We start from the raw sequence: 72,089 nt of genomic DNA, 5'->3' as shown, positions 1-72,089 counted from the left end.
AAATTAGCAGCATGGGTATATTAGCCATACTAATGGAATGTGGGAATCCCAGTAGCATATCTGTTGTTTCTGCAGTTTGCTCCCACTTCCAGTTCCGTTCGTGGTGGTTCTTCTGTCTTCAGCTAAGGCTTTCCTCAGCCAATTGAAAAGTATGAAAGTCACATGACACAAAAGCAGCGCATTTGCTGCAGGAAATACGAAACTGCCAAGTCGCCTTAGTGATAGTTTCATACTTTCTGCGATATGATTAGCGCTCTCGCACCTCATTTGTGTTTATATGGACATACTTATACAGTAGACATTCAAGATGATAAAATATGTAGGTTTATTAGATTACAAAACACAAACTGTTTCACTGTTTCAAAACACCGTATCGAAACATTACATTGTACTGTTCCATTTGTTTCAAAACATTTACATGTTTCAGTTTGCCCATCTCTAGTATTCAACAATAGGTTGCACTGTTGTCCTATATGTGGTCTCCTTTACAGATGAGCCACACTGTCCCAAAATTCTCCCAATAAACCAAAATCGGCCGTTCAGCATCCCTACAACAGTCCTCACATGCTCATTTCATTTCATATCGCTTTGCAGTGTTACGCTCAGATATTTAAACAATGTGACTGTGTTAAGTAGGACACTACTAATGCTGTTTCCAAACATTACAGGTTTGTTTGTCCTACTTATCTGCATTAACTTGCAGTTTTTTTTTTTTTTCATTCCAAGCTAGCTGCCATTAATCACATCAGCTAGAAATTTTGCCTAAGTCATATTGTATCCTCCTACAATCGCTCAACTTCAACATCTTGCTTTACACCACAGTATCATCAGTTCACAATCACAGATTGCTGCCCACCCTGTCTGCCACATCATTTGTTTGTATAAAAAATGATAGCGGTCATGCCACACTCCCCCGGGGCATGCCTGATGATACCCTCATCTCTGGTGAATACTCGCTGTTGAGGACGACATACTCAGTTCTCCTATTACTTAAGAAGTCTTGGAGCCACTTACATATCTGGGAACCTATTCCATATGCTCATACCTTCGTTAAAAGTCCGCAGTGGTGCACCGGATCAAATGCTTTCCAGAAATCTAGAAATATTGAATCTGCCTGTTGCCCTTTATCCACAGTTCGCAGTCTATCATGTGAGAAAAGGGCAAGCTGAGTTTCATACAAGTGATGCTTCCTAAAACTGTACTGATTTGTGAACATAGGCTTCTTGGTCTCAAGAAAATTTATTATATTCACACTGACAATATGTTCAAGCATTCTGTGGCAAGCCAACATTAGTGATACTGGTCTGTAATTTTGAGGGTCCGTACTTTTACCCTTCTTATATACAGGAGTCACTTGTGCTTCTTTCCAGTCACTTGGGACTTGGCAATATGTGAGAGATTTGTGATAAATGTGGGCTAAGTGGGAGGCTGATGCCGCAGAGTACTCTTTATAAAACTGATTTAGGATTTCCTCCGGACCTGGTGGCTTTCTCCTTCAGTTGTTCCTCTACACTAGGGATGCTTATTACTACATCACCCATATGGGATGCTCAAACAATAGTATGTTTGCATGATTCTCCTGCATGATTGATTTCTTAAATGGGAAACTTAAAACTGTCACTTTTGTTTTCCTATCTCCAACTACCACACCAGACTGGTCAACGAGTGACGGGATGGAAGCCTTAGGCTCGCTTTATGTTTTTACATAGGACCAGATTTTTCTTGGGTTTTCGCTCAAATCTTTTGCTAAGGAATGATATTAGTTGATGCTCTATGCTTTGCACACAGATATTTTCACAGACACATGAATCTCTACTAAATTTTGTCTGTCGTCATTTGCGTGTTCTCTTTTGAACCGACAGTGCAACAACCTCGTTTCTTCAGCATTTTCTGAATTTCATTGTTTAACCATGGTGGCTCTTCTCCATCTGTAACAAATTTATTAGGCACACAATTCTTCCAGCCATGATTTACAATATCTTTAAACTTTGCACTTAATCCCTCTTCATTTTGGAACCAAGTGATGTCAATTCACTATATAAGTGAAATGCTAACAACTGATGATCTGCTCTTTCTAGCAGAAACTGTCTTGTAGCCTTTTTGGCTGATTCATTAAGCTGGTATAATGATATCATGATCACTAATACTCATCACTATACTGACATCGTTGATAAGGTCTGGACTGTTTGTAGCTGCAAGGTCTAAGATATTTCCATTTCATGTGGGCTGCTGAACTAGCTGTTCAAGACAGTTTTCAGAAAACGTGTGAAAGTTCTTTGCAAGACTGTCTCTCTGTAACCCCCCCCGTCACACACACACACACACACACACACACACACACACACACACACACACACACACACTGAATCCATAGATGTCTCAGTCTATATTCTATAGCTTACCGTATTTACTTGAATCTAAGCCGCACTCGAATCTAAGCCGCACCTGAAAAATGAGACTCGAAATCAAGAAAAAAAATTTTCCCGAATCTAAACCGCACCTGAAATTTTAGACTCGAAATTCAAGGCGAGAGAAAAGTTTTAGGCCACAACTCCAAATAGAAACAAAGTTGGTCCATTGTAATATGAGACACAATTTAGGTCGAATGAATGATGATACAGCTACAGTAGGTTCGAGTCGTAAGCTTAGCAGTAAAGCTTTACTAGGTAGCCATTGCTATGCGTCACGCGCTCCGTCCGTATTTATACGGGTACGTTTCCTTTTTCACGTGCTTTGTCTGGTTTGAATTGATCGCTTATTTTGCTTTGATCTGGTAAGTGCTGTTCTCTTTGTTATAGGTGTTTACGTCACTCTAAGCTGAAAATGCATTACTGTACTGTGTCATGAGTTGTTTGTCGCATTCTGATAGTGCGTGTTTACGGTCTGTTGCCGCTCGCGGCATGGCTTGCTTTTGTGCGCGCTAACACCGCTTACAATAAAAAAAAGAGAGGAATTGTCTCATTAGCGACACAATGGCAAGAGACTGCTATTTGTTGTTACTTACACTGCTGCTTTCTTTGATAATGATCAGCAACCAAATAATAGACTGCTTTTGATAGAAGGCGTTCTGAACGAGAGTTTAGCGAAAATTTTTCTCCGTTTGAAAATCTTTGCAGACGCCTCTTTAGTACATTACATTCTGCACAGAAATTAGTCATCTTAGATTTAAAAATCGAGTCAATTGCCGTGCTTCATTTCTGACTGTATCACTATTAGGCATAAGAATAATACGAATATAAACATGACATGATATGTATATTCTTCCGCATTTGCAGATTGTCTCACCCTAGTTTCGTAGTTTATTAGGCAGACAGGATTTAAATGAGATAGCAGCAAACACGAAAGAATACATGGCAAAATATTTATATTCGTATTATTCTTATGGCGAAGAGAATACTGTATGTGATTCACAATTCATAAAAGTTCCTATTAGCAACCATCTCTTCTCACAGGTAGGAAAAAATTCAGAACGTAGGGTTGACCATATTGACAAATCATCACAGTCTTGCCAGTCGGATTTTCGTAGTACATTCAACATTGAAATACTGCTACATTCGAAGATGAACAATACGGAATTTGTATTTACTTCATGGATAATGTATAAAATGCAGTGATCGAAACTCGGGGCGGAGAAGAAGGCTCGACTTCCACTTTTTTTTTTTTTACTGACGCGGAGGTTTTGGCGCAAGTACTTATCTTTGTGACGGCAAAGCATGCCTATGCAGCGCTACATATATTCGACGACGGAAATCAGTTGTGGCGGCACCTACCAACATTTTTCAGAACTTCCGCTTACTTTGCACTCGATTCTAAGCCGCAGGCGGTTTTTTGGATTACAAAAACCGGAAAAAAAGTGCGGCTTGGATTCGAGTAAATACGGTAAATTCATCTCAAACTGGTGCTGCATGGTCTGGATATTTATGCAGTACTGACTGTAGACTTACTTTGAATGACTCTAGAACTGTCACAGTCACAGCAGAATCAGGTGGTAGGTAAAAACATACACAAATAACTTGGTTTCACCTAAACCTGTTGTATGTGACAAAATAACTTCACTATCTCACTCAACTTTGACTTCATTAAAGACAATATTTTTGTCAACTGCAATGAACACCCTCCTCCTATGATATCTAATCTGTCTTTCTGACATATGTTCCATGACTCATTAATTATCTCAGAGCTTTCTAATTTGGGCTTCAGCCAGCCCTTGGTCCCAAGAATAAACTGAGTGTGAAGTTTCCTAGAGGGCAGCAAATTCAGGAACTTTCTTAAAAATACTTTGACAGTTTACTGATAAAATTCTGACAGTGAAAGTGTCTCTGCTTTGAATGCTGTCTGTCTTCCCTTTCTGTGAACAGACGGGCAAGCATTCATCTGAGGACCTCAAAGTACCACCTAGCTTTAAAAGACTCCCATGTGAACTCTACAAGTACTCTCCTATCTGAGTAATTGCTCCCTTTGTGCAGTGCACCTCTCACTTATTAAGGGGATTCCTACAAAGTCCTGCCCAATAACTCAAAGAGGATATAATGTTTCAGTGGACACAGGAGTGTCAGGTAGCATTCAACAATCTGAAGGAGGCAAAGGTTTCAGATCATACATTGGAATTTCCAAATTTTGTGAAAGATTTCATCCTGTCTTATGATGCCTCTAACCAGGCAGTCAGCTATATTTTGGGTCAGATAGTTGATGGACAGGAGCATCCAGCAGTGTTTGCTTTAAAGGAGTTAAATAATGCAAAATGAATCTACTCACTGGAAAGGAAATATTAGCAGTCATATACCATATTATATATTTCTGGTCTTACTTGTACAGTAGAATATTTAAAGTCATGCATCACTGAAATGATTGGTTGGTCTAAATGATCCATCTAGTCATCTAACACCTTAGACTCTCCATAATCCAGGTAGAAAACATGCAAATGTGGACACATTTAAGTCATAGAGTAGCCATATCGAGTCCACTGGGCAAGAGTATGTTGGAATGGCAACAAGCACAGGTAGAGGATAAAGATTGTCAGGCTTCTAAGTCCTAGTCACAAATTGCAGACCACTTGCCATAGTCCCAGAAGTTTTTCAAATGGAAATGTTACAACAGCCTCATGGTCATGTGCTGTCAGGTCATGGTAAGTGATGAACAACAGATAAGCGTATTGCGGAATGTGTGATGTGGAGCAGTATGTCAGAAATTGCATACCCTGCTTGGACAGAGTGAATATTTTGCATCAGAAAATCCCTTCGTAGAGGTTACCACAAGCATCTGTGCTATTTCAAATGCTTGGACTTGACATTTGCAACCCATATAACAGAAACCCTGCACGGAATAGGTACGTGCTTACAATCATCGACCATTTTTCATGTTTTCTAGTTAATAGCAATTCCAGGTCACTACTATAGGTCAGACTTTAGTTAACACTTGGATATTGAAGCTTGGAATGCCTGATACCTTAGTCACAGATCAAGGTAAAAACTTCGTTTTGTAACTTATGACACCGATATGCCACATGTTGCATATTCAGAAGTTATGAATGAGCTTATTCCACTCTCAAACCAACAGTAGGCCAGAGTGCACCAATAAGACCATTTTGAAAATGCTAAGCTTTTACATGAATGATAGACATGATGACTATGATATCTATTTTCCATTTGTGGTTTGTGCACATACAACTCGAAGACTCATAAGGGAACAGGTAAGTCAGCATTTGTAGTAGTGTCTGTGATGCAGATGCCAATCCCCTTTGATGTTTTAAGTCTTAAATTAGGACAAAACTGTGAATTAGCGAAGAAGTTTGCGAGAAGAACAAGGGAAGTGTTGAGAAATGTACAAAAGGCGAACACAAGGGCTCTGGAATGCCAGGAACAGCCGAACAGGCACATGGACAGACTACCACAGCACCATATAGGGCAGTGGGTATTGGTAACTAACCTCTATATATCAAAGGAAAAGAAGATGAAGTTCTTGACCCAATATCAGGAACTGTATCGAGTCATAAAGAAGACCCCACCATTTAACGTAAAGGTATGATATCCGACCAAAACGTTTGTTGTGTGCATCATTCGGGTGAAACAATTTACGGGTCTAGTGGATACGGTACCACAATTAGCTGCAATCGATATGGTATGCAAAGGTGCAATAGGTAGGAAGAATGAACCTATAGCTGTTAGACAGTTCAAGGTATAACACATGCCTTTTACTTTAATGTCACATATTCTTGATATTTGTGTTATACGTAAGTTTCGCATTGTGTTGTGCTCTGGCAGATTTTGTGTTTTCATGTCATTGCCACAGGTATTTTTCTTTTATTATTGTCAGGTTTTTGTTCCTGTTGTTTCTTGTTTGTATTTGTCATTAATTATTCATTTCAGAAGGAGAGAGGGGATGCTGGATGGTTCCTTTACTCTCATGGTGACTTCATGAAGACATCCTGGATGATGGGAATGGTCCTGGGTTAGTCATACTTCATTGGGAGTGGAGCAGAATGCTTAACTGTTGATCAACCGTTAGAATCAGGTGTGTTGTTCTCTAGGTAGTCAGATGTCTGGTTTATGAACCATCAATGAACAATGAAGTCAACAGTAGAGATCTGGGAAATTAGGAACGAAATTCAGAAATGGGGAGATGATGTTTTGGAACTGTATAAAGAGGCACAGGGAAGTGACGTTTTTAGGGAAGTGCAGTGGGAGTACCAAGAGTTACAGTTTACCTATGGTAAAATAGGAGCACAGTTACAACAGCTGGTGGATATTGTACCACAGACCATAGTTCAGAGAAAGGAAGTTGGTTAAATGCGGAGGTAAATTACTAAAAATGGCATTTGGGACAGTGGATGAGGAGGATGTTCAGAAATCAAATTATACATTTGATCAGTTCCAGCAAATTTCATGTTCTACAAAGGGTGTTGTAGAATGGCACACAACTTGATTGTGTAGTTTAGAGCAGGAAGTATTAAACAATATGAGAAGTTAACTATTGAGATAACTTGGTATATCAGTGACACAAAGAAGTTGTTGGACAACAACCCATGGGAGATGCAAGAACAATTAAGTTTGTAGGATAATAAGTTGTGTTTTGCAAGGTTGCTCCTTGCATTGGCAGATTGGCTGGGTGACACAAGAAGTGAGGTGACAGTGCTGCAGGATGCAGTAAACGGACTGCTCAGTCCAGTGTTGATTCCAGCTTGGAAGTTTATGTTGGGATTACACCTAGTCGAGAAGCAGTTCCCAGCAGAATTAAGATGTATAGTGGAAGCGATAGAAAGTAGTTTAGCATCAGTTTTTAATATGGCTAGGATAAAGATGAAAAAGGAATGGAGCAATGGCATATATTTCAGTTCACTTACCTATGGCATGGTTTGGTTCAACATTTCAGTGTTACACCATTCGCTCATATCCAGAGAAATTGGGAGGGGGACGGGGAGTAGTACTGAAATGGATGTGATTAAGGATAAAAAATGTATTCTTGATTTCAGATAGTAGGGGGAAGTTCAAGAGGTTATAATGTTAGTGGGTTTGGAGAAGTGCACTCAAGGCAGTATTGTTGTCCTTCCAGACCGACTGGTACAGACTGATATTCAGACGTGAGGCAAGTATGTTTTTATGGAAAATTATGAGACACGTTGTGAAAAGGAAATCTTGCCCACAGGGTCTCACTTCCAGAAGGTAGGGAGGCATTGGCTGTACTTGGTCTTCTCTCCAGAAACTGTGTTGTCAAATTACTGTGAAAAAGCGGTTGTGACAATCAGAGTTCCTGGGAAGTGGTCTTATTATTAACGGTATGGCTTGTGAGATAGTCGGGAAGGATTTTGACCTTCTGGCAACACTCACTGGTATGACTGTAATGGCACTGATGCAGAATACATTATATTGGCTGGAAGGGCCACTTTAACTTACCTTAATGCCATCCTCAACCCTGAACTTAAGCATTCATTAGACAAATTTATTGAATCACAGCAGGGGAAAATTTCAATGGAGTGGATGTTACAACATATTCAGAATTTTAAGAAATCGTCAGCACAAGATTACACTAATAAGCATTTCAGTTAACAGTTTGTAGAGTGTAGATTGTATTTTATTGGTCCTGTTGTCTACATAGCAGCTTATGCATAAGACATTGGACAAGTCAAGTTATAAATATACAGGCTGAAAGTAATTTCAAGGCATACATATTTAAGCTTACAATAATACACTTTACACACAAGTATTTATATAACACATTTCATAAATTTAAATATTCTTCAATGGAATAAAAGCAGTGATGCTGTAAATATGACTTTAGAGATTTTCCAAATGTATTGACCTCAGTGATAGCTTTTATGTTTTCAGGAAGTTTGTTATTTTGTTATAAAGCTTAACTCCCATGTGAAAAGTACCTTTTTGGCACAGTGCTGTGCTGATTTGAGTCATATGTAAGTTCCTGTTTTGTCTGGTAAAGTGCTCATGTATATCACAGTTTTTTTGTAGCCTCTGGTCCTTGCCTATTACATTTAATTTAAAGAACAAAAGGGTTTCCATAATGTATACACACAGTAATGGGGGAATACCAGATTTCTTAAACAGGGGTTTACAAGAGTCTCTAGGCTTGCACCCAAACAAGATTCTAATGGCCCTTTTTTGTAGTTTAAAAGTGCTATTAGCTATTTTAGAGTTTCCCCAGAAGGTGACCCCATATCTAAGACGAGAATGAAAGTACGCATGATATGCATTCAATACTGTATTCTCACTACAGCATGATTTTAATGAACAAAGAAGATAACATGTTTTGCTCAGTTCTGCATTGAGATATTCAATATGCTTATTCCATCTGATGTTACTCTGCAGCCAAAGTCCTAAGAATTTGGTTTCAGTACTGTTACCAACTGGTTCGTCATTGATAGAGACTGATGGGATAAACATGTCCTTGTTAGGAACATTGTGGAATTTTAGAGCAACGGTTTTCTTACTGTTTATTACAAGCTGATTACTCTGTGCCCAGCTGCTAAGTTGTTTCGTGACCGTGTTTACTGTCTGCTGTAACTGTTCATTGTCGTCTCCTTTTAGTAGAATCGTGGTGTCATCTGCAAATATGATTGATTTGTGTGCATCAATATTTAAGCTTAGATCATTTATGTACAGAAGAAACAGAAGGGCTCCCAATACGGATCCTTGGGGTGCACCACATTTTATTTGTTTATAGTCAGATAAGTGATTAGAAACAGTTTTTAGTTCAATATTTGTGTGCTTGACGCACACTGCCTGCATACGATTTGTCAGGAAGGAACTGATCCACTTGTTGGACAGACCTCGAATACCATATCTTTCTAGCTTTGATAGCAGAATTTTATGGTCCACCATGTCAAAAGCTTTTGACAAGTCAATAAAGACTCCTATTGTTTCCTGTTTTTTGTCCATCAGGTTTAGGATGGAACTGATGCACTCATAGACAGCAGTTGTCGTTGACCTCTTATTTCTGAATCCATGTTGTTCATTACATAGGATGCTGTTTTTATTTATAAATTTCATAAGTTTCTCATACATAACTTTTTCCAGTACTTTTGAGATGCAGGAGGAAATTGTGATGGGTCTGTAGTTATTTACATTGTCTTTATCCCCTTTTTTATATACAGGAATAACTTTTGATGTTTTTAACACATCAGGGAAAGTGCCTGCCTGAAGTGAGCAGTCGCATAAATGTGTGAGTACTTCAATTAGGTTTGATGCGCTCTTCTTTAACATTGTTGCAGGTATACCATCAATACCTGCCGATTTGGAATTTTTTAGTCCTTTTATTGCTTTAGCTACTTCATCTTGTGTAACAGAACTGATGTACATTGATCCTCTACATGTACTTATTTTATATTCATTTGCCTGGATGCTCTTAAAGTTTGATTGTAACATATTTTCAGCAACACCTGTGAAAAAGTTGTTAAATGTGTTAGCTACTTCTAAGGGGTTTGTTACTTTTTTATTTTTATGTGATAGTGTTATATTTTTCCAAGGTTGTCTGTATTCTCCACATTCTTTTTTTATAACACTCCACATAGCCTTTGATTTATTAGCTGAATTATAAATGATTTCATCATTATGCATTATTTTTGCTGCTTTTATTACTTTTCTTAATATTTTGGAGTATTTTTTATAGTATGCGCGTACTACAGGTGAGGAATTTTTTGAGTTACATATTTCATGAAGTAGTCTTTTCTTCTGGCATGAAACCCTTATTCCCTTTGTGATCCAGCTGTTTGTTCTAGAGTTTCCCTGTATGGTTAATGTTTTCAGTGGGAATGCAAGTTCAAAGAAATGGGTTAATGTATCAATGAAAGTGTCGAATTTTTCATTTATATCGTTCATTTTGTACACTCCTAGCCATTTTTCTTTCTGTAATAAGTTGTTGAAGTAGTTCACATTATGCTGATTATAGCTTCGATATGCTGTTCTAAAAGACATGTTGTTAATAATACTGCCTTGTACTTTTATGCTTAATATTTGAGCAAGATGATCACTAAAACCTGCATTGAAAATTTTTAGTGAGGTGTTGTGTAAACTCTTCTTTACTAGAAACTGATCAAGAGCTGTTTGACAAGTTTCTGATACTCGGGTAGCTGCTTTTACTTCAGCCTTTAAATTGTAGGACGTTGCAAGGTTCAAAATGGTCTCCCTATTTCCACTATTCGTGAGAAAGTCAATATTGAAGTCACCACAGATTATCAATTCACAATCCATTTTATTTACTTTATTTAGCAATGACTCCATTTTGTTTAAGAAAAGTTCAAAATTCCCGGACGGTGATCGGTAAACTGTAGCAATAACCAGGTTGAACTGAGTAATTTTTATAGCTGCAATTTCATAATCCTTTTCGACATTTGCCCTAGTTAAGTCAGGTAGTGTAATAAAATCTACATTATCCTTTGTGTAAATTGCTACCCCACCCTGTTTGCTGTTTTTCCTGCAGTAGTAAGCAGCCAAGACAAATTTGTTTATTTTCGTATTCTGGATTAATTCTGGGTTAAGCCAGTGCTCTGAAATGCATAACACTGAGATATCATTAAGTTCATGTGTTAATAGAACGTTAATTTCATCGATTTTATTACGCAGGGATTGCACATTATGGTGATAAATTTTTAGTTCAGGCGTATTCACGATTTGGTAATTGGGAATCATATTTACAGCATCACATACCTCTAGTTTAAATTAGGAACGTCAGCAGCGTTGTATTTTCGTTCTTCTTTCTTGTTTATTTTGTTTTCCTCGCTGTTGGAAGGATGTTCAGGAAGCTGATAAATTGTTCTATCCCTTACAAGTCTTTCTTTGATTATTTCACTAACACGATCGTGACATGTTTCTACCAGGTATTTGCATATTTGATTTCTGTAATAAACACGAACTTGCACAGTCTACAGATCCACTGACACATCAGTTGCCAGTCGAGTGGTTAGCCTGCATAGGTAGAGGGAACAGCTGATGAAAATGAAACCTCTGTATTAAGTAATGTAAGCATTAGATTAAGGACTGTATTGTAACAAGGTCCAGGAGACCACACTTCGAGAATGGGTTCATGTTAGTAGTGGATAGTGTAGAAATCCATGTGAGACAGCCCGTGGTTGGAGCTGGGTGTTGTCATCAGCACAGTGTGGAGTTTTCTTGGAAGATCTGGGATGAATCTTTCAAAAGAGGAGAGATGTACTGAATCCCAGAAAACTGTGAATTTGTTAAGTTTTATTCCTACCGTGGACAGGCAGCAGGGGCCCACCTAGCTGATGTCCTAATCAAGCAAACAACTGGGCTATTGTTATGACATAACACTCTGAGGTGGCAGGAGTTTGTGATGCTGGTCAACGGTGGAGTACATGGAGCAGTTAATATGGTGTGACCAAGCATGAAGTAACGTTTTGTTGCTCAGGCATATGCATGCTACTGAGAAACTCACGTGTTGCAAATTTAACTGGGCCTAGCAACCCGTGCTCAGAACAGAACCATTTAGGAATAACTGAGAGGACAAGTACAATGAAACGAACTTACTCATATCCCTCCAGTTTGACTACATCAAAAACAGAGCTATAAGGGTACAAATAATCAAGGTTATGGGCACAAAACATTCAGTTGTGCTGCCATTCAGTCTGCATCTTGAACTGCAGAGGATGATGGGCTTTTCAAGTCTCAGAGCAACCATGACCCACACTTGGTGATGAATATCGGCTAACCACCTGCTACTGCTTTACTTATAGAGACATGCCCTTCTGGCCTCCTAGCTATCTAGACATCTTTGACCACTATCCCGGTCGTCGACCCCTGGGTGGGCAACTGGGGCATTGCTGCTCGGCAATGGACATCTGGTGTCGACTACTGCACCCAAGCACACGATACTGGGACCACGAGTAAGCACAACGGTGTGTAGCTGGCAAAACGCCAGAGGACCTGGGTGGGCTGCGACCATTCTGCACAGCTGGCAGCACGCACGGTGTCACCTGCTGGTGGCCTGCTCGGCATCGCAGTAGCTGCCGCTCGCAACCCAGGGCGACAGTCATCACCAGCAGATCAGGGTGTCCGCACTTTCCATGATTAGCTGCATTTGCAAGCATGCAGCATGGCTGTGAGGACAGCCAGAGTGCTATATAGGACTGCTTGAATAAATGTCTGTCAACACTACCACTGTCTGCTTGTATGTCCTGGCATAAATTTGCCCTCTCCCTCACCATTTCTCCCACCCATCCTGATGTGTAGCAGCCCAGAATCAGCCACATTGCAAAACAGCTCAGTTCTTTTTGCATTAGATGTGGACTACAGTGAGCCTTAAAGAGGCTTGTGGAGGCACCATTCGGTTCATATGCAGTTCCTGATAAAACTTGAAAAAGGCTTTTTTCACCATGTTTTTGTCTTCAGCAGCAGACATCTAAATAATAATTGTAACAAATTACTCAAATTTTAATGGTATGTTCTCTAAGCATTTATCTAGTAGTGCCATCTTCCTGTTTTCAAAAATATTTATCTGTTATCAAGAAACATGGTTTTTGGGTACCAAAACCAAGCCACGGATTCCAAGATAGTCAGGCACAGCAAATGTATGTAATTTTTATGACATGTTGCTGAGATACCAGTCCCTAACATCCTTGAAACTTTCCTTGGTATTTTTAGCTGTTTCTTAGATATACAGGTTCAAAGTTACCCTACTTATACTCGTAAATATGCTTGTAAAATCCGGTTTGAGGTGAAAACATAATATACAAAGTGACCTAGCATGGAAAAATATTGTATCAAGTGTCTCCATTATCATCAGAAGGGTTCTGGAAAGAATGTGTTGAAGTACTGAAGCAAATGCAAATTTTTTCTGCATGTAAAATCCAATCAAAAATTCATTGTGTGTTATTTCAAAAATCTAAATTTTACTGACCCATAAAAGTTGTTTTCATATGAGTGACATGCCCTGCTGTAGGTGGGAGAAGGAGGGAACAAGCAGAAAAATACTTCCATCAGAGCACAAAAAAGGTGAATGTACTGCTGTTTACAAGACTGACTCAGAACTAGGGTACCAGGTGCTTCAATCTACCTTCCTCAGAACCATTAAAAATTTTCCCAAAAATTTTTACATGCAAACATATTCACACTGTTCTGTGCTGAGAGGAGGAGACAGTGGCAGTGAAAGAGAGACAGGAAAGTAATAAATATTGGAAGATAGCAGACAGTGGTTGTGATACAGAAACAGTGAAGGTGACAATCACAGTGAGAGATGGACGGCACCAGTAGGAAGAAACGAATGAGACAGTAGCAATAAGAGAGAGCAAGAGGGAGACAGTGACAGTGAGGCAGTAGTAGTCGGAGTAGTAGGACAGAATGAAGAGACTGGCTGTAAGACAGGAGCCAGTGACAAAGAGAGACAAACAGATAATTACAATAAGTTGGGATGGACAACCGAGTGACACGTGCAGATGGGTACGAGCGACTAGTGGGTGTGAGTGAGTTACAGTTAGGGAGCTTGTGGGAGTGAAACACGAGTTGCATGTTAAAAAGGACATGAATATGTCCACATGCCAAAATTTTTGGGTAAATTTTTGAAGGTGCTGAAGAAAGTACAATAATGTAGTCAGAGTCTTTTAAACAGGAGCATATTCACCTGTTTTTGTGCTCTTATAGGAGTGTTTTTTCATTGGTAATAGTTTGTGTACATCAATGGATACATATGTTCAGCATACCTTCTGAGAAATTCCATTTCAGAGAGCCACAGCATTTGGAAACCAATTGTCCAAACATATGAGAAGTACATGTGTCACATAATTGATTTAAGAAGTATAATAGTATAAAACTCTCACAATTTTAATAATATCAAAATTTACACACTGTAATATCAAAGTATGCATTCACCATTATCAGTATTTCGCTTCACACTATGATTATGAACACAAGTCTGTGAAGTATGATTATATAAGCACATGAATGAGGGGAAGCTGTTTCTTTCAGTAATTTCTGGCTACATTCTGGAAGTCGGTCTTTCCGTAATTTTTTTTTTTCCTTTGTGAGACAGGGGTTCTTGCCCTTTCTGTCTCAGCTTACACAGATTTCTACCTGTGGACTCAAACCGTGTCAGTTTTGTTGTCGGCTGCAGGTACAGTCAGCTGTGAACGGCCGCCTATACCTGGTGGGGATATTATCTGCACGTGGTCATCTTGCATGTCCATCACCATTGGCAATAAACAGTAAGGTTGCTTGTAATTTTCTAGATTCCCTTGCCATCTTCTCAATTGTTTTGTTTTTGAGGGCAAGGCAGGGAGTATGTATCTCTGCATATATGAAATATCCAAATTCTTATCACAGTTGTATTTTTCTAAACATTATTATCCAGTGCAATATTTACACAGTACTGATGTTAAAAACAGAGAGAGTTTATGCTGAAACATTTACTTAATGAAATATTCAATATTTATAATTTGTGAAAACTATGTGCACCACAAAATTTTCTGCTTCCAAAAATGTATACTTTTACTACAATGGGATTATATTTAACTTAATGAAATATCTGTCAGAAAATCTGAGTTTCCAGACATTTCTTGATGAGCTTTGCTAAGTTCCAGAGATAAAAGTGCAGGCCCAAATTTCTGCTACTTAAAACAGAGCCCTTCATTTAGGTCATTTGAAAACTATACAGTCTACAGTTAAAGAAAATACACTGGTGTCCCAAATCAAAGAAACAAAAAGAAATTTTGCAAGGTTGTATTTTTTTCACAAAATAGTATAAACAGGTGATAGTAAAGTACAAGCAGTGTAAAAAATACAGAACATTAACAATTTTAAGATGCATAACGGTAGACAAAAATGTTCTTTGTTTCTTCCAACTTAATGAATTTGCACACACATCCCAACAACTGGTTAACGTGCTCAGTAGGGCTTGTGACCACTTCTGGCAGCAATACAGTCCTGACGATCACTGCGCATGCTGTGAATGTCGTCATTAATTTCACGTTGAGGCAATAATGCCCATTCTTCCTGCAGAGCTGCTTGCAAGTCTTGGAGAATGATTAGTGGATGCTGGTGTGATGTCACCTGTCTCTCTAGTGCATCCCAGACACGTGCCATGGAATTCAATCAGGCCAAGCCATGTGTGCAATATCTTCCATTTCCAAGACAACATTAGCTACCCACACTCTATGAGGTCAAGCATTATTGTCCTTAAATACAAAGTCTGGGTCAACAGCACCTTGCAAGAACCACATATGATGTTTCAAGATCTCTCACGATGCCTCACAGCTGTTAAAGCTTGCCAGTTGTTTCACGAAGAGTGTTCAAGTGATCAACATAATGCCTGCCCATACCATTAGGGATCCTCCTTGATATCGGTCCCTTTCCACATGTCTGGGTCCCAAAATCATGTCCCTTTTGCCCCCAAGATGAGAATCCATTGAGAGTCACTCTCCAGACCAAATTGGGATTCATCTGTCAAAAGGACATTTGTCCACTGTTCGACCGTTCAGGTGGCATGTTGACGACTCCACTCTAGACATTCCCTTCTGTGAAGATATGTCAGAGGTACACACAATGCAGGTCTCCGACAATAAAGGCTTCTCTGCTGAAGCCTTCTGTACACTGTTTGCCTTGATACAGCACGTAGATGCTGTGAAGTCAGATGCCAGTTGCCGTGCAGGACTAAGACAGTAGTGTCATGACCATAAAGCCAAATAACGTTCCTCTCTTTCTGATGTTGCATGTGTTTGGCCCTACTCTGGTCTCTGGGATACAGTTTCTGCCTCTGTAAACTATTGCCATATCTGAGAAACAACAGAACAATTCACATTAAGCCACTGGGCCACATCAGTTTGCGACTGTCCTGCTTTCATTGTTCCTATAGTTCTCCAGAGTGTCTGGCAGGCATCTTCTAGGTACCATGGTGCACTATGTGTGACAGTGTATGTGTGACAGTGTATGTGTGACAGTGTATGTGTGACAGTGTATGTGCACACAGTGTATGTGCACACAGTGACTGTGGATGTGGGACTACCCAGCAAACACTATCCTGTTTGATAGGTGCACTGACATCATCATTGGCATGGTTGTCCATTGACCAGAATGCCATCTTCCATGAAGAACATAATCATACAGACATTTGTTGACAGTTTGCAAGATTATATTGTGAATTTAAACATGGGGTGGGGAAATAGCAGTTTGTTGCTTTAATTTTGGACACTAATGTAAATCAGTTCTCTAATTTGTATATGTATTCTCTACTTATTCTTTTGTATTGTTACTTAAAATATAACAACTTTGTATTTATGTAATTTGTAAAAACAACATTACACTCTTGCAGGACACTACACCAAATGTTGGTGATTACTCAAGCCCCAGAGCCAGAAAAGCTTTCTGGAATCTTCAGGTTAGCCTAACTAGTACAGTGCTTATTGTTCACCCAGTGTCTTCCACAATCCTAACAGCAGTCATAGATGCTAGCCAAACAGCAGTTGTGCAGGCTTACACCAACAAACTGACCAACACTGATGAATGTTACATTTTTTTCCAGAAGTTGTAACAAGTGCAACAGTGGTGGAATGCGTACGACAAGACTGCTTGCAATTTATCAACCTGTTAAATGTTTCCACCCAAAAACTGAAGCTCATCTTATGACAATTTGCACCAACCGTGAACTGATAGTCTCTGCTTTCCAGAACACCAGCAATAAGTTTTCTCTGGTGGTTAAGAGATGTAGAATCTATCATCCATTAAAATGGGTGTGTGCCACAAAGAAAGAGCAGAAAACAAAACATTTTGGTGATTATGTTTTGAGCATCTGTGGTGTCGCAAATACCACGACTACAGAGAACACACCACTGGTCAGAAAGAAGATCCACAACTACAGGATTTATTGACTGTCCCTTCCTCTGCACTATGTCTTACCCAAATAGCAGTGCCGGGCACCAAGTTCATACTATGGTGTAATGTCTCTTGGCAGAAGCCAAGCCCCTACATTTTATCAAAAATCTGCAAAGCTGCATTCAGTAGTGTTCACAATCTTTCACATCGAGGGCACAAACATGATCATGAAATTACTGACTGACTGTTTTGTGTGACCATTGATTAAAACATATGCTGGAGGTTGGGCACATTTGTGTATTCAGTGCCAGCAATGCAATGTGGAATGATAAATACATGCCGACATTGGGCAGTTTCGAGGCACTCTAACAACATATACCCGTGTGTACATCATCAAACTCTTAAGCTGCCCTTCCACCTGCGGAAGACTACAGATACCTTTTCACAATGGTGTGCAAAAGCTATACTCACTGTGCACATTTCTCATGAGACATCAGCGAACACTCCTGTTGTCACGTGGGTAGCACGACTTCACATCACTACAGATCAGAGCTGGCAATTCAAATCTGTTTTGTTTACAGAATTGTCCAAATTGTGTGGCAGCCAGCATCATAATACAATGAGCTAATACAAGGGGTCTATATAACAGTTTGTACAGGGAGCATGGGGGGGGGGGAGGGGGACTAGACCAGGGGGTATGGTATATTTCTAATATTTTGGCAACTTGTAAGTAGCCAAAAAATTTTCAGATCCAAACATGTTAAAAAAAACAGTGCAATACTTTTAAATCATTTTATGGAAAGAAAAACACCTAATGCAATGTATTTTTTTTTCTTTCGCTGAAAGCTACAGGGTTGGGTGGGGGGTGAGGTGGCACAAGCTCCTCTTGCCCATAGGTATGGGCACCTCTGAGCTAAGATCCTGCCAGCAATCAGCAGTGGGATGGTAGAAAGGTGCCATAGCACCCCCAAGGGCAGCTCTCGTGAGCCACTGTGAGAAATGGGTAAAGGCCCTTCCCTTGTCCCTTTTATACTTTCACAGAGGGTACAAGCAGGATGTCACAGCATCGTGAGCATGAATGATGTATGGGGAGCCACTAAGCATTCTGACAAACTCACACTTGCAATGCAGCTAATCCACAGCACAAATGCCATAGCTGGTACACCATATCTGAGACCACATAGCCAATATCTGTTGCCTGCCCACTTTGCAACATGGTGACACCGTATTTTTGCCCACAAGGCTTTGGATGACTGTACACACATCATTTTCCACACACGTTGCATCAAATTACTGCTCCAACCATTGTATACAGTCCTTTCTCAGTGCTGTGATGAGGAACCAAACCACAGAATCCTGCAAACTCACATAGGTCTTTATCGAATGGGTTAAGCCACTCTTTGATGCCACAAGCCTCACCACACCCGGAAACACCTGCACAGACACTGACTGCAGTCACACACCCCTCCCCCACACATCGACTACAAGCAACCTCCCCCAACCACCTCAGCATAGCAGTTGCACCATCACTGTCACCAGCAGTTGGCACAAGAGCTGTCTGGTAAATAAAGTAACACTTTACCTGCCACACACTTAATAACGGAATGTGCAAACAACTGAGGTCATAAGCGTCCATGTCAAACATAACCTTAGAACACCAATAAGTAAAAGAAGTTAAAAGTGGCCATACATTAAGACGTACTGATGGAAGGAAAGATAGCTGAAAACAAGGACTTTCACTTGGAGAGATGTCCACAAAATATGCCACACAGATAGTGGAAGTCCCTTACTAAAGGTTAAATGTCCTTCATCATGCTGCTATGACAGATAAAAGGTACAATGCCTGTGCGTCATTTACTAAAATGCCTGATAAGTCAGACGGCAAACATATACTAGAACGTATGTGGTTAAAAAATGGGCATTGGGTCAGGGAATGTAAAACTGCCAAAAGTTGATGACAATGAGCAGAAACTGATGGAGGTTTATTGCTTAAGAAATGGCGATGGCTAAAAAGACAGTTCCCAATATGCAACCTAGCTAAAATGATCTCATGATGAGAGGGCAGAGAAGAAGTCGGCCAAGCTGCAGGGAGAGGTTTAATTCCCCTGAGCTCGTTCAAGTGAAGGGAAGACCAGTAATGATGCCAAAGGGATGTCATCTGCTGACAGGCAGCAACACAGATATCATCCGAAGGAATGGGAGAACTAGCAGGCCGAGGTAGAACTGCAGCTTTGGCGCAGTGTCAGCAGCCTCATTTCCCATCAGACCGATGTAAGCAGGAACCCACATCAACATCATGGTGGCTCCCTCAACAGCTAGCAAGTTGAAGCTTTCTTGGACCCATTGCACTAAGGTATGAATTGTGTAAATCACACTGATGCTCTGAAGAGCACCGAGATAATCAGAGCAAATGACACAGTTAAAAAGCCTGTGTTGCCGGACGTACTGGGCGGCTTGATATAAGGCAAAGAGCTCTGCTGTAAAAATGGAGCAGTGTTCTGGAAGCTGATACTAAAAATGGTCACTGCCAATGACAAGACATACCTGACAGCGCAGTCGATCTTAGAGCCATCAGTGTACATGAATATGCTATCAAAAATGTTGAGTGGAAAAGTCAAGAAACTTACAGCAACAAAGTGAATCTGGAGTAGTGTTTTTGGAAAATGAATGAAGTCTAAGATGAACACGGACTGGCCCACAAAGCCAAGTTGGTGATCGGTTTACATCCATCAGGAACATGGCAGGTAGCATGAAGCTAAGCTGCTGGAGCAGTAGCCAAAAGCAAACTCCAGAAAGTAAAAGCAAACTCCAGAAGGTAAAAGCAAACTCCAGAAGGTAAAAGCAAACTCCAGAAGGTAAAAGCAAACTCCAGAAGGTAAAAGCAAACTCCAGAAGGTAAAAGCAAACTCCAGAAGGTAAAAGCAAACTCCAGAAGGTAAAAGCAAACTCCAGAAGGTAAAAGCAAACTACAGAAGGTAAGAGAGAAGAAGGGTGGACCCCATACTGGCTTCAAGGGAGTCATTGAAAAAGAGTGCATAGGGTGGGTGGCTGAGCAAGGAAGACATACGGCTGCTGTATCCAATGAGGACATCACGGCATTATGACAGTGTCAGTTCAGCAGCTGCTGCATAGAGAGTCAACCGTACAAGTGTAAAAGGCACCAGAGGCAAAACACATTCAACGATGATGGATTGTTACACCAATGTAAGATGGATGGATGTGCAGACAAATAAATGAAACGCCCATAGTCTAGTTTTGATTGGACAAGGGATCACTATAAATGAAGGAGGGTAGTCCAATCCGCTCCCTGGGAAGTACTGCTTAGGACACGTAAGACACTGAGGGACCAGGTAGAGTGTGCAGCTAGGTAAACATGTACGACCAAGAAAGTTTCCTGCCAAACATGAAACCCTGGAATTTCATATTTTCAGTAAAAAGAAAAGCATCAGGTCCAAGATGTGAAGACAGTGGAAGAAACCCACTGTGCTGCCAGAAATTCTTAATACCAGTGGTCCAATGGTTTTGTCAGTGGAAAAATGAAAGCCATTGTCAATGCTCCTCGAGTAAAGACGATTGAGACATCGCTGAAGACACGGCTCAAGGAGAAAAGTCCACGGAGATCTGCAATCGATCGCAGAGTCATTGACAAAAAGGGAGCTAGAGATGGCTGGCAGGAGACTGTCCGTGGTAGAGTTAATGGTAATAGCAAAGAGGATGACACTCAGGATGAACCCTTGAGGCACCCTGTTCTCATGGATAAAGGTGTCCAACAATGCTCAATGCGCATGTACCTTGAAAACTCAGTCTTTTAAAAATTCCGGAAGGACATGAGGCAGGTGGCCTGGGAAGCCCCACAAGTACAGAGTACAGAGGACACCAGCCCTCCAGCAGGTGTTGTAGGCTCTCTCTGAATCAAAAAACATGGCCACAGTTTGGTTTTTCCACAGAAAACCATTTATGGCATTGGTTTACAAAGTGATGAGCTGGTCAACTGCAGAACAGCACACACAATGTTCTCATTGTTCACTGCTTAGTAGACTGCAAGATTCGACCCACCATACCAGCCAGCCATGAATCATACCTTCCATCGCCTTGCAAACACAGTTGGTGAGGGAAATGGGGCAGTAGCTAGAATGACGGTGTTTGCCCTTATCACACTTGTGTACGGGTATGACAGTAACTTCACATCGGCATCTGGAAAATGTGCCATCTGCCCAAATGTGATTGTATGTATGAAGGGGAAAGTGCTTGCCCACAAGAGAGAGTTGCTGCAACATCTGAATGTGAACATTGTCCATCCCTGAGGTGGAAGGTTGAGTGAGGTGAGCATGGTCATGCTCTCTCATAGTACAGGCAGCATTGTATCATTCACGATTCTGAGAGGAGAAGGGTGTCACCTGAGACACTTCCACTCATTTCTGAGAGAGAAGGGTAGGTGATAGTGGGTGGAGCTCAAAATCTCCACAAAATAGTGCCCCAAGGTGTTGGAGATAGCAATAGGGTCCTCATGACATCTGCTAAGGTCAGGCTGGATGATGGGCAATGAATATTGGTCACAGAGAGCCATCGGAGGTTGCCCCACATGACAGAAGAGGTAGTGAAACTGTTAAAATAATTAGCAAAGGAAATCCACCAAGCTTTTTTGCTAACCTGAATAATGTGATGACACGGTGTACACAACTGTTTATAACGAATGCAGAATGCCATTGAAGTATTATGGTTAAAAACGCAAAGAGCACATCACCAGTCACAAACATGTTGCAGCATGTCTCAGCCCACCAGGAGAGCTGGAAACAGAGTGGAAAAGAAGAAGAGTGCAGTATGGAACATTCAGACACAGTAAGGATAATGTTCATAAGGTACCCTACCTGGTCATTACAACTGGGGAAATGTCATTTATCAAAGGTCACCAGCCAGGAGTAAAGCCTCCAGTCAGCCTCAGAAAGCTGCAAATTGGGTTTACATGACAGCGGGGAAAGATTCAGTAAACAGGTATACATGGGAAATGGTTGCTCAAGTACTTATCAATTAGAGCGAACCACTCCAGATGACAGGATAGCTGGGCAGTGCAGGACGAGAGATCCAAATAGGAATAAGTGTATGTGGAGTCTGAAAGGAACGTGAGTGCTTCAGTGTTATGACAGATGAGGTTGAATTGACTGAGATGGTCAGCGAAGAGGGAATACTCAAGACAGGACTTGAAGAGCCCCAAATGGGATGGTGGGCGTTAAAGTCACTGAGCAGCCAAAAGGGGTGTGGGAGCTGGCCAATAAGCTGGAGTAAGTCTGCTCAGGTGGCAGTGAATGATAAAGGTAGGTTGGTTGGTTGGTTTTGGGGTTTGATGGGAGCTAAACATCAAGGTCATCAGTCCCCTGTTGTAAAAGGCCTATACAGTAAAAGCGTAACCTCTGCACCCAGAGGGAGGGAACACCAAGGGGTACAGAGTTAAAATGAACACCGCAATAACACAAAATAGAGGACACTTAAAAGGAGCAGAGCAAATAGTTGACTAGAGTACAACAGACTACAGTGGTTGATGGATCAGGTAAAAGGTCAACCACTCAACTACAAATGAATTTGTAGAACTTCCAGCTGGAAAGCATTGATAGAGGTACCAACACAACTTGTTACCATAAAAGACACTATTTTGGTGTCCACATCACAATTAAAAGTTGCTGGAGTAGGTGTAGCCTGAGAAATCATGCGAGAGCGCCCACACTAGTGAGCGATAAAACCCAGCTGCACGGATAACACATAAAACTGAGTCAGCTATAGAGGCATCGTTACCTAGAATCAAAGGAAGTGCAGATGGTAAATTAAAGGACTGCTGCAAGGGGGCTAAAAAGGGACAGTCCATCAGAAGATGGACCACTGTCAGCCCTGCATCATCACAGCGACACTTGGGTGGGTTCTTACGGCAAAGGAGATAGCTGTGGGTCAACCACGTATGTCCAATTTGGAGATGGCAGAGAACAACTGAGTCCCTCCGCGTGCTCCTCAAGGATGAGTTCCATACAGCTGTGGACGACTTTACCATGTGGAGTTTATTTGACCTGTTCAAGACAGACCATTCAGAGATCCAGACATCACGGACCTTGCGATCTAGGGCTGACCAGAGGTCTCTTTCCACGAGACCAAGCTCCAGGGGTAGCGAAGTGGTGACCTGCTTGGCCAACCGATCGACACATTTGTTTCCTGAAATGCTGATGTGGCCCGGGGTCCACACAAACGTTGCTGAATGACCACACTCGGCGAGAGCAAAACCAGCATCTTAAATACCGCGCATCAAAGGGTCCCGAGAAAAACACTGGCCGAGTGCTTGCAATCTACTCAGGGAGTCACTGCATATGACAAATGACTCCCCAGGGTGGGAGGAAAGGTGAGTGAGTGCACGATAAAGAGCAACCAGCTCCGCAGTGAAAACACTGCTCCCACAAGACAGGGAATGCTGCTCAACGTAGTCGCCGTGGGTGAAAGCAAACCCAGTGTGAGCACAGTGTGGTGTCACCGCCAGACACCACACTTGCTAGGTGGTAGCTTTTAAATCGGCCGCGGTCCGCTAGTATACGACGGACCCGCGTGTCGCCACTGTCAGTGATGGCAGACCGAGCGCCGTCACACGGCAGTTCTAGTGAGACGTACTAGCACTCGCCCCAGTTGACAGCCGACTTTGCTAGCGAAGCTACATTGACAAATATGCTCTCATTTGCCGAGACGATAGTTAGCATAGCCTTCAGCTACGTCATTTGCTACGACCTAGCAAGGCGCCATAGCATTTGATAATTATTATTGTGAAGCCTGTACAGTAACGAGAGATGTTCACTAATTGTGGATTAAAGTTAAGTATTCTCTCAGTTACTCTTGTTTTGATAGTCTTATTTCTCTGACCTGTTCCAGACCTCACGCCAGCCTGCGTGAGCTTAATCGCGTGCCTTTCGGCTACCTCCAAACTCCGTGAATTGGCTCCTGCCAATTCACAACACACAGAACCATCGGTGTAGACTACATCTGCATCGCGAAACAAGGCAAGAAGAGCCATGAATTGTTGACGAAAACTGGCAGGTGGAACAGAGGACTTGCAGTCGCAGGACAAATCCAAGCAAAGCCACAAGTGAATAAGGGAGCAAGGAGGGGTAGAAGAAGAGGGCCGGAAGGATGGAGGAAGGGGAAAAGACTCGAGTGACGAGACAAGGGAACGAATGTGGACCGCGATCGGGAGACCCGACCTAGGCCGCCGTCGTGGGGAAGGGAGTGCAGAAGATGGAAAAAGGAGCCTGCGGTTTGGGTGGTCGGGCGAGGCATGGACGCGAGCGATGTATGAAGCAAGCAACTGTTGTTGGTGGAATCGAAGGGAGGGAGTCCAGCCTCTACAAGAAGGCTAGTCACCGGACCAGTGCGGAAGGTACCTGTCGCCAGTCTGACGTCACAATGTAGAATCGGGTCGAGGATCTGCAACGTTGAAGGTGCTGCAGAGTCATACACCATGCTCCTGTAGCCGAGACAGGACTGGACTAAGGCCTTTTAGATCTGTAGGAGGACTGTTCGTGCAGCCTCCCAAACGATGTGGCTGAGGCAGCGAAGGATGTTGACGTGCCGCCAGCACCGTTGTTTAAGCTCGCGAAGATGACGTGTCCAAGTGAGCTGAGGATCAAAGAGCATGCCAAGAAAGTGATGCGTCTCCTCAATACGGAGTTCATTGACAAGGTAGAGCTCTGGATGGAGGTGGACCATTTGACGACGACAGAAATGCATCACTCGGGTCTTAGAGGCTGAGAACTGAAAACCATGGTTGGATGCCAAAAAATGTCCCTTACAGATAACTCACTGCAGCTGCCGTTCAGCGACACTGATGCTTGGGGAACTGTAATACAGACAAAAGTCATCGTCATATAGAGAGGAACAGACCGATGAGCCCACCACAGCCGCAAGACCATTAATTGCCACCAAAAAGAGGGGAACACTGAGAACCGAGCCCTGCATGACACTGTTCTCCTGAATATGAGCAGAGCTAAAATAAGTGCCAACTCTAACCCGAAAGGAGCGATTGGAGAGAAAATTCCGTAGAAAAATCGGAAGTGGACCCCGTAAGCCCCATTCGTACAGTGTAGCAAGGATATGATGGCGCCAGGTGGTATCGTACGCCTTCCGAAGATCAAAGAAAACAGCAACTAGATGTTCTCGCCAAGTAAAAGCTGTACGAATAGCCGACTCTAGCGAGACTAAATTGTCGATCGCTGAGCGGCCCTGACGGAAGCCCCCCTGTTGCTGGGCCAGGAGGCCCCGAGCTTCGAGGATCCACACGAGCTGCCGACTCACCATCCGTTCCAGGAGTTTGCACATAACGTTGGTAAGGCTGATAGGGCGACAGCTATCAACCACCAGCAGATCTGCACCAGGTTTCAGCACTGGGATGGTATCGCTATCCTGCCAATGAGTTGGGAAAATGCCCTCCATCCAGATGCAGTTCAACAGGGCAAGTAATTCACCCTGACAGTGCGCCGAGAGATGGCGAAGAAACTGGCTGTGAATTCGGTCTGGACCTGGAGAGGTATCGGGGCAAGCTGTAAGGGCACTTTGGAACTACCATTCACTAAACAGGGTGTTGTATCATTCCCAACGGTGCGTGCGAAACGACAACTGCGTACGCTCAGCCTGCTCTTTAACGGCGCGGAATTCTGCGCTGTAGCCTGCTGTCGCGAAACTACAAGTGAAGTACTCTGCCAGATGTTCGGCGATGGCGATTGGGTCAGTACAAAGTGTACCCCGAAGAGGAAGGCAAGGGACATATGCATCAGGGCGAAAGCCAAAAATGCGCTGAACCCGCGACCACACCTGCGATGGGGAGGTGCAAGAACCTATGGTGGCAACATATCATTCCCAACAGTCCTGTTTGCTCCGCTGGATTAACCGCCGAGCCCGGGCCCGCAGCCGTTTAAAGGCAACCAGATTCTCTAGGGAAGGATGACGCCGGTGTCGCAGGGCTCACCGGCAGTCCTGGATAGCTTCTGCAATCTCTGGTGTCCACCAAGGGACTGACTTACGCCTTAGGGTACTTGAAGGTCAAGGGACAGTTGCCTCGGCAGCAGAAACAATGGCCATAGTGACCTCGTCCACTGCCAAATCAATGTCGCCAGGGAGTTGGGATTGAAGAAGAGAAACCAGGATAGGAAAGTGGTCGCTACCACAGAAGTCGTCATGGACTCTCCAACTGAGGTATGGAAGAAGACCTGGGCTACTAAAAGAGAGGTCAATGGCCGAGTATGTGCCATGAGTCAAGCTAAAATATGTGGGAGCAGCAGTGTCAAGGAGGCAAATGTCCTGCGATGCCAAGAGAGCTTCAACGTTCCTACCCTGGCCCGAGATCTGAGCCCCACCCCATAGAGGGTGGTAGGCATTAAAGTCCCCCCAGAAGGAGTAATGGCGGGGGGAGCTGGGCAAACAAGGCAGCTAGGTCAGCAAGAGGGACAACCTCATCCGGGGGAAGGTAGAGGGAACAGATGGTAAGCTCCACTTCTGCCCAGATTCTAACAGCCACAGCCTCAAGAGCCATGTGAAGTGGCAGTGGGGCACTAGGAACAGTGGCGAGAACATAAACACAGACACCACTAGACACCCTGTCGTATTCTGCGCAGTTCTTATAGTAACCCCAGTAGCCACAGAGGGAAGGGGTCCGCCGAACATGAAACGAGGTTTCCTGTAGGGCCAGACAAGTGGCAGGGAAGTGGCACAAAAGCTGTTTCAACTCAGCAAGGTGGTGGAAAAAACCACAGCAATTCCATTGAAGGATAGTGGTATCCGACTGTGAAGACATGAAAGAACCCTGGGTGCACAGGTCACGCCTTAGAAACGCTTGCCGCCACCAATTGCAAAGTAGCCTGATCAGCTTCCATAGGAGCTGCGGCTCGAGCAACATCTAGCTCCTGAGTGGACGCTAGATGCTCCACATCATCTTCAGGTGCAGTGGTGAACTCCTTTTCTGTCTCTATGTCCTTCTCCTTTCGCTTTTTCTTCTTCATGGTAGGGTCCCATTTGTCCTTCGGTTTATCAGGCTGGGTGTGCTTTCCCGACCCAGTCTCATGGACCGAGGAAGACCTGGAAGCCCTACGGCCCTCAGGTGGTGACTTTTTCAGCCACTGGCTGACATCTGGAGGGGCAGTAACCATGGAAGGGGGGGCACCAAGTGATCCTTCTGTGCGAGGGGAGGCGGAGGAGACGGGCACTTCTCCAGCGCAGAGGTGGGGACTGAAGTCCCCAAAGAAGGAGGGGTTGTTACTCCCCATGTTGAAAACAGGGGAGCAATGGAAGAGGGTGTTTCCCCAACTACCAGTGGGGCAGGAATAGACGGCCAGGCTGGAGGGCCCACAAAAAGCGGCTGAGCTTGGGGGCTCATCGCCAGGGATAGTGACATCGAAGCTGCTGCAACATACGTCGATGAAATGCACACAGGGTGAAGTCGATCGTACTCGAGTTTAGCCTCTGTGTAAGTGAGCCTGTCCAAGGTCTTATACTCCATAAGCTTCCGTTCTTTTTGATAAACTGCGCAGCCTGATGAGCAAGGTGAATGTTTCTATCTGCAGTTGACACAAACAGGGGGCGGCAAACATGGGACGTTGGGGTGGGGGGCACGTCCACAATCCCGACAGGTAGGGTTGGCGTCGCATCACGATGACGTATGCCCAAACCTCCAGCACTTAAAGCAGCACGTGGGAGGAGGGATGTAAGGCTTAACATCACTTCGATATATCATCACCTTGACCTTCTCGGGCAGGTTGTCACCCTCGAAAGCCAAGATGAAGGCGCCTGTGGTGAACCTATTATCTTTAGGTGCCCTGAAGACACGTCATACAAAGTGGACACCGCGGCATTCCAGATTTGCACGGAGCTCGTCATGGTGAAAAATAAGTCCCTGAATCATATTGAGGCTCTTATGAGGTGTAATGGAGACTGCAACATCACCGAGCTTGTCACAAGCAAGCAATGCGTGACTAAGCTGGGGATGCTATCTGTATGACTGCTCCAGACCTCATTTTAGACATGCCCTCAACTTCTCCACACTTGTCCTCTAAATTCTCCACAAAAAACTGAGGCTTTGTGGTCAGAAATGAGTCCCCATCGGTTCGGCTGCAAACCAGAAATCGAGAATACGTCTCACCAGGTAATTTAGACCGCCGTTCCTCCCCTGGTGTGGACAGGGAAGGGACTGATTGGGGGTTATACTGTAAAGCATTGAACTTTCCTTTCTTAGAGACTCGTGCTTGCGCACTATTCGTATTTTGTTTCATAGTGGTCCCATGAGCAGCTCGGGGAAGGAATGTCCACCCAGACAGAGCCCCGCTTGCCTGTGTAAGCCTAATACAACCGGGAGCAGCAGGTTCCCCAGAGGTCACCCACTAGCAACTGTTCTACCTCAACAGCCATCCATCTCCTCAGTGCGCAGCACACATTGAGATTGAGGTTTTTTTTTTTAATAGAGGTTTATACCATCCTTGCGACCCAGGCAGTTAAGCCAAGATCCCCGGGCTCTTTTTTTTTTTGTGGTTTTAGGGCGCACAACTTCAACGGTCATTAGCGCCCAGACTACGTTAGGAATGCACCGCGAGTCACAAGTTTAAAACAGCAACGAAATGGAAAACACGATAAAAGACAGACTGAGGCATAGGATTAAAAAAAGAAAACAGCATAATCAAATGTCCTTAGAGAGGGTTGTCAAATTGATAAAATGAAGAACGCGAGCAGCTGCTCGTGGGTCATCCGCTAAAATGGCTTCTAGAGTACATGGCAGGTCAAGATCAAGACGCAGTGTGTTAAAATCCGGACAGGACGTTAAAATGTGGCGGACCGTCAGCAATTGCCCACATGGACAGAACGGCGCTGGCGCAGCCGTCAGCAGATGGCGATGGCTGAACCGGCAGTGTCCAATTCGTAACCGAGCGAAAACTACCTCCTCCCGCCGAGAAGGGCATGAGGAGGACGTCCAAGCCACGGGAAGAGGTTTCAAGGCCCGAAGCTTGTTGTCTGTAAGTGCAGCCCAATCGGCATGCCACAGCGATAAAATGCACCGACAAATGACCCTGCTACAATCTGACGAAGGGACACAACAAGAAGCTGTCCGAGGCTGGAGGACCGCAGCCTTGGCCGCGGCATCTGCAGCTTCGTTCCCAGGGATACCGACATGTACCATACAACGTTCCACTGTCGCATCTTACAGTGGTCATTTAAGCATGCTCAGAGCTTACGGTATTGAGGACTGGTGGCGCTTCCCAGTCCCCAGCTCAGGGACCCCGGGGTCGCCAAGCCCGTACCCAGCAACTAAATGCTGAGCTCCCTGAGCGTAATGATGAAGGGATGTACACATTACAGAGAGGAAAGGTGAAATGAGGTAGGAAAATTTGGAGCACAACAGCTTCTGGCTGGGTTTTCAGTGAGATGGTTTGGCTACGGACATTATCCCGAATGAGGTGAACGATTCCCCATCTAGATGGAATGCTGTCCTTGGGGGGAAGGTCAAAGTGGACTGGAAGGAAATCCAAAAGGTCAAAGTGGTCATGAGGACGCATTGTCTTCATTTATTGAGGCAGAAAACATCCAGGTGCTGTGATTCCAAGAGCAGGCCTCTTTTCTCCTTCTTGGATCTAACACCATGAATGTTCCATTGGAGAAGAACCGTAATGGGGAATGGGGTGAAGGGAACAAACATGGGGCAGTCACTTTGGCAGCTGCGAGTACCAACCTTCGACTGTGGCACAAGTTGCAGATGCTGGAGGCTCCTGTTCCATGAAATCTAATGAGGTATCAGCATTCTACCTGAGGAGAGAAATGTAGGCAGTGTGCACCGGCGAAATGGTGGTCGGCCGGATGAGGCTATCGTGCAGCAGCACTGTTGAGAGAATCTTCGATTTCTTAGGGCCTGTATGGTTGGCGGACGAAGACCCTAATGTTTGTTGGATGGAGGAATGTAAAAAGTCTTCGCAGGAGTTTTCCTTCCAGCCCGCCAGTTTTGTAGCACTGATTTCACTGTCGAGGGCGAAGATTCGGTGACTTGTTGCGCAACTGTAGGAGGAGGAGATGGGGTGCTATTTACTGCATTACTGAATTGGAGGTTGCAAGTCTGCATGGCCATGTCCTTTGTGTACTGAGGCGTAGCAAGAATGGTTCTGTAAGTGCCAGATGGTAAAACGCAGGGCTTTTGACAAGCCAACAACTTTCAAGCGACAGGGTAAGGTACTTTTTCCTTCACTTGGATCTCCTGAACTGGCTGCTCATTGAGATACACGGGGCACTCACACGAGGAGGTGGCACGGTTGCTATTACAGATGATGCAGTAGGGAGGAAGAGGCAAGCAATCACCTTCATGAGCATCTCTACCACAAGTAACACATTTGGCCATGTTTTGGCAGGACACAAAAGTGTGGTTATAATGTTGACACTGATAGCAATGCATTGGGTTTGGAATGCTGTCAAAGCCAGATGCAAACTTTGCTGACTGGTGAGTGTTTATTTATTTATATTAGTTTTAAAAAATTAAGATTATAATGTGATTTTTATTATAACTTATAGCACATTCATTGGATTTACATACTACATATTACCTGTTTATTTTGCAATTGCCAATGGCAGAATGCAGAACTAAACCTCGTTTACGTGCAGACGTGACCGAACAATACTTAACAATACTCGAATGATCCAAACCACTTGGCACTGTACAGTCAAGTCATACTACATATACTGTAATATATTACAACTGATGCGTATTCTTGGCGTCTGCTGAAATGTATAATTACCGAGGATATATACGTTATTGGAGAGTACATTCAGACGAAGAATTGTTAAAAAAAATAATCCAGTTGTGTTAATAAATACGTGAAAGCTTTGCTAATACCGTTATAAAGAGCTATGGTGAGAGCAGTAGCTGCAGTACAAAACTGTTCAGCCCTTACATGGATGAAAGGTGTTGTGTACACTAATTATACAGCATCTAGCTACATAGACCCTAGTGCTTTACACGTTAACTATTAGATTATAAAACAAATTTGATATTTCCGCACTAGTCTGTAAAATTATGCAATAGCAAATCCATGTGTGTTGTTCTGTATTCAGTTATTAGTTCATGCACTGTAATCTTTATTTTCATTTTCATTTTCATTTTCATTTCTTACGCTTTCTTATAGATTCACATATTAATACCGATCGTGTTTTTTATCTGCTACACATTTACGTTATTAGATCGTAAAATGACAGTTCAATTTTAATTCTAAACTCATCTCTGTAAAGTAACGTATTAATTTCTAATGTATGACATGTTTGCTTCAATTTTTAGATTGTAACACAACTTGTTTATTTTCAGTTTTAATGGTTTTGTGTAAAAGAACATATTAAAAAGTGAATGTATAACAAAAATCCATTGTCTCCTAGATGCTCTGCTGAAGTTTTAGGCCATAAAAGAAAAGTTATTTTCCTTGTGTTCATTTCTGTTGTCTTTCAGCAGAAGAATGTGTTAACATAACACAGTTTTAAGTTTGTTTTATTCGCTGTCGTACACCAAGTACAGTTCAGTAACTGTATTACATTTTGATTGAGCGTGACTAGACCGCTGACACGTCCTTCAGAACAACGAATAGCATAGTATGGAAACAGCTCACAGCACTCCCAAACAAAATGGCAATTTTGAAGTGATTGGGTAATAGTTATTATTTAAAACATATTTTTTTGAGGGGGGCGGGGCACATGTAATATAGTGTGCCTAGGGGCGCAAAATTTTTAAATCCGCCACTGCCCACCACGCCCCTTGCTTGTCATCATTGATTCCACCTCCCTCTATACCAACATCCTCCACGTACATGGTCAATCTGCTGCTGACCATTTCCTCAATCAGCGCCTACCTGATTCCAAACTATGACATCCTTCCTACTCACCTTAATCAACGTTATACTTACCAACAACTACTTCACCTTTGAGGGCAGACATACAGGGCTATTACAAATGATTGAAGTGATTTCATAAATTCACTGTAGCTCCATTCATTGACATATGGTCACGACACACTACAGATACGTAGAAAAACTCAAAGTTTTGTTCGGCTGAAGCCGCACTTCAGGTTTCTGCCGCCAGAGCGCTCGAGAGCGCAGTGAGACAAAATGGCGACAGGAGCCGAGAAAGCGTATGTCGTGCTTGAAATGCACTCACATCAGTCAGTCATAACAGTGCAACGACACTTCAGGACGAAGTTCAACAAAGATCCACCAACTGCTAACTCCATTCGGCGATGGTATGCGCAGTTTAAAGCTTCTGGATGCCTCTGTAAGGGGAAATCAATGGGTCGGCCTGCAGTGAGCAAAGAAACGGTTGAACGCGTGCGGGCAAGTTTCACGCATAGTGATGTGAAAGATTCAGTGTTTAAACCTACTCTACCAAGAAACGTGCAAGAACTGCGAGCTCGCATCAACAATGCTTTCGAACTCATTGACGGGGACATGCTGTGCCGAGTGTGGGAGGAACTTGATTATTGGCTTGATGTCTGCCGAATCACTAAAGGGGCACATATCGAACATTTGTGAATGCCTAAAAAAACTTTTTCAGTTTTTGTATGTGTGTGCAAAGCATTGTGAAAATATCTCAAATAATAAAGTTATTGTAGAGCTGTGAAATCGCTTCAATCATTTGTAATAACCCTGTACAAACACATCAAGGGGCAGACGTACAAACAGATCAGGGGTACGGCCATGGGAACCAGGATGGCTCCTTCCTACGCCTTTCAAGGGTCACTTGGAAGGGGTTTCTTGGGATCCGTGTCTTCAGCCACTGGTTTGGTTTAGATACATTGATGACATGGTGTGACTGACCTGCTAAAATTCCTGGAATCTCTTAATACTTTCTCCCAATTAAATTTCACATGGTCCTATTCTGAATCCCATGCCAGCTACACACTTCCATCAACATTAAACCTACCCACAAACAACAGTACTTACATTTTGACAGTTGCCATCCTTTCCGTGTCAAATGCTCCCTCCCATACAGCCTTGGCATCCGAGGCAAATGTATTTGTTCAGATGCAAACTCTTTACAGCAATACTCCAACATTCTCATCTCAGCCCTCACTGCACATAATTACCCCACCAGCCTAGTTAAAAAGCAGATTTCCTGGGCCATTACATACAATCCTGGTACTGCTGATCCCTTCACAGAACAGCATTGGAGCACACCATGGGTGACTTGTATTATCCTGGTCTGGAAAGTGTTAATCAGATCCATTAGTTAATGAGATCCATTTTGTCTGAAATTTTGCCCACCAGACCTAGAATAGCTTTCCATCGTTCTCCCAATCTCCGCAATATTCTTGTCAGACTCTATGCTCCTTCTGCACACATCTCCCTATCATATGGCTCCTACCCTGAACATACCCACTGCAAGACTTGCCATATGCACTCTCCTACCACCATCTATAATAGCCTTATAACTGGCAAAACATATACTATGAAAGGGAGAGCCACCTGCAAAATGACACGTCGTATACAAGCTATTATGTGAACACTGTTCAGCCTTCTACATCAGCATGACTACCGCCAAACTATCAATTAGGATGAGTGGGCATAGGCATAGGGTATATACTGGCAACTCTCAATATCACATTGCAGAACATGTTCTACATGACATTCGTGACCTCGGCACCTGTTTCACCACACGCGCCATCTGGATTCTTCCCCCAGACACCAGTTTCGCAGAACTCCGTAGGCGGGAACTAGCACTACAACATGTCCTTGGCTCTCAACACCCACCTGGCCTTAATTTATGATAATTTCTTCTGTTTCAGCTTCTTTTCATGGTAATGACTTTGCTTCACTCTGTTTTAATATGCTACATCTTTCATTGTCTTTCCAGTCTATTTTTCACCACCTGCTCCCACCTCTGTTACATACAACGCACTTAGCTTCTCACTAAGAGAACTTAACTCATGCAAGATGCTTTAGTAGTAATCTTTGTCTTGCGTATTACCCTGTCTTCCACCTTTAAAAAGCACTCAGGTTTTCAAATCTCGTCCGAAGCAGTTCCCAACAGTCAGTCTTTCCTTCCCATCCCATATGGTAGGTCTCTGCCAGCTGGGTGACTTTCCCAAAATATACCCCTTTCCCTAGACCTCTCCAGTCCTTTCCCTTCACCCTTCTTCCTTCCCCTTCAACCCTTCTGCCTGAAGGAGCCACTGGCTCCAAAAGCTTGCCAATCACAGCACTCTTATGAGTGTGTGTTCTGCTGCTGCTTGGTGAGTAGATTTTTATCTATCCAATTAAATAATTCGAATATAATAGAGGGAAACATTCCACGTGGGAAAAATATATCTAAAAAGAAAGATGATGAGACTTACCAAACAAAAGCGCTGGCAGGTCGATAGACACACAAACAAACACAAACATACACACAAAATTCTAGCTTTCGCAACCAACGGTTGCCTCGTCAGGAAAGAGGGAAGGAGAGGGAAAGACAAAAGGATTTGGGTTTTAAGGGAGAGGGTAAGGAGTCATTCCAATCCCAGGAGCGGAAAGACTTACCTTAGGGGGAAAAAAAGGACAGGTATACACTCGCACACACACACATATCCATCTGCATATACACAGACACAAGCAGACATTTGTAAAGGCAAAGAGTTTTCAAACTGCCTCTAAAGACAACAGAGAAACATTTTTATTAGACAGATAGAGAGAAAATAAGTTATTCATAGGTGGCAGAGAGCAACTTTACTACAGCGACATGATGTGTTTTTAAATCACAGGATGGTAGCTTGTCCTGCACATTCAGAGGTGGTACACATCACTGATGGTAGTGCGGAAAGAGAGGGCTTCATATTGAAGGTTGCTTTTGTCAGTCACATTGGTTCAGCCGAGATTTTGAGCCAACAAAACAATGAAGCAGTAGAAGACTGCTTTCCCGGTAAAAAAGGTTTCCGTGAGGACAATACATTCTTTGATTGATTGATGATGATGATGTTGATGTCCCATAATCTATGGCAGAGTATAGGAGATGATGCGGAAGACCCACACCGCCATACTAGGCAAAGTCCTAGCGGAGGTGATTTGCCATTGTCTTCCTCTGACCGTAATGGGAATGAATGATGATGGTGGTGAAGAAGACGGCACAACACCACCCAGTCATCCCGAGACAGGTGAAAATCCCTGACCCCGTCGGGAATCGAACGCAGGACCCCGTGCCCGGGGAGCGAGAATGCTACTGCGAGACCACGAGCTGCGGATTCTTTAGAGTTGTTTACTCAAGATTTTTTGAAAAAAAGTGGTGTAATTATTATACAGCAGTGGTTGCAGTGATACACAGAGCAAACACAGATCTACGTTGTTGATGAAATACGGTAGCAATGCTTATGAAAGGAAAAGATGGGCTTCCATTATTATTTAGAGGTTTCAAGCCTCTCTTACTTTGAAACATCAACATGTTACTTATCTCACAAAGAGGAATTGTATTATTACAGTACAAAGACTGTTCAGAAGTGAGTGTTCCAGAAGAGAAAGAAAATAAAATATACTCACTTCAGTATCCTGGGCTGAGCTTGAAAATTGTGCTGCAGGGAAAAGCTAACATTTTGGAAGGGGGTTTCACTGCATGAAAACAGCTACCTAGTAACTGCTTAAGTCTGAAAAATAGAGTGTAAGCAGAAGACCCTCAACTTGTTGAGGCATTGTGGTTCGAATATACAAACAATTTGAGGAGCTCTGAAACTTTATTTTGTATTGGGGGGGGACAGATGATTATGCTCTTCCTAGCCATATAATGCTATTACAATGATCAGTTTGTTAAACTTACAGTGGAATGAAATCTTCACTCATACCAAAAGAGAGTTTTGCTTTGGAAATGAAAGACTTATGTCGAAGATCTGATAGTGATAATTCTTATACCCTTAAACAGTACCTCCTTTCTCTGATGCAGAGTTCTCCCTTCAGCTGCATTTTTCTCTCCTTTCCATTTTCTATTTCCTAAGCATGTCTATTGATTCATCTGACAGTACTGCTGTTAGTGTACTTGTTAAGCAGCTGGTGCGCAAGCAGGCCAGAGTGACACATCCTTAACTGTTTCTATCTAGGTCCAAGAGCCCCAACCCCTCATGTAAGTATTATGAATATTAATAATGAACATAGAAATTTAATAATTTCAAGTGGATTTTTTCTTCCAAGCTTATATTTTGTACCTCTTTAGTGATTTCTCCACATCCTTTATGTTTTCTGTGTTTGCTCAGAATTAAAACATATGGAAAAGTTTCCAAACACAAACTTACGATATCAGTTTGCAAAGCCACAACTCCAAACAAATACTTCTTCATTCCACACCATCCTGAATGAGAAGATGACTAAAGTAATAAACTACAGCTGAATCCTGCATTCATGGCAGATTTTAAGACTTGGCAGACTCCAATTTGAGCAAAATGGGTGGTATTACAAGAGAAAAACTAGTTGTGATCATGTTGGATAATTTATTCATGTGACAACAGTGAAATGCAAATGAACATGAAGTTGACCGTATTTCTACACAGTTATGTTTCGTGAGGAATGGTAACATTTATACACAGAAATAGGATTTTTTAAACCTTAAATGCTATAAACATTACAATACAATAATAGACTTTCACCTTTGTGTCAATAAATTCTTAAAAGTAACAACACCTGTACAACTATACAGTCAGTAACTGTACCCTGCTATTCTAAAGCTTTACAGTTACTGGGATCGCTATTTTACACATGCAACCAATATCTGACACATACATCCACCACTTTTATGGAAAAAATATCTTCCCACTACATCCCACAACTACAGTTGTTTAAATTAATACTGGCAATCAATCAGCAAATTAGAAACCATCTCCACTTCACATATACACACTTTGTGCACAAACTGCTATGTTAGGTTTACACACATCTCCATTAAGCCAACTGAATTAACTTTGTGTCTACAGAGAAATATAAAATACATTAACAATTTTAAATGCAACTTTGTTCCTTGTACTTTCAATATACAACAATTATCTTTTCTTTATTTTTGTAACACTTAAATGTGTGTGTAAATAGTGAGTTACAACTGCAGGATTGACTCAGTCTCAATGGGATGATAATTAAAAGAATATGCAACACTGCAAATGTGAGAACTATTCAAATAAATAGGAAAATTGATGGCAGTTTGCACGCATGCTATGTGAAACAATGAGTAAGTGATGTGATTCATCTTCTAACTGATTTCAAATACTGCAGTATGGTGTGTACATACATACAGATGGCAATCTCATGTTACACACAGAAGGGATTTAGAGGGGCAAATAAATTTACAGGACTGCAGCACACACACTTAAATGGGATTTATAATTTATGTTACCTCCATACTGACACTTAAAAGCAGGAAGAAGGAAAACGGAAGAAAACGGAAGTAAATTCTTCTCTGCTGGAATGTGAGAAGCAGAAATGGGCATAACATAACCTTAGCACCAATGAAACCAGTCAAACTGAAATTTCATCTGCTGTAGTCCTTATGGGGCAAAGGAATGCTTAGATGTTGAGCAACCATGCCACTTGGCAGTCCTAGAGAGGCTACCGATGGAGACAACTGCACAGAGTGAATTGCAGGCAGCTACCACTTTAATCCTCCAGGTTCCTGAAGGACTGCTGAATGTCTTCGTGAAGTTGCTCAAAGTCTGCCTTGATCTTCGCTTCTCCATCCTTAACTGGGTCCTGAAAATTTAAATGAAACACTAATTATGTGTGTACACAAATTTACTTCCATACTGTACCACGATGGTAGGTAAAAAACATCATACACTATAGAACACACACAGTGGGCACCAGCACAATCGCGATTTAACTAAGTGGAAAATGACAAGCTGTAAAACTGTGGAATGTATTTCTGAATAACTATAGTAATGGAAGAAAAATATCTGTCTACCAACCAGCAAAACTGGAATACAAACTGACAGCAGAAGAAAAAGAATCTCTACCACTTCATCAAAAGTTTCCAGAGAGGCAATCCAGTTTCAGCATGTGGTAAGCAGAAACTTGTCCTCCACTATGGCACTGTCACTAAATTTAATTATGTGGGGAGGGGGAGGGTTGGTGGTGTAGGAATGATTTGTGTGTACAATATACTTCTTGGTACCTCCTAAGTATATTACAGGAACTTCTGCAACTTCCAAGATTTATTTTCCACAAACATCTCTCATCTAGTTTCATGGGGTCCAGTTGATCATATTCTGCACCTTCTAACCACAAAAAGCTTAGGTTAGCACTTAATTGCATTCTGCAGCCTCCCAGTAAGTAGGTACAGAGAGAAACCACAAAACAAAGGCAGTGAAGGAAATTTATCTGATGACAGTTTTGCATAAAAAAGCTTAAGATTTCAAATGAAAAAATGCAACGGAAGGAATCTGAATCTGTTTCCACTCCTTATGTAATGAAACCCTTATAGATTGCTAATACACTCACCTGACTGAAGAATATATTAGCAAATATTACAGAACAGTCTAATATACCGACAACATTAAACACGTTCTCATATTTTTTCTTATTCATTATTAAGAATACTATGCCATAAAGTTTTCTTTCAAAACAATTTGTTGAGTTCTCCACAATTTAATTTTCTGGAACCAAGAGTTCACAACTTAGGAAACTGCATATAAACACAGCAATGACAAGCATGTGACTAATATGAAGCATGTCAACCAATGAGACCTAGAAAGTAAAAGTCAGCCAAGTGATTTGAGCCTGGCTTTTATCCGTCAATTGATACATCATCTCAACAGACCAACATTTTTCAGGTGTTTTCCCCTGACTACATAAAGTACAGGAAAGTGATGGCCACATGAAGATACTACATCTTTGGAGATCTATTATTGCAAATAGATTTGAAACACAGAACCACACAGGCAATCACAACACAATCAGCTACAAATGGAATGGCAGTTACAGAGACTTTACTGATCTCAAACACACACAGGTGCATTAACCACTAATCTACCTTGGCATAGCAGTTCACACAACTGCACATATTACCCTGACATGCCTCCCTCCTCGATCCAAATTCTCACTGCCGCCCTAGTCTACTTTACATTTCCCCTTACACATGAACAGAACCGCCAAGGCTCTCCAAATTCTGGAATAGCACCTCAGTATCAAACGTAAATGGGACATCAGAGTCTCTGAAATTGTGTAATTTCATTTGTGTAAGTACCTGCACCTGGGTTTCGGGCTGGATCGCTCACATTAAATGCTGAGATGCTATTCCGGAACACAGAGAGCCTCGGAAATGCTGTTCATGTGTATGGGGATTTAAAGTAGACTGGGGCAGCAGTGAGAACTTGGAGCGAGGAGGGAGGCATGTCAGGGTAATCCGTACAGTTGTGTGAATCACTGTGCCAAGATGGCTTCATGGACACCAGTGGTCAATGTACTTTCTTGATGGCCTTAATGTACCTTCTGCTTATTTAAACAATGGGAATGCCAACAATATTCGGAAAAGGATAGATTGCCATTTACTGTAAAGATGACACACTGAGTTGCACACAGGCACAACGAAAAGACTTTTCATTGTTCTGTTTACAATTCACGATGTCAACTTTATGGTGAGTACCAATCTATCCTTTTCCTAATACTATTATTATTTTGTTTATCCACCATCTTAACTGTATTTTGATATTTCAAATAGTTACTGCCAGCATCTTTAAGTTTCTTCTGCTTTTACAGATGGTTCTATTGAGAAAATGGAAGGAGATGAAGGAATCTGGAATACTTTTGAAGATTATTGAAGTGATTATTCATATGTTTCTAGTGAAAACGATCATGATGACTGTTTCATGGTACCAAGGAGGACTGCAGTGAATGACATCATTAAACCTGTAAAAAAGTGTAAAGTGGGAATGTTTCTAAGTGATTACAATGAAGGTGATTCTATTCTTGTGAGTAACTCATTTTGTCACTATGTCAACTGTTTCAACTGAGTCAGAGTCTAGCACCATCTCAAATGTGTCAACACCTTCAAAATTTCAATTGGTATGTTCAAAAAGTAACAAGAATGTTGTAATTCACATGCTGTGTAAGTTTGAACTGTGAATTTATTTTATTGCTGTGTTGGTAAACATGTCTTATAAGTATGTACACTATGTTAGCCATATTTAATACTTAGTCTGGTGTCAGCTATCAAAAAGGTTACATATGTTTTACTAGCAATGACAACTACTTACTTCGTATAGAAATGGAACACAGAATTCATATTTAATTTTGCTATAAGAACAGAACAAACCACAGCCAAGTTTTAGAAGTCTTAAATATTGCTTTTGGTGACTCCACTGGAGAAAACAAGAATTTACAAGTACTAAAGCATTTTGAAGAAGGCCTTTAAATAATTAAGGGCAGAAAGTGCCCTATACGCCTCAGCAATTCATCGACCGATGAAATCTTAGTAAAAGAGAATGAAATGATTATGAATGATCGCCAAATCACTATCAAAGAAGTCAATGAAATTAGCCCAAACCACAAATTTATTTCGGATGACTGGTATGAAACATGACAGAGGTACTCAAAGTACCCTCCACCACAAACCGTCAGGTGGCTTGCGGAGTATGGATGTAGATGCAGACAGCAAAATTTGTTTGAAAACTGTTGAATTTCATACAAGAACAGCAGCGAATGTAAGATGTTCGTGAGTCACTGAAGCCAATGACAATGCAGAACTACTGAAATGTGTCATAACAAGTGAGGAAATCAGCCTGAGAATAAAATGCCAAAACTAAGGCTCAGCTGGCTAGGTGGCAGCTCAATGAGTATGGTCAAATGTGGAACTTGTGCTAGCTTTGTTCTTTGTTTTTTATGGCATAGTGCAAAACAAATACTTGCCACTAGGTCGAACAATCACTAAGAATTACTATTTATATGTGGCTTTTCTGTCTCCGTACAGAAACTAAACTTTAGAGTGCCACTGTTTCAAAAACAAAGACGATATCAAGAACGCATCACTGATGGAGCTAAAAGCTATGCTTGAGACTTGAGTTCCACAAATGTTTCTGGGATTGAAAGGAGTGTGTATTTTGACTACAGTGACTATTTTTAAGAGGATTACATTGATGCAGTTGAGGGGAAAAAAAGCCTTCCCCCTCTCCCCCTGAACACACCTCATATTTTAACATGATCAGGAAATCTAAGGAAGCACAATGACAAGATGATTACATAGTCAATACATGCATTTAGCATCTGTTCTTATATCCTAACATTCTAGCATTCACACTTGTGTTAATTTCTAGTGATATTGATGGCTGGGGAAGCTCTTGTATTAAAGTAGGAAAGAATATAATGCCAATAAAATTACCACTGGGGGGGGGGGGGGGGGGGGGGATGTATAAGGAAATGAAATGTAATCCCAATGCTATTTCCATAATGACCTAAATTTAAAACAGATGGGTAACAATGTTTTGCAATCAATTTCTCTGCAAGAAGCCAATAGTTGTATTTTATGGGATGGGAGCACCACTCTTCACTGAACACATACAATGTTCACAAAAACTTTTGTAAACAAATTGTTGGTTGTGAATACATTAATAGTATACACAGTGTAAAATCTTTTATCCCAAGCTGAGAGCACTGAATTTTTTTTATGTTAAAAGAAATTTCTCACCTTTATTTACATCAATAGACACATTCTGTGCAATCTGTATATTATAGATAGCACATATTATTGTTTCTGGGCAAAAATATATTATTGTGCAGTGTCTCACAAGTCTAAGCGACATTGCAACTGCAGGAAACAGGCACATTTGTTTGTCCAAGAAATGCAATCCTTTCATGTTTAACTACTTTCATTTCATGTTACAAGGAAAAAAAAAAAAAAAAGTGGAGTTACACAATGTTTTGTCAGCACTACAAAATTATTTTCATGTTAAGCATTTTTCTTTGTATCTAATCAGCCCAATTAAAATAAGTTATTTTACCTTGAATTTCATAGATGAAAGCTGATACAGAATGTTGCCCATAGAATCTCTGATAACATTCCAAGTGATCTTGTTCTCACTCTGAGCAGTAGATTCAACTGCATGCCGAGACATGTCATAGAAAGCAATCATGTTTTTCAGCATGCCTACTGTCTTGTAGAATGGGCAGAAACGATCATATGGTGAGTAGCTGAAAAAAATATGGTGTTGCTTTTAATCTTTTACCCAACACTTAACAGATATCTGATTTTATTATTACAATTTATGGTCATTAGCATCCTCTTTTATATTAATAAGGTGAGTGTGATTTACAATACTGCTTAAATTTATTCTTTATTTCAATGTCTTAGTTGCACAATTGTATGAAATAAACATGCAGCTAAGAAAATGAAATAAAGAATAAATTTAAAGAATAGTTTCAATAAATATTTTCGAGAAAGCAGTGAAAACAATCAAGACAACTGTCGTCAACAACACTGAAACCAACAGAAACACTATAGGAACATTACTCTTGCACCATTTAAAAGTGAAAAGCGTGTCAGTTACAGGAAACGAGTATTTCAAAATAAAAATTTCAAATACACAATTTATGAACAAGAAACACATGAAAATGGTGGTACAATTACATTTGCCTGCATTTGCAAAACTAGTACAGGAATGTGTAATAGTGTGTAAATGCAGCTGAATATTTTATACGGTTTTAATGTAGTTACTTGTGCTAAAGTAATCCTGTGTGATGCAAAAGCAAATGAACAATACAGCCAAAATGTTGAAGTCCCAAATTTACTTACAAATCCTGACTCCCGATATGAGTGTGGACCAATAATCACCAAGTTTAGGCAACTGGAGGATGCATATATGCAAAATAATATTTCATGTAACTTTAATGCAGACAATTTATGCCATATGGAGATTGCCTTTAAGTTTCTTTGTTGCAACAGATTGTAACTGATGGTCTGAACCATTGTCTGAATAGAGAAACACTGTTTACATCAGTACTGCGAAGTCCCAAATGGAAATGAAGAATGAACATTGCTCTCATACAAATCATGAAAATGAACACTCTTTACAGGCAACTGAAACACGTGTATGAGTGATTCATCCTTCATACTTTCTTCTAGGAAGCATGAATCTTCTGTCAGCACCTTTGTTTTTGATCCTGGATCTCCATATAAAGCACCCAAAATCTCTGCCTTTATCAGGTCCTTACAAACCATTCCTACCACGTAAACATTCACAAACAAATAAAAAATGACTCTTCTTGCACCACCACTAGGTAGAGCCCTTTTAGCAACAAAACAAGGGACTATCTCCATTTTATGTGCTTAAACAGAGTCTGTGACACACTAAGCAGATGCTGAAAGGTTTAAAAACACTGTCTTGATATGAATTCCCATGGGCACTGGTCATGGCACTATCACAGTTGTCCAGTGGCTAAATGTACTCCTCTTTGGACGGTACATTCCCTTCAGGAGGGTATTATCCTGGGCTAGTTTCTGAGGTCATGTATGAAGCCACTAGAGGATATACCTATATTTACTACTAACACACTGTCTATAGACAGAACAGAAGACTCTTCATACACTTGCAGTGTGTGTGTTAATGCAAATTCTGATGTAAATTCCTTCAGATATACATGCATGATGTAGACACGTGGTTGCTGACAGATGTTTGGATCTCGCCGTGAGTCATGCTTAGTGGTAAGGTGACAGCTTGCGATAAGTGGGAAATCTGGGTTCGAGTCCCTATCGGGCACAAATTTTCATTGTCATCATTCCATTAAACAGCTGATGGTAGTCCATATTCACAGCTGCGAATATATTTCCTGTACTTAGGACAATCAGTTTGCACTTAAATTAGACACTTCAGCTTCAGGTCACACAAATTGTATCATTACCAGTTTTGACTTGTTAACAAGCCATCAGACAATGTGAATGTTACATAGTAACTCATCAAACTACAACTGACCATGGGAGGAGATGCTCCTTTCCCAGCCAGACTTTGATAAATTACTTTGTAATACATTTAGATCGTCTGATGATGACTAACAGGCCCAAACTGGTTATGATACCATTTGTGTGAAATAAGGCTCAAGTAAATAATCTTCCAAAATCATTAACAATATGGATGCTGTGTTACCTCTAAGGCAGCACCACTAGCCTACGTACAATCGGTTTCGTTCCTAAATTCAGTACAAAACAAATCAGGACCCACGGAAAATGGAAAACTGCAGACAAATGTCTTGTGTATACAACTAATAGGAAACAGAATGAAATACTGGAAAACTTAAGTCATTTTGAGAGAACTATGAAACACAAAGCTGAAAAGTTTTTGTAAAGCCCTATCTATAGTAGCAACCAACCTGTTCTGCTGCAAGAAGTCATCCTTCAATAGTTTGGCCACCTCAAGTGTAATCTTGTCAGTTTCTGCCAAGGATGCTTTACCAACCAGTTGTACAATTTCAGACAGATCTTCTTCCTCTTGCAGAATCTCTTTCACCTTTGTACGTAATGGCACAAACTCAGGGAAGTTCTTGTCGTAGAAGTCATCCAGAGCACGCATGTATTTACTGTTAAAATAAATATGTGACTAAGCTACAGATCGAAAAATGCAATTCAGAGATACACACTGAGCTGACAGAAATCAGGTGTACATATGGTGGCTGTATTGCATACAAGAGGTATAAAAGGGCAGTGCATTGATGCTACTATAATTTGTACTCAGGTGACTCACGTGAAAAGGTTTCCATCATGGTTATGGTCGCACAACAGGAATTAACAGACACTGAACGTAGGATGGTAGTTGGAGCTAGATGCATGGGACATTCCATTTCTGAAATCTTTAGGGAATTTAATATTTCGATATCCACAGCATCTAGAGTGTGCTGAGAATACCTAATTTCAGGCATTACCTCTCATCGAGGACAGTGCAGTACCTGATTGCCTTCACTTAATGATTGAGAGCCAGGGGCGTTTGCATAGTTGTCAATGCTAACAGACAAGCAACACTGCATGGAAAAAGGGGGGGGGGGATGTGGGCCATATGATGAACATAACTGTTAGGGCAGTGTAGCAAAATCTGGTGTTAATGGCCTACAGCAGCAGACAACCGATGTGAGTGCCTTTGCTAACAGCACAAAATTGCCTGCACCTTCTTTCCTGGCCTTGTGACTATCAGCTGGACCCCAGACGACTGGGAAACAGTAGCCTGTTCACACGAGTCCCATTCCGGTTGGTAAGAGCTGACTGTGGGATCTGAATGTGGCCCAGACCCTATGAAGCCATGGACTTAAGTTATCAACTAGGCATTGTGCAAGCTGATGGTGGTTCCATAATGGTGTGAGCTATGTTTACAAAGAGTGGACTGGATCCTCTGGTCCAACTGAATCGAACATTGACTGGAAATGGTTATGTTCAGCTACTATGAGACCATTTGCAGCCATTCATGGACTTCACGCTCCTAAACACTGTCACTGAACCACAACTGTTTGCAATGGTTTGAAGGACATTCTGGACAATTCGAACGAATGATTTGGCCACCTGATCACCCAGTCCCATCAAACCTTTACAGGACATAATCGGGAGGTCAGTTCATGCACAACATTGTGCATTGGGAACACTTTCACAATTAGGGATGGCTACAGAGGCAGCATGGCTCAATATTTGGGGGGACTTGCAACAACTTGGTGAGTCCATGCATTGTCGAGTTGCTGCACTATGCCATGCAAATGGAGGTCTGACATTATATTAGAAGGTGTCCTGCGACTTTTGTTACCTCAGAGTATAATAGGAACATTATATATATCTTAACAAGTATGTTCTGGAACAAATTGTACCTAAAGTTTCATTTCTGTAAAACTTCAGTTGCTGTTACAAATAAAGTTGCACAATCATTCTACAAAAATTTTAGATGTTTACTTATTTCAGGATACAAGACACCAAGGCAAGATATATAAACAAATTAAAGAGAACTAAATTATGGTAACGATAATTGCAAAGTGGTTGTCAATGGCTAAATGTAAAATGTAGCCTGTTCATTACCCATTATTTTAATTGAATTTTCTGTTTTACTTTTGCCAAGATCTGTTGCCGTCCGTCCTACTTCATGTACAATTTCATAGCATGGATTATTGTGCTATCACTTTCCACAAGAATTACTTAATTAATTAGCTACTTACTTATGAATAAAATTAGTTGTTATAGCCTACTCTTAGTGTACCTATCAGCCACTCAATACATCTTCTACAGGGCGTAAATGCTGACTGTTAAATGTCTTACAGTGGCCTCGAAAAAGTTGGTTTGGAGACCATCTCAAAATGGTGTACATAAACTATCTAGGCTACAGCGCATGCACAATACGTGAAATTTTAAACTTCCTCTCTCACTCAGCTAAACTGGTTGCAGAGAAAAAAATGGATTAGACTTTTTTGTTAGAAATTTAAAGTAGTTTGATTTTGTATTGAGGTATTATCACTATGGGCCACAGTTTTTGACTTATTCAAGAAAAAACATACAAAAGTGACCTGCAAAGGTACACCCACCCACTCATTCATTCATTCACTCACTCACCCCCCCTTCCTTTCTCCAATGGTCAGGATTTTTAGTGTGTTGTTCATACCACTCCTTCCAACCAGTGCACAGAAATTTTTATCTACATGACAATTTGACCTTTTTTGGTCTTCATTGATTTGAACTTTCTCATGAGGGATTTAAGAAAAAAGACTTTTGTGAATGTTACGCAAAATCTATTTACATTTTTGATTTGATAACTTAGTTCTCACAGGCACAGTAGTCTCACAGTAAGAACGCCAGACGGACAGAATAATTTACTTGTTAATTTTATGCTGTTAAAATCTACAAAACTGTGCAGTAAAAATTACACAAAAGTCAGCTTTACAATTTGTAAGTTCACAGCTAAGCTGAAGGCCTGACATACTGGTGAACAAAGAACAAAAGACGGTCTAACATGGAAAAAATTTGTGTAGTTGCAAATTCTTGTAGAGGTAGGAAGGAGGGACATTAGCGATATAATAAAAATTCTGATTGATAGGAGGTGAGAGAGAGAATAGAGGTGCATTTGAATGTCACTTCTGTAAGTTTTTTTCAAAATAATTCTAAAACCACAGCCCCTAGTGCACATCCAAGTAAAAAATGTCACTACATTAAATTTCCTACAAAAAGATCCTATTCATTTTTTTCTCCAGGACAAATGGTTTTTGTGCAGAGAACGAGAGAATGCTGAAAATATCATGCACTGCACATGCGCTGTAGGTTAGGCCAATTTGTCATCTCTCGTCTTAATGGAGCACAACAGAATCCTGTATCAAATTGTTTACAACAACTTCCTCTATATCACCTTGGTGCATCGTAAACAACTACTGTATAAGGTAAGCAGCTCTCTATTCAATTTCATATTATAATGTTAATCCATCCTGGACTTTCCATTGTCAGATTACACACAGAGGTTGCATATCAACTGCTGCAGTGTATTTCTGCTTCTGATGTCACCAGTATTACAAACACTGTCAAAAGCATACCTGTACGAGATGAGCCAGTTGATGGACGGGAAGTGCTTTCGCTGGGCAAGTTTCTTGTCGAGACCCCAGAACACCTGGACGATACCTAGTGTGGCCGTTGTTACGGGATCTGAGAAGTCTCCACCAGGTGGCGACACAGCTCCTACAATACTCACGGAGCCCTCTCGGTCTGGGTTACCTAAGCACTTCACACGACCTGCACGCTCATAGAAACTTGCAAGTCGTGCACCTAAGTAGGCAGGGTAACCACTGGAACAGAAAAATAAATTATTGTAGGCACGCACGTACCAAAACCATAAAGTGGAACATATGGCAAGTCTACTCCCTTTTCTAGCTGTAACTTTCATTTTCTGCACTGTTGTGACCAATAAATTACATAAATTTCGTCATGTCTTATCATTTTATACATAGATTTTATGGAGTGCGGCAAGTGCTAGTTCAATCATAAATGACACTTATTTACGACTTATAAATGTATTCCGTTTCAAAATAAAATCAGAGTTAATGTGATTACAATTTGTAATGCCCGTCACTGTAGCAGTAGCCTATTAATCATAACACTGAGGGTAAATGGCAAAATTTTTGTAAAGGTCTAACTTGGCATCAATGCCTCAAATCACTTCATTTAACACTTAGTAATGAGTCATCTCTAGAGAGGACTGTTTACAATTGGTGTACAGAATTTCATTGTTTTAATGCTGTCAGTGAAAATTTTGTAGAGGTCGACTAAAATCTGTTGTTCCTCCAAAAACCAACAATGCTGTGTGCAACATAATTCAAGAGGGTTGGCACATGGCTTACTGTGAGATAAATGTATATTGACAACTGCAGTAGATTTGATTTTGTGTGACTCTTTAGTTCTGAAACAGATCAGTTCTCAATGGATTCCACACAATCTGACGATCTCAACAGAATTCTTGCATCAGTTTGTGTACGGAAAAGCTTAAATTTGTCCTAGAAAATGCAAAATATGAATACAACATTATAACAGGAGAAGAAACTTTGACACATTTATACAATTCAGAAACTGAGCAGCAATCAACTGTTTGGATGTTCCATGATGAACCAAAATCAACAACAGAGGTTAATTCATGAAGCCCTTCCAAGCAAATAACCATTTGTTTCTTTGGTTAATCAGATGCCACTGCTTTGAAATAATAGTTAATGCTCAATAGTAAACAACAATTGGCTTGTCACAGGTCTTCGATAAAAATCAAGGAAATCAATTTGAAAGAAACAAAAGTTGATTTTATGTCCCGTTGTCTGTATTCACCTGATTCACCATTTAATAACTTTTTTTCTCTCTTTCATCTAAAAGAAAGTACGTAAATAAAAGATTTTCATCACCGAAACACATTCAGATTCAGGCAGTGTCTCAAAAAGGCTAACATTACGATAAAATAAATCATTCATTAGAACAGTATCATTAGTATCAGAATTACTTGAAAATGCAGCCACCTTATGCTCTTTTACAGGTCCAAATGTGTCACTGTCAATGGAATAGTTCTCAGAACCATAAAGCATTAATTCATACACACGGTCACCTGCATATTCATTCTCACTAGGAACATCTGAATAATCAAAAACATCACAAAGTATTTCAGATTTTTTCACGTCCTTTCAGTTCCTGAATAGGACCACCTCTACATGCAGGAGGACCTTCAAGACGAAAAAAGTTACTATTTGAAACACCAAAATACAATCAAAATGCTAAATAAGCAAAAGTACATGCAATCTAGTTGATACACAACTAAATAGATGGAGTAGTGAAAATCGGGCACCTATAGATAGAGTGTAGAAAAAACCAGTTATCTTGAGATCCATCTGTAACATATGGCATGTGAAACAGGTGTAAACCCTGGATCCTTCGGCAGTGTGTTAATGTGTTTAACCTTTCTAAAACCATGTTTCTGCAGTACGAACGTTGGAGTGAGAATAAATATTTCTAGATCTGTTCCAAAATCATGAAAAGTGTATAAGTTTTAAAGGTAAACAGTTTGAGAAACAACAAAATGACTTGTCAAATATATGTTTTGTGAAAATCTAAAAAGGCAACCTTCACACTGTCAATCAGTACAAACAGGAAACTGGGTACCACAATTCATACCCTGCACCACCAAGGAAGAAAGTCTGAAAATTAGTAATACCAAAAGCTGTTTCACATTATGTTGGTCAATGTGTACGCATGTGGAGAATGTGTTGCAGTTGAGAAAATATAGTTTTCACAATAACAGGTACCTCGCAGCATGCTAAAGCTGCAACTCAGTTATAGAAATGGACAGTGTGGCACCACATACCAAAAAGAGCGAACATATTTGGAATATAAAACACACACCGCCCAGCCCCAAAACCACATGATGTGGCTCAGAAACTCATTGTCAGAATGGATATGCACACACCACATCATTGAAATTGTCTACGCTTGCAACATCTCATTTACTATGATCAGAAGAGGTAAGTTTTCTGCTATCTAACAGTGCCATAAGATTAGAAATAAAGTGCTCTAATATGGTGAAAAAGATGGCCACATTTCACACACTCAAAATTAAGGTATTTTCATAACTTCAGTTCCCGTTCTTTGATGTACTTAGGACCATTACTAAGCCACAGGATTATACAAGGATAGCCTGTGACCTCTAGTTAACATTTCAAAATCCTTCATAGTAACTAGCATATTGCTATCAATGACATATCAGCCTCACATTTTAATGGTGATGTCAGTTGTACCAAGATAGTGAGCAACTGAATATGCTATGCACCCTACATAAAACCATCAAGGGGGCCACCTATGTTTTTCATGAAGTGTAGAGTGATGAATGTGGAAAGGAGCTTAATGACGGACAGAGCCACAACTGAGAAAGTGGTGCTTTCACAGCCACCGGTTATAAACAAACAAGGTACAAGAAAATGTGATGAGCAAGTGGAATAGGTGCCTATACCATAGCTGTGATTATTATGAAAAGTTTCTAATTAAATCCAACATTAAAGAGAATAACCATTAAACAATTCCACCTCACCTGTCTGCAGGCATTTCAGCCAATCGACCTGAGATTTCTCGAAGAGCTTCAGCCCAACGTGATGTTGAGTCAGCCATCATAGATACGTTGTAACCCATGTCTCTGAAATATTCTGACAGTGTAATGCCTGTGGAGAGAGAAAAATGATGTATTTTTTTTTCTAGTATGGTATTTATGAGATCAGTAGAATTTTGAGAGCAACACAATACATATTTGTGCAACGCAAAAGAATGCTCATTGAACTTGCAGTAAATGTATACATTGACTCCACTGTGCAGAATTATTTAATTTTATTATATTCATTTGGTACATTTTCTTATTACTATATTAATAAGCAGAACAGAGAGGTGGGCCCCAGATTCGGTATGAGACTAACAAAAAGCTAATAGTGTGATGCAATAGGTACACTTTTTTTGTCATTAAGACATCACAATGCTACTGGTTGATTGTATGCTACTGATTTTTGGAAATGATGTGCATTCAGAAGTGTATTTCCATCTTCAACATCCACGCCTTTCATGTAAGGAGTAGTAATCTATTGTATTTAACTACTAGAGTAAGCTGTTTCATGCTCTTAGGTTGCAACCCTGCTTCAGCCCTTTAACCCAGAATCATACCAACAGTGTGACAATCACTAATGAGTTACACAGGGCTCAAAAAGCTTATCAGGAAATGCAATACCAATATATGTGTAGAAACCAATTACAACCATTTTCTTCACTTTAAATGAAGTGGACGTCTGTGTCAATAATTCAAAATAAACAAATCCGCAGCTCGTGGTCTAGTGGTTAGCATTGCTACCTCTGGATCACAGGGTCCCATGTTTGATTCCTGGCCAGGGAACTCTGCCCTGGGACTGGGTGTTTGTGTTGTCCTCATTATTTCATCATCATTCATGACAGTGGCTAGATTGGACTGTGAAAAAATTGGGACTTAGTAAGGGCACTGATGACTGCACAGTTGAGCACCCTACAAACTAATCATCATCATCATCATCATCATCATCATCATCATCATCATCATCATCATCATCAAAACAAACAGAAATATGAACTTGAGATTACATTTACACCGACGAGCCAATAGTCTTATGACCACTTGCTTAATAGCTGATTTGTCCATCTGTGGAAAGAAAAACATCACTGATTCTGCATATTGGGGTCCAACAGTTTGTTGGAAGGTTTTTGGAGGTGTGTGGCATTAGATGTCTACACACAGGGCCATGTAATTGGTGCAAATAATGGGCTGCTGACTTGTACGTGGTGATGGTGGTGCCAAGTAGTGACCCAGATGGGTTCCACAGAATTTACACCAGGCGAATTTGTTCACCGAGACATCAATATGAGTTCACTATTTCAATCCTCGCATGACTCTACCACAGTACTGGCTCAGATAAGGACAATTATACTGCTGAAAGACATTGCGGAAGACATCAAGCATGAAGAGATTCAGTTGGTTTGCAGCTGTCAGTGCGTCTTCAAATACTACCACACAGGCCCAATGCAAGCACAAAAGTATGTCTCCCATAGCATAATACTGTTTCCACCAGCCTATGCCCATGACATGCTGAATGTTTCAAGTCATTGTTCACCTCAATGACTGCATTTGTGGATACAACCACTGACCTAATGTAGCAAAAAATGTGATTCACCCAAGGAGCTGACATTTCCACTGATCAACAATTGAATCCTGATGGTCTCGTGCCACTGAAATTATTGATAATGAAGTTGGGTCAACATGCAAACACATTGGGGTGGTCTGCAATGGAGCTCCATGTTCAACAATGTATGACGAATGGTGTGCTTGTGTATGAAACAGCACTGTGCTCTTTTGACAGATGCCACAGACCACCATCTATCCTATTTTACAGAGTGGACAAATCTCCAAAACCCACATTCTGAGAAGACTTATTGACGTCCAACCATTTAGAGCCTAATCGTAGCTTCACTGTCCTCCTACCTCTTTCCGTAGATGCTCACGACAGTAGCATGTGAATATTCAACCAGCTTCACCATTTCCGAGCTACTAGTTCACAAGCTGTGTGTAATAATAATCTGCCCTTTGGCAGAGTCACTTATATCCATGGATTTCTGCATTTGCAACCTACATCTTCACTAGGGTGATGACCTGTCCATGTATGCTCTACTCACGCACTTTTGGTACTGCTTCACATGCCTGCAATGCCATCAGGTGGTATCTAACATTGTGGCAGGTAGTGGTCATAATGTTTTGACTTATCAGTGTACAGCATTAATAGCTCGCTAACTGAAAGGTACCTGTGTAGATAGAGGCTTCTCGGGCAGCGACAGGCATGTTAGATGTGTTTGCGACCAGTGCTGTTCTCTTCATGATAGACTCAGTTACACCATCAATCTCCACTGACAGCTCAGGGAAGTCCCTGAGTACCTCAGACATCTCATTACCTCGCTCCCCACAACCTACGTAGATAATTACATCAGAGTTTGAGTATTTTGACAATGACTGTGAAATTACAGTCTTGCCACAACCAAAGGCCCCAGGAATAGCCGTTGTTCCACCCTGGACACACCTGAAATATAAATAAAATTGTATGATTATAAGCATCACATTCATTTACAATTTTTTGAGCAATTATTTCTTAAGGTCCAAAAAATTCTTTTTGTCAATAATCAGGAGTTTAGAGAATTAGCTAGTTATGAAAGAAAGGGCAAAGGAATTGATTGAGGGCTTATATCTGAAATGATTAAGAGAAACCACAGAAAACCAACACCTGGATGGTTGGACGTTGATTTGAATGCTTTCTGTATGAAAAACATTGCCTAAACACACTGTAACAGGTCACTCAGTTATCATAAATATATTACCAAACTAATAACAAACATCTTTCACATTCAGTGATACTGGCAATGGTACCATTGAATACAGTAACAAAAAAATTAAATTAATAAAATTAAATCCTGAACAGATCAAATGTAAATAAATAATAAAAGCAAAAACAACATCTGCATCTCACAAATCTGAAAAAAGAGCTATAAAATTTCAAATTTTACAGCTTTTTTAGGTCATTGTCACTGCATTGTCACAAACTATCTCCGAGGACAAAGATGGAGGAAGGTACCTGTTGTTTATTGTTTATTTAGGAGAACATCTCTGCATTCACTGGAAACCTCATCTTTCATTGTCTCTCATGTGCGATCACGACCCCCCCCCCCCCACATTTAATGCACAAGATGAAATGAATATCCACAATTTTAGAAGCATCTTCAAGGAAAATTACCAGAATATTGCAACACATATGTACACCAGTATAACCCCATAACAAATAAAATAGATGGCTAGCACATTAAGATCTTTCCCTCTTAAAAATCTGGCATCAAACCAAGCACTCTATTAACTTTATTCTCAGTCTGGACAGAGTACAACTTTTTCTGTGATAAGATGTTACTTAACACAGTACCACAGTTGTTTGTTTGTTGAGCCCTTTACCTTAGTGGTGAAAGGTCCAGTTGCTTCTTCAATGTGAAATAACAGTAATGAGAGATGACACAGCTAGGTTGTTCGTACCAGCAGGCAGTCTCAGCCGTTGTTTCCAATTTGTGTAACTACGGTGTTCATTCAGTAGTGAGGTGATATTAACATTAAACATTTAAACAGGTGTTACTTTGGGCAGTATGTCACTGTGAAAAATAGTTAACTCACGGGAATAGGGAGTCAAGCACACGTTGACCAGTAAGGAGTGGGTAATTGGCTGGCAGCTTTTCTGTAACAGGCCTGGGCTGACGTACAGGCCACACTTGCAGCATAGTGAACTTCGATCTCTCACCATCAAATTCTGTCTCCAGAACAATATCCTGAAACAAACAATCCCATGTACGATTTTGTGTGTGTGTGTGTGTGTGTGTGTGTGTGTGTGTGTGTGTGTGTGTGTGTGTGTGTCACAATATGGTTACCGTCTTTACTCACTCCAGTGTATATATGTCAATAGTTTCTATTATCAAGTTAAATGTTGTTTAATAGCACAACTACTGCAGTACTCACATCAACTGTATAATTTCCAGGTTCTGCAATGTATGTGACAGTTCCTTTAGCACGAGGTGGCAGCAGCAACTTGTGTTTTACCAGAGTATTTTCATGGACCAAACCATACAGGTCACCACCAGTAATGTGGCTCCCAATCTGAAAAAAATCATGATTTCAACTCCTTAAATACAATTAAATGAAATCTTTTTCAATGTGTTCATTCATTTTATTTCCACACATAATCTGCTATATTTTTGTATACAGTTGACAATTCAAATGAACCAACAGCATATTTTCTCAAAATCCTGGACTCTTGACACTTCTTTCTTCACCTCTGCCTTCTTTCATTCTTCTCAAAATATGTGGATCCCACTCTTAGCTTAGCCTCCTCTGCCAATTGTTTCCCCCCTTTCCTCTCTGACAAAGGAACTAACAGCTCTGAAAACTAGGAAGAGTTTTTTTCGTGTGTGTATCGACGCTATGCCAATTTCATCTCCTCGTAATTTTACAATATTCTCAAGCGGATTAACCTTTTGAGAGAAATAGCTTAATTTGCAGTCACTTTACGAAATACGTCAAACATTTCACGAGAACTGTACTCCAGGTTAAAACTTACGAATATCCTTCAACCCTCTCCACATCTATCCCATAGAGATAGCACAGATAAAATTAGGTAAATAACAGCTCTCACAGAAATGTATAAGCAGTCATTCTTCCCCTGCTCCATCTACCAATAAAAAGTACCCCTGCCACGTATGTCTACCGTATCTCAGTTCAATCAAAAGTTTTCCAAATGGACAAAACAGTTATTTTCCACTCCTTCACATGTTGTCCTGAACTTACTACTATGAAGCAAAACTTTCCTTGCTAAAGAGCCACTAAATGGGGAAAGTCCAGGAAGGAATAACAGCAATATGGAAAGGATAGACTGCCACTCATGACTGATGGCACTGAGTAGCAATTTATGCTTTCCATACTACAGTAACAATTTAACCAAACATGTAGAGATACTATTTAGGAAGTACTCATATTTTGCAAACAGAGCACATAATTCGGCTTACCTTAACACTGACGGGGCTAAAATCCCACTGTGCAGTGCGGCTAAGGGCAGGTACGTTGACACCTTTTGGGATGTAAATACTATTCGACAGTTCATTGATGTCCTTCAGTGGACGCTGGATACCATCAAAGATGCTGCCCATGATACCGGGCCCAAGTTCCACCGATAGCGGCTTGCCTGTGCGCAGCACAGGGTCACCTACTGTCACACCTGAGGTGTCTTCATATACCTGTGAGACAAATAAGTTCTCAGTGCAATATTTGGGATATGAGATCACAAAATAATATTCATGTTGTATTATAATAATGTTACAGGATGTGGCACCCCCAATGTTTTACATGTCCAAAAATGAATTTTACACAGAGCAGTCTTTGATTTCAAGTAGCAGTATATATTTATATGGGCTTTTGGCACGAATTCATGGAAGAAATGAATTTTGCCACTAATTTCTGTAATACTAATAAGTGTTAATTTGTTGTTGAAACCTCTTTAGTGAATGTCCAGAAGTTAAGATTAACTTTACTCTTACAGCAAATTATGTAATGCATAGTGATAATCATTTTGAGAATGGCCTGTCACAAGAGGGGGAAAGGGGGGATTATCTGTCAAGATGTTCAAATTGTAATACATGGCATTTGTCACCAACATATTATTACAAAATTATAAATGCATTTATCAAAATTCATTACAAATTTAAAATGCACAGTTATGCCAGTCATACGCTAATGCTGAGATTTTTTCCAGAAGTGAGGGTCTTCTGTAAAACAAACTGGGAATAACTAAAAATATTGAAAGGTAAAACACTCTTCAAGCCTCCTAATACTGAGAAGCAGTCTTATTAAAAGTTAAACAAATTAATTTTATCCATTTTGGATACTGCAGAACACATGACTAGGCATTAATGAAATATAAATACAGATTACTGTGAGGAGTTCCAGAACTAGTTTTGAGCCTTTTCAGGCTGTCTGGTAAATCTAATACCCACACACACATAATCTGTGTTTAGTGATGTGCTTCTGGGCGTTCTGCCAAGTTGTTGCTACCTTTTTATAGGCAATATTTAGAGTTTGGCTGTTATGCTTACTCGCTGCAGCAAGAAAAGGAGGGGGAGGGGGGGGGGGGAGAGGTAAAGAAGGGAAAAAGACTAGTAGCTGCATTGATGGGATAGAAAGCATAGTACTAAAGTGGGAGCAGGGAAGGGGATCAGCAGGTGGAGGACAGGCTAGTGAAAGTTGAGGCCAGGGGAGTTACGGGAACAAAGGGTATGTTGTAGGGAGAGTTCTCACCTGCACAATTCAGAAAAGCAGGTTGCATTTATTAAAGTGAAGCAAATCATGTTGGACAGCATGTTAAGTAACTGGGTGGTCCAGTTGTCTCTTGGGCACAGTTTGGCTTGGCTATTCATTTGGGCAGACAGCTTGTTAGTTATCGTGCCCATGTAGAAAATGGCACAGTGGTTACATCTCTGTTTGTAATTCACATGGTTGCTTTCACAGGTAGCCCTGCACTGGACAGGGTAGAAGTTACACACCTTTGACAGGGCTCAAGTATGTGGTGTGGGAGGTTGTAAGGATCAGGTCCTGTATCTAGTTCTACTGCAGGGATATAAGCCAAGAGGGACAGGTTTGGGAGCAAGGGTGGAGTATGGACAGACAGGGGTATTGTGTAGACTTGGTGAGTGTGAAATACTGATGTGGGAGGGGTGGGGAGGACAGTAGGATAGATATTCCTCATTTCAGTGTTACAGCAAGAGGTAGTTGAAACTCAGATCAGTTGTTCCAGTCATGAGTGGTAGTCATGAAAGAATGACTTTTGGCTGGCTGGTGGGTATGGGGGAGGAGGGAGGTGACTGGAGATTTTTCTGGATGAGGTATGGAGGCTAATCTTGGCCTGTGAAGGAAATGTTTGGCATATTTGGAGAGGGACTGTTCGGCACTACAGACGGAATGGTCCCAAGTGGCTAGGCTGTAAGGAAGGAACTTCTTGGTATGTAATCAGTGGCAGCTGTCTAAGTGGAGATATTGATGGTGGTACTGTAATGTCATTCATTGGTCAAAGCTTATAATGAATGATCCCTTCATGTTTCCTAATTTTTGATGGTTGTTGCCCAACTGGATAGTCCAGTATCCTTTTGCTTCCAAGTATACGACCCATATTTGGCCATTATTACAGTGATAGTTACTGGTTGGATTCTATATGGTTGAAGGGAAGTTAAACTCTTAACACCTTGCCATGAGTCAATAGTGATAAAAGTCAGAGTTTGGTTGAATGAGGTTGACATTGGAAATCAACAACAAGCCTGCTGAAGGATTCATTTTTGGTGTCATCTGAACTTATTTAGGCAAACTGTGAAGAGCATAATATTAGGATGGATGGACCAATGGATGACTTTTACTCCCAACCTTCTTAAATATCAGTACTTTGTTTTGACAGCAGAGAAATGGAATGTGTGTGAAATTGTACAAGTTAATAATTTCCTCTTTATCAAAGTATCTGACAGATTAAATGTAACACCAACTGCAATATCAGTGGCCATGTTATGTACTCCCCTTCGCCAAATTTTGCCAGTCACAACTAGATTCATTAGGTCAAATAATGATTCACGTGTTCCTTCAGTAACCAATTATGATACTGATGAAGTGTTTAACTGACAATAATTAATTATGAATCACAAGATGTATTGTTTATTGCTGAAATAGGTATTTTTAAAAAATTAATTCAAGTTACACTTTGAAACAGAATAATCCTGTATGCCAAAATCCGCAATTAATTTCTTCGTACCATAACTTCAGATACATTGTAAATGTGGTGCAAATAATTAAACTGAAAAAAAAATCTCAATTTGGGTGCAATTTCATTGCAGTTATAATGAAATGCCTGTCTCATTGCATCTGCATATCAAGAGCACAACTGACCAACAGTTACTGTGTTTCAAATTTTGCTCCCAATGAACGTAAAACAACAACGATATTTCACGAAAGATTTTCAGCACGTAAAGATTATTTTTACTGCACATTACACAGCTATCAAATCAAAGGGGGACATTCTGAGTCAATATTAAAATATTGAAACTGTATTAGGGAAGGGTGGGGTGAAAGCTTTGTTTGTTAATCTTTCACTTCCTAACATTGTTCCCATTCTGTCAAACACACATCAGCCAATCATTCTTTCACTTGAGCCTTTCCTCCTTTATTATGCTGCTTTACCTCCCCACAGCTTCATGTCTGAGGGAATGCTTGTAGTTATCAAATTATTATTTGTGTTGATATCTAGTATGCACTTATACCATTGTTAAGAAGACAGACTATTACATAAAATTATACTCTGACATCTTCAGCGGTATGATTGAAAATCGGATTAAAATATCAAGTGCTCTGTCAGAAAATCTCTTAAAACCTTATCTTAATTAAGTTGCTGATAAGATAAGACTTGGCAGACAACTGTGTCAACTTTCAATCCACTGTCACAAAAATCTTTGTACAGAGACATATTGCATTTTAATACCGCAAATGAAAATGAAATCTGTGTAGAGCTTTACAAATTACTTCAAAATTTCAAATGTGTCTGATAATCATGCAGAAATATGGAAACTTGCAATGAAAAAAAGATTAACATGTTTGGGCTTAGCAATGGAAAGTGACTCACGATCCTGAATAACTGTCTGATTCTTTGAATTTAATACCCACCAACTTTTAATACTCTGTTACTCAAAGCCAAAGTGTCTTACACCGGTGGGACATGTTTTATGAGATCATTACGGAGGTTCTACAGTATGTCAAAATAGAAGTAAAAGAAAACTACTCTTTTCTTCCACGCCTACAGATAAAGTGGAAAAACAGCTATGTAATATTCTAATTTTATTGAAAAATTATTACTAAATTTATGGTTATAATGTATGTGCAACAATTCATTCCTCTCTCCTATAACAAAATGTTTTCTCAAACTTTATGAAGCTTTGTCAACCCTGATTGAACCAGTCCCTCTGAATTCAGTAAAAACTGCACAGTATTATATATAAACAGGTTAACTCACCTCAATGTTACTCGAGGAACACCACTTACATGGCAATTCAATCATCTCATGCTAGGTCCACACACTAAATGCATTCTCCAGCAAGTACTATGACTAAGTACATAACTTCCATAGCAAACCTCCAAAGGTCAGTAAGCCTAGCAATACTGAAATAACAGACTGGCACTGCCACGGCAGAAAATGCAAGCAAGCTTTATTAGGGTGTTCAAATTCTCACATCCTCTCTTATGCCTGGTGACCACCCTCCAGAACTGATTAGTGGGATCATTATCTCCATTCTTTGCCCGCCCTACCAATCTGATTAAAGCCAAAGACAGATACAGAGTAAAGAAGCCTTGAAGCTGGGAGACTGGCAAGACTCGAGAAGGCCAAAAATGTAAGCGATACCAGCTGAATCGAGAATAACAAAATAAGGTGAGAGAAATAATCATGTCAGCAGACAGGTGAGGCTAAACAAGTGTTCCCTAAGGCCGGATTGCCTCCCACTCCCAATATATTATAATCAAAAATATAAATCCCCTGACACAAACGCATGCACACAAAAATATTTAATTGTATACATGTACTACCTACCAGTTATCTATTTGTGACAAGTTGTCTACACATACGTGTATATTGTTGCCTTTCCAGCATTCCAAAATTGTGTAATATCTTTAAATACTTCCAACGGTGTAAGGGAATTCTGGCATAGTTCCACATACAAAATAGCTGTAACTATTACATAGAAAGGTTACTACAGTTATTTTACTTCTTGTATATTGAGGTTTTACTCACTTGGATTGTTGCCATGTCACCCTCCAACCGGATGATTTCTCCAACCAGTTCATAATAACCAACACGCACCAGTTCGTACATAGCAGAACCGGCCATCCGTTCTGCTGTCACCACTGTAACGGAAATAAAACCATCCCCATTGCATGAACATATACATTACACAATATACAAACCAATTTCCAGTAATTTGCACATTCACACAGACCAAAATTGGCTCTTGATCTTTCATACGTCATATGTCGTCAGTGTGAGAAATTAACCTAATACTCCAATAAATAGAAAAGTCCTTATAGATTATGAAATTACTCACCAGGTCCCGATACGGCAAATACGAAGCCGAATTTGGACTCTCGGTCCTCATCGGATGTCTTTATCAGTGTGCTCGTCATTTGGAATGATTTTATCTGTGAAAATAAATGTGTAATTAATATATTGTTTAGTAATAGCACTTTCTGGGGTCATAAAAGGGATAAAGTCGTCTCTGTATTACAATTTCAAAAATCATATCACACTACAGTACTGAGAAAAACCACAGATCTCTGGAATAAATTTTTTCTGAATCTACCTCCATATCTATACCCTGCAAACCTTCAGATGCACGGCAGAGGGTATGTCCTATTGTTCCAATTATTAGGGTTTCTTCCTGTTACATTCACATATGGAACACGGGAAGAATGACTGACTGTTTGAATGCCTCTGTGTGTGCAGTAATTACTCTAATTGTATCCTCACAATCCCTGTGCGAGTGATACATAGGGGGGTTGTAATATATCACTAGAGTATTAATTTAACGCTGGTTCTTGAAACTTTGTTACTAGACTTTCTCACTATAGTTTACAGCTATCTTCAAGAGACTTCCAGTTCAGTTCCTTCAGTATCTCTGTGAGACTCCCACGGATTAAACAAACCTGTGACCATTCACACTGCCCTCCCCTGTGTAGGTTCAATACCTCCTGTTAGTCCTATCTCGTACATGTCCCGCACACTTGAGAAATAGTCTAGAACGAGTGATTTGTAAGCAATCTCCTTCATAGATTGATTTCATTTCCCCAATAATCAACCGATAAACCTAAGTATCATGTGATCATTCTATTTCGTATCCCTACAGAGTGCTACACCCAGGTATTTGTACGAGTTGTCTGGTTCCAACAGTGATTCATTGATATTACAGTCATGGGAAACTACATTTTTTTCATTTTGTGAAGTGCAAAATTTACAATTTTGAACATTTAAAGGAAGTTGGCATGCTGAACATTTAAAGCATGTTGCCAATCTCAACATCACTTTGAAATCTTACCAAGATCTGACTGAGTATTTATGCAGCTTCTTTCAGATCGACTTCATTACAGATAAATGTATCATCTACAAAAAGCCTGATTTTACTATTAATATGGTCTGCAAGATCATTAATATACCACACAAGCAGCAAAGTTCCCAACACACTTGCATGGGCCACACACAAAGTTACTTCTACATATGACAATGCCTCTCCAACCAAGATAACACATTACATAATTTCTACCAAAAAGTTCTGAGTCCAGTCCTAATTTCACTTGACACCCCCCGTATGATCACACTTTTGACAATAAGCATAGGTGTGATACTGAATCAAATGCTATTCGGAAATCAAGAAATACATGTACCTGATTGCCTTGACCCCAAGCTTTCGGTATGTCATGAGAGAAAAGTGCGAGTTGGGTTTCAAATGATGTTTTTGAAATCCATCCTGGCTGGCATTAAGGAGGTCATCCTGTTCAAGTTACTTCATTAAGTCTGAGCTTAGGACCTTGAGATACAATGCAGAAATATTAATCTATGAAGCATCTGAAGTACAGATGAAATACTATATAAACAAGGTCTATCACACAGTGTGATATGGAAGGAAAAGATTGATTTGGTTCGATTTTTTTTTTTTTGGGGGGGGGGGGGGGGGGGAATCAATGTTTAAGGCAAGGATAAGCAAATGAGAGTTGAATAAATACTGCAAAGCAATCAAAATGACTTTGATGCGGCAAAAATAATTGGGAAGTATAAAATAACCTGGTGCCCAAATTCTAAAAACCAGGAAACAGGCATTTACAAGACCAGAATCAGCATCACACTACTATAAAATGCTTCTCACTGAAATGTATTCTATGCAAAAGTAGTATTACTCAAGATCAGTACAGGAGGGAGAAATATTTCATAAACATTTGTACAATGTTTTAAGATAGTATTCAAGACATGTTCATATCTTAAATCTTGCATAATAGACAAGTGACGCATTTACATTTAATGGGATTATGAGTTGAAATTTTTAGGAACCAAGGAGAGTATATTATGGAAAAAATATCAGGAATATTCCTCCCCCTCCCCCCCCTCCCCCCCATGAGAAGAAATATGTGAATAGGATATCCAGGCCTACTTATTTACCCACAGTTAACTTGTCAATGGAAGAACCTGGAGAAGCTGGACAATCATGAGAACCTGCAAAACTGATCATTCAGGATATAAAGTTTGGTAGATATGCAGAGATGAAAAGACTGGTACCAGATAGAAAGATAATGAAAGCAACATCAAACTAGCTATTTTATCGCTGCCAACTTTAACAACAATTAAAAACACTTTAGGAAAAGAAATTAACGCTGAAAATGGTGTCGCTTGTTATTCTTACACAGAGCTCAGATGTATAACAACTGACTGTGTGCCATTGCAAATCAGATATATTTAACATGTTAGATGAAACACTTAACCTGCCGGACAAACGTCTACCATAAATTTTCTATCAGAGTTGTGCGACCAGTATATTAAATGTTCACAGATAAGAAAAAAGGCATTGGCCAGATGTTTGTGATATATCTATGAAGATACAAACCTATTACTGGCGCACGAACAAAATGTAGGTCACATATAATCAAACGTAAAGTGGATTTGGTTTAATGTTACAAACACAGTTAAATAAAACTGTAATATTAGGTGTTCACATGACATGACTTAGAAACTACGGTCTGGACGAGTAAAATTAAGTGGCCCACAAAAGGCGAAAAGTAGGCGTAACCTCCACTGCTGACTGCCAGCTACTGGAGATTGCGTGCGTCAAAAACAGAAAAAATAATTTTCTAGCGGTTTCAAGACCTAGAAACAGCCTCACAATTTACTATTTTAGCATTATATTCCTGCTGATGGAAGTATATACTGGACTGTAACAGCAAGTTAAAATTCGCACAACAACTACCTTAAATCCCCTAAACCAATTGAAAAATTTATATGTCAGATTTGCGAAACGAGTCTTCAGTTTTGTTTAGTTGAGAATTGTACGCCATGGATTAAAAATACAACAAAATTCCAAATTAAACCGGATAAAATCGACTTTCCGTACTCACCAGCCCAGGACCCCAATCACAAGACTAGTCAGCTGACCACCCACTGATGAAGTCAAATAACATCGTAGTCTTCCGTAACATGCTCGTGTCTTCTGCCTTTAATCATCTCGCACAGGAAATTTAAAAATTGTCATTATTAGGCTGGACAAAACATTTTCTGCTGCTTTGTTGGCGGTAGGATCTCTCCTGAACGCTAGCAAATATTTAATTAAATTAACAACTTCGTTCATCGAATGTCCTGAGGAATATTTCCGCTCCACATTAAAAATCGAATCTGCTTGAAAATGTTGGTGGCACGCATTTTCGTGTCGGGAGCTAATACTGCACTTCGATATTCCAGCCGAAATTGTTACGGTAAAATCAATGAGAACTGATCAAAAAGTAGCACATATGTTCTGCTTAGGCCACTGAGTACTTGAGTCAGATGTAACGGCTAATTTTCTATTAATTTCCTCAGATTTTTTTTCCTACACGAGCTCGAAAAAATTAACTGACTTCCTCGGAATTAGTAATTTGTCCCGTTTTCACATATTCAAATCTTTGACAATACGTAAAATGTGTGAAAAGAACACAACTTTACTACAAAACGGCCGGCCGAAATGGCCGTGCGGTTCTGGTCGCAGGTTCGAATCCTGCCTCGGGCATGGATGTGTGATGTCCTTAGTTTAGTTAGGTTTAATTAGTTCTAAGTTCTAGGCGACTGATGACCTCAGACGTTAAGTCGCATAGTGCTCAGAGCCATTTGAAACTACAAAACAATTCTCTAGCGCCTCAGTACCACAAGCACACAGTATTTCAACAAATTATTTAAAATATTATTCAAATTACTAAGACACTTACGAGATCCATGGTTTGTATAAGTATTTAAGGCGACTGGAAGCAAATAAATGGTCTTAAAAAAATCTTGGCTGTTTATTTACAGAACTATAAAACAAAATACTTTAACAAAATAACTGGGAACAATCAGCAAAGACATTCCTGTACTTTATTCATACACCTCTGGTTTATCGATTAGGAAACCAGATACAGGGGCGGCAACTTTGAAAGCCTCGTAATCCATCACCCACAAAACGGGCGACACGAAAAAATATAAGAAAAATGTATTTTACATTGTTGGATTTTTTTATTTCGAATAATCTTTTTGGAGGCTACGATGGATCTACATCGCTTCTTCTTCTACTATGTTTTCAACTACAGTTTCTTCTGCTCCCAAATCTATTAACTCTTTGAGAATGTAATTTCTTCTAATATTGTGTCTTTACCAGTTCTCGATATTTTTTCTGTCCTGAGAACTTACCTTTTCCACTGCTTCTTTAAAAAGTGTGCAAGTTGACTCCTACATTCTCCACATCTCTTTCCACTTCTCTCAACCATGTGGTTTTGAATTTGTAATTTTTAATAAGTCGAAGATTTGTTTAGTTATACTGTCGTTATTCATCTTGCATATGTATACTTCGAATTTTAATCTCCCTTTGCCCCTTTGATCTGTTACGTTTTCAACTTTCAGATTTTAACCACTGTTCAGATTCACTACTGCTTTTGAATCCTAGTATTTTTCTTCAGATTCTTCTTTCAGTTTTTTCTACGTTTTTAAACTCTCCCTTCATAGTCAGTTTAAGAGATTCTGCTGCACAGAGTATTTTTGGTCTGACCACTGTTATGCATGTTTCTTTTTTTGTTCCAGGATTTTTAATACAGATGATTCTTGTTATTTCGGAGGCATTCTCAGTTTTATGTATTCCAACCTCTGTTACTATTTAATATGCATAATTCAAAATTTTCTGGCAGTTGACGGATAAATTTTACTTATGTATTGATGAAGTTGCTTTAATTATTTCTATTGTTTTATTTTTTTAGTCCAGACTTTTAAAACAACGTGTAATGTTTTTGTACCAATAAAAGCTTCTGTTACACGTATTTTAAGTATATAATTGCCTTAATTTCTAAATTGTGCTTTATGTCTATGACTTGATCTGCAAATGATCTGCTCTTCATGAAACCTTTTTAATACTCCCCTAACTGTAGATCAAGTATTCTTTCAGCTCTACTTGAAAGTGCGTTTGTCAAGATCTTATAGGTCACTGGCGAGATGGGTGCAGGTAAAAGTTCTTACTGTATGCAGACAGTCACAGGAAAAAGACTTTCAGCTCCCTGTCATGATGGTCTGCATAAAGAGCATTCTGTTTTCGCAAAAGTTAAACCTGGAGCAACATTAATTGCTGTAATTGAAAACCTAATAACAGAAACAAACAATTTGAAAAAAGATGATCACATTGTAATTACAGGTGGCGCTCATGATGTTTACAAAAATGAGTGCAGGACAGCACTTGAAATTTATAAGAAGTTATTGCACAAACTGTACAACTCAGTGGTCACATGTTAACAGAGAAATTGAGTGCTACAACTCTTAACTACAGAAGCCATGTAAAAAATTTAATCATGTGCAAATTAATGTGTGAAGAACATACCAGGCATGGACTCCACTTAAACACAAATGGTAAGCTCAAGTAAGTGAATCAGGTAGTGGAACTTTGTAGTGAACTACATAAAAACATCAATCCTACACTACGACCAACAGGTTTTTTTATACACAAGAAGCAACACACACAAGAGTGTGGAACCAAACAACACCAGCCAGTCAAAAGCAGTACCCAACTCATCACCAGCAGCCTGTCCAGCACCATCACTATTGAAAGGCGAGAGGGGTGCAAGAGCTGATATACACAGTGACAGTTTTTTATGGGATCCGTGTAACAAGAAAAATGGCAAGACTCTGGTAATTTGTAAGTAATGTGGGCACAAACATAGCCAATAAGAGGGAGCCTGTCAGTAAACCAGGTACCAATCCTTATGTAATGAGAGAAATTAATTTAACCACCAAACATTGTAACTTAGAATCTGATATGAATGATAAATTACATGTATTCCTCCAAAATATCAGGAGCCTTAGAGATAAAGTGGAGCTTTTGGCTCTCAGCATAAATGAAAATTACTCCCCAGCCCAAGCCCATTTATTGTGCTTCACAGGGCACCATGTAAAGTCTGCCATGCTGATGCCTCAGTTGGAGGGTTATGTCCTAGTTGATAGTTACAGTAGAGCAAATAGAGAGAAAGGTGGTGCTGTGATATACATCAAAGCGGGAATAGCTCACAAATTGCTTAAGTATGTATTGTGAAGATTTTCATTTTTAAGCCAGTGGATCTGAAATTTTTGTTGATAATAGGTTGGTTACAGTGGGGGCAATAAATAGTGCCCCTGAAGGGAAAATTTGTGTTTTCTTAAAACAGCTTGAATCAGTTTTGTTAAAAATACATGCAAAGGGTAAACAGCTAGTCATTCTAGGTGACTTTAATGTAAACTTCCTTACAGACAACACCAATAGAAGAGAACTAGAACATTCGTTACAAACATTTAATCTAACTCCAGTAGTTGAATTTCTTACCCGAGTGACAGATACGCATCCTCATTTATAAGTTTAGTCATAGTCACAGTACTGTAAGTCAAATTCTCAATGGTCTGACTGACCATGATGGGCAGTTGCTTACTCTTAATAACATATGTTTGAGCATTGATGACATTGTAAAATACTGAAAAGATTTGTAAAGTGCTCTAAAACATCACATGTTAAATCTGAAATAAACAACTCAAACAATAAAACAAAAAACATTTGGAGTGCTATCAAAAAGGAGCTGGCAAAAAAAGGTAATAATGTTTCTAACATAGAAATAAGACATTGTAGTAGTTTGATTAAAGAAGTTGATGCAGTTGCAAGAGTCCTTAATGAGCACTTTCTAAAAGTTCCGAGAAAACTAGTTGTAAGGGCTCAGTCAATGATGCTATGGACCTTCTGAAAGAATCTGGATTGTGCAGAATAAGTCAAATGCATATAGCCCCAGTTACTGTGAGGTGAAAAGGATCATCATTAAAATGCAAACCAGAGTTTCATCTGGCTTTGATAATATTTGCTCTAAGGTATTTAAACATTGTTATACTGCCATTTGTGTATTACTTTGCCATATATTTAATGAAACCCTTCAACAAGGTATTGTACCAGACAGATTAAAGTATGCAGATGTGAAACCACTATTCAAGAAATGGGATAAAACTGATGCTTCTAACTAACGCCTGATTTCCCTTTTAACAAGTTTCTCCAAAGTTCTTGAGAAACTTATACATAAGAGAATTGTGGAGCCCCTGAACGCCCGCAAGACTCTTGTTGTTGTTGCGGTCTTCAGTCCTGAGATTGTGCAAGTTTCTTCATCTCCCAGTACCTACTGCAACCTACAGCCTTCTGAATCTGCTTAGTGTATTCATCTCTTGTTCTCCCTCTACGATTTTTACCCTCCACGCTGCCCTCCAATACTAAATTGGTGATCCCTTGATGCCTCAGAACATGTCCTACCAACTGATCCCTTCTTCTAGTCAAGTTGTGCCACAAACTTCTCTTATGTGATCTACCCATCTAGTCTTCAGCATTCTTCTGTAGCACCACATTTCGAAAGCTTCTATTCTCTTCTTGTCAAAATTATTTATTGTCCATGTTTCACTTCCATACATGGCTACACTCCATACAAATACTTTCAGAAATGACTTCCTGACAGTTAAATCTGTACTCCATGTTAACAAAGCCATTGTCAATTCGGATTCCAAGCGGACTGTCAACTGATGATTCCATATTTTCATTTAGAAGCACTGAACAACAGGTTAGCTTCAGTTGGTGTATTTTGTGATTTAACCAGGGCCTTTGACTGTGTGAACCATGAAATCCTCCTTTCAAAAGTTGTATATTATGGTTTAAGTAGCACAATGGGAAAGTGGCTTCGATCATACCTAACTTGATAGAAAGCAAAGGGTATGGCTTAATCATAGAGATGGCACATTAGCTTCATCTGGTTGGAGAACGGTAAGTACTGGATTGCCACAAGGTTCTGTACTGGGCCTCTTGAACTTTCTTAATTTTATTAATGACATTCCACACTGTACAAAAGCTATTACCAAATTTACTCTCTTTTCAGATGATACATCCCTTTTAATTGAACAAATAACTGACAGTGACATTGCAGCATCTGCCAACTTTGTGTTCAATGATCTCTATAAATGGTTCACCTGCAATGGCCTGACTTTAGGTACATTCATTTCCATAGGTCTCAGAAAGTGCAGGAGGACATAAATGTAAGCTGTAATGATCAAGATATCCATCAAGTACATTCTTCTAAATTTTTAGGCCTCCACTCCACATTGACAATAAATTAAACTGGTTTTATCATATTTTGGATTTGAGAAAAGGACTTACTTCAACAACTTATGCTCTATGTATTATAGCAGCGACTGCAAATACTGATGCTGTTAAGGCTGCTTATTTTAGCTATTTTCATTCATTGTTGTGAAGCAGCATAATGCTTTAGGGAAATCAACCAATGGCAAATAAAGTATTTGTCACTCAGAAAAGAGCAATCTGAATTCTAAGTAGAGTGAGTAGAAATCATTCATGCAGAAATCTTTTTAAAAACACACAAAACATTAACAATGACCTCACAATATATCCTATCACTTATGTCCTTTTTAATTAAGAACCTCCCCATGCACAAAACCAATAGTGATTATCATGACTAAAACACAAGATCGAAACATGACTTGTGTGTGGATGGGAACAACTTGAGTGTAGTACAAAAAGGTGTACACTACTCAAGCAAAAAGGTGTTTAATGCACTTCCTATGTACAAAAAAAAATATCACTGGTGTAATACCACAATTTATAAGTAAATTAAAAGAATATCCTCTGGAACACTTTTTTTACTCTCTTGATGAGTTTTTTGACATAAACACTTCTACATTGTAAGCCAGACATGGCACATTGACTTGTAATATTTTTTGTTATCGCTTTGTAACTGAACATGATGACCTGTGCCAGAATAACAATGTACTTCACTTCTAGAAAAGCTATAATGAAACATGGAATAATTGTAATTCATTATTGTATTGTTTTATACCCCTTTTTTTACTTTAGGAAATGCATAAGCTTGTAATTGTGAACATATTTTGTTCCTTTACAAACATTGCAATTTGTATCTATTAGCATCTATAAGTAGGCTGCTGTTGTCATGTATAATTATGACTCATTCCACATCCATAGAATTCCCTTGTATATGGGATCTACAGAACATGAACAAATAAATAAAAAATAAATAAAAAGAGGGAGACTCCTCAATAATTTTTAGGACCTGTTTTATCATCCATCTTATCTAGGGCATGTATTAACACAGATTTCCACCCAGCTGACAGAGTGTTCATTTCCCTGATTTCTTAAATCATTTTTGTGAGGTGTGCTATCATACTGTCACAAAAGCCTTTCCATAACTCTGCAACTATATTGCTCTTCTGTTTATATACTTTGTTACTTTTAAGTTCTCTTATCATTTTATTAATTTCTTTCAATGTTAGTGGCTTAAAGGCTCATTCTCTTGATGTTGTGTTGTCAAGTCTGAAATTTCCCAGAAATGCATCACTGTTTTGCAATTGTTTAAAATATTATGCACATATTTCAAGTGTTTCACATGCAGGGCCATGTTTAATGTGTGTGACACTCCTGTGCACTAATTTATTTTACGCTCCATCCCTAAAGTTCAACATTGCTTTTCATTTATGAGCTACTAACAATAAAGCTGCACACTCATTAACTTCAATTCTAACCTTTACTGAAGTATTAAAGAAAATATGTAACACAAAGCACATGTGCAAGTTAAATATCCAGAAATAATAAAATAACTACTATCATTCAGTAGCTCCTTGTACTGAAAAATTACTACAGAAATATCAAACTGGATATAATATAGGGTAAAAATACAAAAATAATAATTGCAGTTTAATACCTTACACTAAAATTACTTTACTTAAATGTGAAGTTTAGTCAGTCCCACAAACGTCATACAATACCATTTAACTGGCCTTTTCCAAAATATAGCAAACTTAAGGAACTTCTCAATTTTGTAGTTATGAATTCATTTATCAGTCCCTGAATATCAAGACTGATGTCATGCCTGATTCTATAGCTAGTAGTCCAAGACTGACAAATCATTCCTGATTTTCTGTTGTCTGTAGGTAGTTCTTAATCTGTTTTAAAACAGAAAATATCCTTTCAGCTGAACATTTTGTTACTGGGGTGCAGCTGCAAATCTCAAGTGCTATGTACACCCTACGTAGCAATCATATACAACCACTCGCTCACTGATAGATCTGTACCTACAGATTGGAAAATTGCGCAGGTCGCACCAGTGTTTAAGAAGGGTAGTAGGAGTAATCCATCGAACTACAGACCTATATCATTGACATCGGTTTGCAGTAGGGTTTTGGAGCATATACTGTATTCAAACATTATGAATCACCTTGAAGGGAATGATCTATTGATACGTAATCAGCATGGTTTCAGAAAACATCGTTCTTGTGCAACACAGCTAGCTCTTTATTCGCACGAAGTAATGGCCGCTATCAACAGGGGATCTCAAGTTGATTCCGTATTTCTAGATTTCTGGAAAGCTTTTCGCACCATTCCTCACAAGCGACTTCTAATCAAGCTGCGGGCCTACGGGGTATCATCTCAGTTGTGCGACTGGATTCACGATTTCCTGTCAGGAAGGTTGCAGTTCATAGTAATAGACGGCAAATCATCGAGTAAAACTGAAGTGATATCAGGTGTTCCCCAGGGAAGCATCTTGGGACCTCTGCTGTTCCTGCTCTATATAAATGACCTGGGTGACAATCTGAGCAGTTCTCTTAGGTTGTTTGCAGATGATGCTGTAATTTACCGTCTAGTAAGGTCATCCGAAGACCAGTATCAGTTGCAAAGCGATTTAGAAAAGATTGCTGTATGGTGTGGCAGGTGGCAGTTGACGCTAAATAATGAAAAGTGTGAGGTGATCTACATGAGTTCCAAAAGAAATCCGTTGGAATTCGACTACTCGATAAATAGTACAATTCTCGAGGCTGTCAATTCAACTAAGTACCTGGGTGTTAAAATTACGAACAACTTCAGTTGGGAAGACCATATAGATAATATTGTGGGGAAGGCGAGCCGAGCCAGAGGTTGCATTTC

The 72,089-nt window shown here is 40.2% G+C and overlaps 1 protein-coding gene across 1 annotated transcript; it reads right to left on the bottom strand.

The window, feature by feature from the left end:
- Positions 1-36,712: 36,712 nt before the first annotated feature.
- Positions 36,713-64,140, bottom strand: LOC126106424 (V-type proton ATPase catalytic subunit A). The gene is made up of 12 exons (XM_049912700.1): positions 64,000-64,140; positions 60,948-61,041; positions 60,638-60,750; positions 55,833-56,060; positions 54,790-54,927; positions 54,451-54,602; positions 53,049-53,320; positions 50,773-50,899; positions 47,756-48,004; positions 44,582-44,788; positions 42,220-42,409; positions 36,713-37,978 (listed from the first exon to the last, which is right to left on the bottom strand). The coding sequence occupies exons 2-12, from the start codon at positions 61,024-61,026 to the stop codon at positions 37,886-37,888; spliced, it is 1,848 nt and encodes a 615-aa protein (XP_049768657.1). The 5' UTR covers positions 61,027-61,041; positions 64,000-64,140; the 3' UTR covers positions 36,713-37,885.
- Positions 64,141-72,089: the final 7,949 nt, after the last annotated feature.

The sequence above is a fragment of the Schistocerca cancellata genome, chromosome 10, assembly GCF_023864275.1.
Source record: "Schistocerca cancellata isolate TAMUIC-IGC-003103 chromosome 10, iqSchCanc2.1, whole genome shotgun sequence".
NCBI lineage: Eukaryota > Metazoa > Arthropoda > Insecta > Orthoptera > Acrididae > Schistocerca > Schistocerca cancellata.
This window is presented reverse-complemented; position numbering and strand designations above follow the sequence as displayed.

What these genes read in the sequence shown, in the direction of transcription:
- LOC126106424 (XM_049912700.1), bottom strand. Translation starts at nt 61,026, where the DNA reads ATGACGAGCACACTGATAAAGACATCCGATGAGGACCGAGAGTCCAAA. An exon ending in ATTTGCCGTATCGGGACCTG is followed by an intron (nt 60,751 to 60,947) that starts GTGAGTAATTTC and finishes TTTCCGTTACAG; the next exon opens with TGGTGACAGCAGAACGGATG. An exon ending in TTTCATCTATGAAATTCAAG is followed by an intron (nt 37,979 to 42,219) that starts GTAAAATAACTT and finishes TTAAATTTTCAG; the next exon opens with GACCCAGTTAAGGATGGAGA.